The sequence below is a fragment of the Felis catus genome, chromosome F2 (assembly GCF_018350175.1).
Source record: "Felis catus isolate Fca126 chromosome F2, F.catus_Fca126_mat1.0, whole genome shotgun sequence".
Classification (NCBI taxonomy): Eukaryota; Metazoa; Chordata; class Mammalia; order Carnivora; family Felidae; genus Felis; species Felis catus.
This window is the reverse complement of record NC_058385.1, coordinates 59346258-59418346: the sequence shown is the minus strand read 5'-3', so window position 1 is coordinate 59418346 and position 72089 is coordinate 59346258.

Genomic DNA, 72089 nt, shown 5'->3' with positions numbered 1-72089 from the left:
TGACATCTCAGAGCCTGGAGCCTGCTTTAGATTCTGTGTCTCCCTCGCTCTCTGCCCCTCCCCCAACTCTCACTCTGTGTCTCTGTCTCTCTGTCTCTCTCTCAAAAATAAATTAAAAAAAAAAAACATTACGTTAAAAAAATAACCTGTTTTTTAAACTTAAAATTCAGAGATATTAATTAATTTTCCTCTCAATTGGAGATAGAATATTATTTTGGCAACATGCCCAAGAAGTTGTTTCATTTTTGTCACAGTTTAGTGGATGTTGTGATTTCTTCCCAGTATTAATTGAGGTTTGTTTTGGCTGGTTCTAACACAAATGCCCAAATAACAAAATTAAACAATGTATAAGTTCACTTCTGTCTCATGTAGAAGATGTCTGAAGTAGAAAAGTCCATGGCTAGTGTGACAGTTCAGTGGTATCAGGAATTCTGGTTCCTTCTCTGATGTTATTATGCTGTATTTAGCATATAACCACATTGCCCAAGAGGCTGCTTGAACTCTGCCCATCGTATCAAAAGTCCAGGCAGCAGGAAAAGCAGAAGTCATCAGAAGCTTACTCTGTCGTGGGGCACCTGGGTGGCTCACTTAATTAATTATCCAACTCTCTTTTTTGGCTCGGGTCATGATCTCACAGTAGTGAGTTCAAGCCCCATGTCAGACTCTGTGTTGAGTGTGGAGCCTACTTAAGATTCTCTCTCTCCCTCTCCCCCTCCCTGCATGCACTTTCTCTCTCTCTCTCTCAAAAAGAAAAAAAAAAGTTTATTCTTTTTCTTTTAGGTGACATTCCAGAAATCCCACATAGTACTTCTGTTTATATCATATTGTCTAGAACCCAGAAACAGAGCTTTATAAAGATGCAAGGGAGGTCAGAGAATATAGTCTTTTACCTAGGTGGAAATTGGTCTAGCTAAAATGAACAATTTTTTAAGTTGAAATAGAGAACTAATTGTCTCAGCAACTGTTGATGGCTTTCCAATGTGTGAACTTTGCTAGGCTGAGCTACACTTCCAAGTCAATCAAACACTGAGCTAGGTGCTGCAATGAAAGAATTGCACAGACATGATTATAACTCCTAATCAGTTGACTTCAGTCTATGGGAAAGGAAAATATACTGGGTGAGGCTGACCTAATCAGGTCAGCCTTTAAAAGAGGATTTAGGCCTTCTCTCAGAAAGACTACAAACGACCTGTGTTCACAAGGTTCCAGAGTATTCATCGTCTTCTCTTTCTGGCTTTCCTATAGGATTCCAACTTGCTAAGCCAGTCTCCACTATCACATTAATACCATGAAACAATTCCATAGAACACATCAATCTCTTTTTCCCATCCCCTGTCTCTGCGTGCACACACACACACACACACACACACACACACACACACCTCTGTTTGAACTCTGATGTGAAAAGCAAAATTTGGCAATATCTATTCCCAGTAGTTCAGTAACTCCCTCAGCTTGTTCCCAACTATCTACCTTACCTGGAGCTACCCCTGTGACTTGAGACTGCTCTTTTAGCTTCAGAGATTGGGGTGTGGAGTATGTTATCATCTGGCACTCGCTGTTGGTTCCAGAACAACCATTAGAGCTAATTTTAGCCACTGTGGTGTAAGAGGGATTTAGTTCATGTTTCCCAAAAAGATAATTCCCAGCAACTCTGAGATAAATTTTGGGAAACAACTTTCTCTCTTGGCTTCACTGTGGACACAGGAGAACAGAAACCCCAAGACATCGCCGGCGTTAGGACGAAAGGGGAAGGCAGTCTAAGGAAGCTGACACACAGAAAATGGAATAGTCAGAAAACTTTGTTTTTTAAAAGCTGTAGAAACTTATCAATCTTGACATTTTATATCCCTCAGCATTTTTAGATTAAGTGAGTCTAGAGAGCTGGTTAATTATTTGAACAGTTTAAGTTGTTTTTTTGTCACTTGCAAAAAAAGAATCCTAGCTGATATAACTAGTAAAGAATTCATTTTATGTATGATTAAAAGTAAATAGATATCTAATTCTGGTGTTGCTTAAAGTAATATCTGGGAACTTCTATAGTGTGTCAGACAGTGGCAGACTGCTGTTTTATTTGGCATGCAGACAATTTTCAATTTAGAGTTAAGTACCAAAACATAATCATTTGTTGATAATTCTGAGTATTGTGTATGAGAAATCCGTTAATTAAAAAATCACATATAGCTCTTATGTTTTGCCATAAAGATCAACGCGAATTATATCTATTCCTCTTGATCTGTTTTTGTGTGCCTGCCTGCCAAGAGATTCTATGCGAGGAAGATAATAGATGTGTTATGGGTTAAATCGTGTCCCTCTCAAAAATATCTTGAAGTCCTAACCCCTGGTACCAGTGAATGTGACCTTATTTGGAAATAGGGTCTTTACAGAGGTAATGAAATTAAAATGAGGTCACGAGGGTGAGCCCTAATCCAGTATGACTGGTGTCCTTACAAGAAGAGGAAAATGTTTTGTGAAGACAAGGAGAGATCAGAGAGAAGCAGCCGTAAGCCAAGGAATGACAAGAGTTGACGGCTAACAACAGAAGCCAGAAAGAGGCAAAGAACGCTTCTCCTCAGAGTCTTAGAGCCTGACCCCGTGGACACCTTCATTTCAGACTTCAAGACTCTGCAGCTGTGAGAGAATAAGTTTCCTTTGTCTTCGGCTACCCGGTCTGTGGTAACTTGTTATGGCAGCTTTATGAAACTAATATAATATGAACATTTCTACTTAAAAAATGTAGAGGAAGAAAAGAAAAAAATAAGTGAGAAGGCAAACCGAGTCCAGGATATTCCAGAGGATTAAAAATTTCTAGTATAGGAGATACTTACCAGATATTTTCCAGAAAAATGAAATGTGGGAAGGAAGGAAGTGAGGAGGCTGTCAACATGTCGTGAACACTTACAGCGGGGCTGGGCAAGGTGTTGAGTGCTATCCACATTACCAGATTTAACTCTCAAATCTTGGTGAAGTAGGTGTAATTATCATTATTTTACTGACGAGGAAAGGAGGAATAGTGAGGTTAAGTAACTTGCCCATTATCGCACAGGTTTTAGGTGGTAAGATCTGAACTGTTTCAGTTCTACTTGGAAAATCTAATCTCTTTCTTCTAGACCAGGTGTCAGCAAACTATGGCCAGACACTCAGGTCAAATCTGGCCTCTTGGTTCTTGAAAATAAAGTTTTATTGGAACACAACCACAGCCGTGACTGCTTTTACACAGCAGTAGTGGAGTTCAGCTGTCTCCACAGAGGCTTACTGCCTGCAGTGCTGAAAATCTTTTCTATCTGGCCCTTTCCAGAAAAAAAATTTCTGAACACTTTTCTTGACATGTACAAGAAAATCTGTATGTGAGGTTCTCTGGCTTTCCTGATGATGAACTCTTGAGTAAGTCCTTTTATGTCTGAGACCGTTTTCATATTTATCAAATGTAGATAATACCTCTTAATGTTTTCCTGAGAATCATTTGATATAGTGAATGTTAATGAACTTTGTAAATTGTATAGAAACATACAAACCTAAGTAGTTAACAAAAGTAATAAAAACCCATTATTAAAAAAAAAATCCCAGGCTCCTTGGTGACTCATTCAGTTAAGCGTCTGACTCTTGATTTTGGCTCAGGTCATGATCTCAGGGTGGTTTGTGACATCAAGCCCTGCATCGGGCTCTGCACTGACAAGGCATAGCCTGGTAGGGATTCTCTCTCTGCCCTCCCCCATACTCTCTCTCTCTCAAAATAAATAAATAAATAAATAATAAACATTTAAAAAAGTCTCACTTTAATATTGAAAAAAACCACAATTATATGGCTTTAGATTTCTGTTAATTTATTTTATTGGGTTTGTCTTATTAAGAAAAATTATAGGCAGATTTACTTTCCAAGCTGCCTTCCTTGTTAAAGGGTCCCTCTGTGCAGGGTGGTCCTTCTCTCCTGGCGATCTGTTTGTTCTGTGATCAAAACTGATTTTTTTTTCTTCAAGAGGTATAATTTATCTATGTGGTGGGCCACCATGAGAACATTCCTCTCATTCCAAAAGAGGGAAGTTTTGAAATACAAAGACTTGGCCATCCCCTGATTAAGTCCAACAAATCTGATGCATTTCTTTAACCTTTATGTTTAGGTGGGAAGTTCTAAAAACATAAAGGCTGTATCATTTCATTCAGTGTCCTGTCCATATTCTGAAATTTTATTCTTTCCGTATATTTTGGCAGGACATTCCCTAAGGGTCTACATTAAAGGCTGCTGGATCATAAAACATGTGCTCATTTTATCAGAACTCCTATGATTGCTTGCTGTAGGTGCGTGGGCTAAGGTTTTAGGCTCAAAATTGTCTTTCTGTGTCCATACCAATACCTAGACTAAACCCCAGCCTTATCTAATCCCCTTTCCTCATTGTGTTTTCAGTTGACCTGTTTGAGCCCAGGGTTGGTTCATCTACCTGTTTTCTATTAATAAGACACATTGTCACCGTGTGGTACGGCATAAGAGAAATAAGTTAAGTGGAAACATTTGCAAAGCCTTTCTGAATACAGAAATGTTAATACCATCTATTTCTGTAAGTTTTTGTGATATTTCAAAACTCAGACTCCGCAGTCTCTCTCCAAATGTTGACTATCTACTTTACCTTGCTCAGTTACATAATAACAGATGCTCAAAATTCTCTTTTAGGTGGGGTGGTGTTTGGGAAGCATTGGTGTAGTTGTACTGGTTATACTGGCTCATGAGAGCTAATTGTTAAAAATATTGGAAATTTTGTGAGCTGGTTATTAAAAATAGCCATTAATAAGAATGAAATTATATAAGTGTACAGTTAAATTACAATAAAAACAAGAGTCATAAAGACTCAAAACTTATCACTTCCTAATTGTTATACTATATTTTACTATTCTCTCTTGGAGGTATTTTCAAGTATGTCTATCTTAGAAATACTGGGTAATGGTATGCCACTGTGTATCTGTTCACACCTCCAGCATTTTGTCATGTCACATTGCCTGCTTGAAATTGGCCACGGTGGGAGTATTTTTCCCACGGAAGTTAGCAGATGCGACAAACTAGAGCTTTTTTATTGTTGTTTCTTGAAGAGCAGGATGTTAAACTTTTACTAGTGCATAGCTGTTGAAAAGTCCTGTGACAACGATGACGACGACAACAACAACAAAGAATAGTCCTGTAACATTTCCTTGCTGCACACAAGAGTTCCCTGTGTCCATTCATTACTGTACAGGTAAAACGAATTAGGAGTTGCTTTGGTAGAAAGAAACCTCTCTGTCCGTATGTGGAATGGCCTTCTCCTCCTCACCACATAGTATTAGCTGCATGAGAGCAAGAACTTTGTCTGTCTTGTTCACCATGAATTGTCAGCATTTGAACAGAGTGTAGACAGAGAAGTTGTTCAGTATTTGCTGAATGTACTGCTACATAATGGTATCATGAATAGCAAAATTATCACTGTCACAGAAAGTACTTATAAAACACTTGTAGTGTACCAGAGGCTATTCTGTATATATTAACTCCATTAATTTTTATAGCGATTTTATGGTATAGATAGCATAATTTTAATTTACAGATGAGGAAATTTAGGCACACAGAAACTAGGGTAGGTTTTCCATAATCATACATGAATAACTATGCATTTATCAGAAATAGTTTCTATAACATTGGAGCTTGCTTGTAAATAAACTGTAGCACGTTTTCACAATTTTGCATGATTAAATATCTGAATTCTTTTTAGTGTGGGCTTTATTCAAGTTACTTAGAAGCTTTAAATTTTTTCTTCCAAGATGGCTAACTTAAAAACTATTACTCTTACTGTACCTTACTCTTACTGTACCACTTATATACTTTGGTGCTTTTACAAGTCTTTTCAAATTATATTTTTTATGATTTGAGAGCTTTGGCTCTTGTGACTGATCTCTATTTCATTCTAATGACTGGTGGCATTTCTCACTTCTGAGAATGGTTTGTGATCCTACTAGTTCACATTCAGGTGTCTACCTGTGCCACCTGGTTCTGAGACTTAGTTTCTTGGTAGGCATCATTGTTGGATTAAATGATTCAGTCATCAACCTCTCTAAGCAGATGGCAGAACAGTCATGCAGTTGTAAGGAGAGGACTGTATGTATGTCTAAAGATTACAGATTGGAGATATTTTTAAAAAATGAAAAATATTCTAAGTTGGAAATTTTATTCTTGGCAACTTTGGGGTTGCTAGATTATTCCAAGTTTCATTAGGAAGAACGCTGACTGTCATCAGGAGGCTGGAATTGATAAAATTGCCCATCACTTCCCAGTAGGTAGACCTACCTGCTTTCTGCTTGAATATTTCAGCAAGTTGATGACAGTGACTCATCATGCTCCTCACAAAGGTTAAAAACTAAGCAAAAGACTTTTGATAAGTTAAAAGTTTAATGCAGTGAATTGGAGTCCATGGAAATTTCTTTAAAAGTTTTCATCAAATGAGCTTGTAGACACTGTCTCATTTGACAGCTACATCCCCATGAAATTAGATTTTTACAATATGAGTCGGATAGATATGACAGTTTAAGTAGAAAATGGCATTAAAACTTGTGTTTTTTTTTTTTTTTTTCATTTCAAAGAGAAGAAAGAGACAGGTCGGAGGTTTGTGGAACATGCTGGTGCTAACAAATGGGAATTTTGCATCTGGCTCCTAGTTAACCAGTATTTCTGCTTTGAAATGATAGCATGGAATGATCTCTGGTTGTGATCCAGGGAGTGACAAGAAAATGGCTGACAACAGGAGCTGAGTTTTCCAGTTATACTTGTATGTGTGAGAGAAAACTTGGAGGAGCAAACATACTGTACCTACACTTAAATGTCTTTTTTTTTTCTTTTTACGACAACAGCAGCAACACCAAGACGATTAGGTGCCAAGTCGTCAGAACCGTGCTTTTCCCACTTGAGTATGTCGGTCCCTCAGTAGTTACCCATCATTTGGTTCTTCCTCAAACAATACATCACCAGACTGACCCGGGCCTGTCCTAAACATAGTTTTTCTGAAAAGGCAAATTTCTCCTTGACCCAAGCAAGAAAGTAAAAAGATAAAAAAATAAAATAAAGTGATTTTGTGCTTATATTTATGCCTGAGAAAAAAAATGCATCTAACTTCATTTACTTCAGATAAGCAGGTATTACTTCAGATACTTTTTCCTAAATTAATTACTGTAGTCTGTGCATATGGAAAGCCTTTATTGCGTATTTATTCATTAGTGTCTAGATGCCTCTTACTGAAGGATATTGATGGAGTGTCATCACTTGCTGAAGTTTAGAATTTCTCTGAAAATATCAACACACAAACTTTATAATTCGTCTTTTCATATATCACTCTAAATACCTCCTTTGGCTGTTTTTATGCAGCAGCCCTGGGACAAATTGTGCCCTTGTGGTGGGGAACAGATATAGTGAGAGCCTTCATTCCACCTGACGTGCCCTGGCAGGCCCAGCCTTGGACACACCTCATCATGTCTCGCCTTCTGGCCACATTTTCTGCAGGCTGATTTTATGCGGTCACCTCACAGATTCAGTGAAAAGACCTCCACTGTACTCGCGTTTCTATGTCAGTATCAAAACAGCATGCTCCAGTGAATTGCTTGATAAAAGGTTGCAAATAAAGTTGTGGTTCCAAAGTGATTTTCTGTCCTGGAGGAAGAGGCTCAGGGCAATCCCACTAAATCACTGTGAAGAGGTTTGTCAGAGTCTGACTGTAGCACAAAGAGCAATTAGGGCTGTGCTCCCACCTGAGATTCAGAAACACAGAGAATAGTAACTAAAGAAAAGCAAAGTTGTCTGAAACTCAGGAGACTAGAAGCAGGTTGTGTCAGGCCAAAGTGATGAGCCTAAGGCACCATATGACATTGTAAAGTCAGGGTGAAGAAGGTTCTGTGTCAGTGACAGGTGACACTGGCTAAGGAGATCACTATGTTTCAAACTCATAGTGTAGAATACTTTAAGTCAAGAGATTTTTCTAGAGGCAGAGAGAATTCAGGTTGCTCTAATTGCTGAAGTCTTGTTAACAGATGCAAGTTTACAGTTCATGTAATTCCATCCAATTTCTTCTAGTAGTGTTAGAATATTCTGCTTCATATTCAGATATACTATAATTCTGAATTAAATGTGGTATTATTTTTGGTATCTAAGCAAAAAGAAGATCAGAATATCATTCACATTTTATTGGGGCTGGCCACTTTTTTTTTTTTTTTTTTTGAGACAGAGACAGAGTATGAGCAGGGGAGGGGCAGAGAGAGAGGGAGACACAGAATCTGAACCAGCCTTCAGGCTCTGAGCTGTCAGCACAGAGCCCCACGCGGGGCTTGAACTCACAGACCGTGAGATTATGACCTGAGCTGAAGTCGGATGCTTAACCGACTTAGCCACCCAGGCGCCCCTGAGGCTGCCCACTTTCTTACCAGGCAGCTCTAGTATCCAAAATCATACTTCTAGGCAGTTTTCAAGTTTATAGATTTTTTTCTATTCTGGCCAGTTGCCTGAATCAAAGTGTTAGTCTGTTTTATTCTCCGGTAACTTTTTTCTCCTGGGATACCATGAAAGCTCTCTGAGGAAAATCACCAGTTCTAACTTGTTTCTATTTCTTTGTTTCAAGCAACAGCCATTGGTTCAGATTAAGCTATTTAATACTACAAGATAGTTTATTGTAACAGTGATAGATAATTCACAGAAGGACATGCTGAAAAACTAGACCCTTGGAAGAAAGTCAATTTGAACAACTCTAGTAGCTCGTTAGTGAGAGTATCTGGACAATCTCTTTAAGGTTCTGTCTGTACTCTAGCCTGTTTCCAACCATCTTCTGTCCTTGCATTCCTGCTCCAGGAATCAAATTTCAGAGGGAAAAAGAGAGAAAGATTTTTGTAGCTTGGGTACCATTCTGTAGGTTGAGGTCCACTTGATTGTCCACCAAGATCATAATGGAATAACAGGGGAAGAATCACTCCAAAGAACTGCAGATCATTCAATGATGATTGGGAATATTACCTGACAAATTAAAATTCTGTATGTAATTCATTATAAATATAATCTGTATGCTTACAATTAGATCTGTATGCTTGAAGTCCAATGTGTTAAGTTAAAAAGGGTCCAGGATAGTAGGAGGGAGTTTAGTGATTCTTAGGGTTTTGTTCTCTTATCAAAATATTTGTAGTAAATGCCTAATTGTCTAGAAAATATATAGAAAAGTTAATGAATAGATCGAAGTTGCCGTCAAGTAACAGGACAAACAAGTTTCCAAATGAAGTGCCAATGCTTATTTCTAATCATGATAATTTTAGAAGCCTATAATCAAACTGGAGCAGTATAAAGATTAAGTGCAGTGACTTTGGACTCACTGGTGTGAATCGTGGCTCTGCTGCTTACTTGTAGGACACTGGGAAAATCTCTCAACCTCTCTATTTCCATTTCTCCATCTCTAAAATAAAGATAAGTAATATCTTTTTGCACTGATCTATTCAGTATTAAAGGGGATAATAATATTTTTGATGTTCTTGTATTGCATAAATGGTAGATACTATATTTTCATCAGTATTCTTAAGAGTATGGACCACAAATCATGAGAAGACCAGTGTGTTATCATTCTAGGGCTACTATAACAAAGTACCACAAACTAGGTGGGCTAAACAACAGAAATTTATTATCTCACAGTTCTGGAGGCTGGAAGTCCAAGATCAAGGTATTGGTAGGGTTGATTCATTCTGAGGGCTCTGAGAGAAGAGCTCTGAGGGAAGAATCTTTTTCAGGACTCTCTTGTTTTGCAGATGCCATCTTCTCCTTGTGTCTCTTGTCATTATCTTCCCTCCATATGTGTCTCTGTGTCCAAAGTTCCCCTTTTTGTAAGGATCCCAGTCATATTGGATTAGAGCCCGTTCCAAAGACTCCATTTTTAACTGGATTACATTTGAAATGACATTATCTCCAAATGAGGCCACATTTGGACATACTGGGCTTTAGGACTTCAACATCTGAATTTGGGGGGAACATAATTCAATCCATGACGACAAAGTTACATTCAGAGTAGTTGAAGAATCTGTGGCTGTTTAGTCTGGAGGAGAAAATGCTGCAGCATGCAGAGGAAGAAGTCTGATAAATGCGTTCATATAATGTAATGAACAGCATTTAAGGAGGTTAATACAGTGTTTAGTATATTATAAACATTCCATAAATGTCAGCTTTCTGACTCTGTCTCTGTCTCACTTGGACGAACATTTATTGAGTACCTACTATGTACCAGCTGATAGTCTAGGTGATGTAGATGTATTGTTGAACAGAGAAACCATCTATGCAGGATTAGACTTGTTTTGTGTGGCCCCAGGATTAAACTCCAATTAATGTGTACCAGTTATGTAGGGATATATTTTTATTTCATGAGAAATAAAGTTCTGAAGGGCAGTGCTATTCAAAGATGAAATGGGCTGCTTTTGAGGTAGCAAACCTCTCAATTTTATATATTGAAACACATTTTGAAAAACGAAGTGCCTGGCATAATTTTATGGCACTTATAGAGTCAAAGGAAAATTAAGGTAACTCGGCATCCTTTAGAATCCTTCCCTATTCTTAATTTCACTGTTTAGTAATTCATTTAAGTAATCTCTATGCCCAATGTGCGGCTCGAACTCACAACCCCAAGATCAAGAGTTACAAGCTGTGCTGACTGAGCTAGCTAGGCAACCCTAGAGTTGTTTTAAAAGGGACTAGGGTGGGACACCTGGGTGGCTTAGTCACTTAAGCGTCTGACTTCGGCTCAGGTCATCATCTCATAGTTCGTGAGTTTGAGCCCCACGTCCATCTCTATGCTGAGAGCCCACAGCCTGGAGCCCGCATTGGATTCTGTGTCTCCCTGTCTCTGCCCCTTGCCCACTCACACTCCTCTCTCAAAAGTAAATAAACATTAAAACAATTTAAAAAAATAAAAGGGGCTATGGCAAGGGTGGCAAGAAAGCTTAAGAAACAGGTATGCAATCTTTGTTTTAAAGAAAAGTATTCTAATTTGTTCTTATTTACATGGGAAGACTTTTTGTAATTCCAGGAACTGTTGAAATGGTAGAAGAGAATCAACTCAACCAGTATTTCTTCTGGTCTTTCTTGGGTCTTTCAACTCTGATTTCAAGAAGATACCACTGTTGGGGTGCCTGGGTGCTCAATTGGTTAAGCGTCCAACTTCAGCTTAGGTCATGATCTTGTGATTCGTGAGTTCAAGCCCTACGTTGGGCTCTGTACTGACAGCTCAGAGCCTGGAGCCTGCTTTGGATTCTGTGTCTCCCTCTCTCTCTGCTCCTCCTCTACTTGTGCGCTCGCTCGCTCGCTCTCTCTCTCTCTCTCTCTCTCTCTCAAAAAAATAAATAAAACATTAAAAATTAAAAAAGAAAATACAGCATTGCTGAATGGATGGAAAGTGTTCTGACAAAACCTCAGTATGGTTGTTTAAGAAGACTGGGAAATGTTGCATAATAAAGCCCTTTTGGCACTGAAACATCAAGTTCCTTCCAAGTAGGGAATATGCTGCTGTGACTTCTAAATAAAGGCAAATGTTGGGGCACCTGGGTGGCGCAGTCGGTTAAGCGTCCGACTTCAGCCAGGTCACGATCTCGCGGTCCGTGAGTTCGAGCCCCGAGTCGGGCTCTGGGCTGATGGCTCAGAGCCTGGAGCCTGTTTCCGATTCTGTGTCTCCCTCTCTCTTTGCCCCTCCCCTGTTCATGCTCTGTCTCTCTCTGTCCCAAAAATAAATAAATGTTGAAAAAAAAATTTTGTTTTAAAATAAAGGCAAATGTTAAATTTGTTTTTCTTTCATCCAATATTAAAGAATATGATACCACACAAAGTTAAATTTCAAAATGAAAACAATTTAAAGGCTGGTAAAATTTAAATTTTAGAATAGAGTTTAAGGACACAGATGAAGTTATGTTTGAAGCTTCAGGACTTTAAGGAAAAGTAAATGTAAATTCATATAAAAACCCCTTATTTATAAAATGTAGACTTCAAAGTTTTTATTACTTAAGTTGTAGGATAAGACTATAGGAAGTAAGTGTCTTATGCTTTAAGATTGTCTATATTATGTTTGTATTGCAGCTGATGGAGAGTAGAGATTTGACTTCTAATAAATGATTAGACAACATAAATATACAAGCTTCAACTCTCTATGATAGACTTACATTGGTATCCCCTAAAGGTCATGTTTTCCAGTTGTGAGGACTTTGTGTAGTATGGTCTCATATTGGCTTTTGGCTTGGGCCTGTGACTTGCTTTGGCCAGTGGGACATTTGCAAGTGTGAGGCTTGTGAGAGCACTTGAATGTTGGGGCTTGTTTCTTGGAACCAGAATTTACAGCCAATTCTGTAAATCAGTCTAGATATTGAATGATGAGAGGTTGATATGAAAAGAGACCATGGAGGAGGAGGGCATTCTTGGGTATTGTTGCCCCATTTGAGCTCCCAGTTGCATATAGACCCATGAAGGACTTCAGTTACAAAAGAACCATCCAGCCTGCTAATAATCCCAGTCAACTCACAGAGGCATGAGAAATAATTATTGTTGTTTGAAGCCACTCAATTTCAGGATGATTTGTTACTCAAAAATAGATGACAGAAATACTACTTTTTAAGTTATTTTATTTATAGCTTTTGTTTTCCGTTACGGTTTTATTTTGTTCTTCAATAACTTCAGAAGAAAACTGTGTTTGATTAGGCAATGGTTGAATTAAATACCTATTGTTGATTTTACAGTATATTCCAGAATCCAAATGCATAGTTTTTAGGTAAGTTGTATGAACATAGTCTAAATTGCTCCCTAAGAAGAAGGGATTTTATGAAGAACTATAACATTTTAAAGGCTTCCATGAGAGCTTTAAGTAGGTTGCAGTAACTTATTAAATGATATATTCAGTCATGCATTTTAAATGTATGTAGTAGCTAATTACATTTGTACTTATTCTTTATCATGAACCAAGTCACTAATGAGTTTTGGGGCACAATATAGATAGGAAATTCTTTGGGAAAACAAACTAGAGAAATTTTTTTCCCACCAAACTGAAACTGAAGTTGATTATTTATCCACAGATAATTCCCTTTTTAAAAGAATTTGCTTCAGGGTTCCTGAAAATTGCAATTTCTTTCTGTGTTTATATGAACTACTATTGAATTTAAAAAAATGACATATTAAACTTCACAGAAGCCCTCCATTATATTATTCATTGTAAAGAACAAAATATGCCTGTATTTTCAGATTATTCTAAAAAAAAAAAAAAGAAGTAAGCGTCTGTGTATCTTGTAAATCATGAATAAATGGATGTTACATATAATGGCAGTGTAATTGTAATCTCAACAGACAAAATCAGAAAAGAAGCTTTTTTGAGTTAAAGTTGTTTGTAATTTGTTGCTCCTCATCAAACATAAATGTAAATAGTAAATTAAATAACGTGGCAGTAGATTTAATGAAATTTAAAAAAAAATTTTTTTCAACGTTTTTTTAAATTTATTTTTGGGACAGAGAGAGACAGAGCATGAACGGGGGAGGGGCAGAGAGAGAGGGAGACACAGAATCGGAAACAGGTTCCAGGCTCCGAGCCATCAGCCCAGAGCCTGATGCGGGGCTCGAACTCACAGACCGCGAGATCGTGACCTGGCTGAAGTAGGACGCTTAACCGACTGTGCCACCCAGGCGCCCCTGATTTAATGAAATTTAAATGTCTATACCATACCTATCTTTCATAAGAATTTTAGTAAGGTAATATTATTATTTTGAATTATATAATGCTTAACAATTTATACAGTTCTTTCCCAGACTTAAAAAAAATTTTAATGTTTATTTATTTTTGAGAGAGAGACACACACACAGAGAGAGAGAGAGAGAGAGAGAGGTCTTGAGTCAGGGAGGGACAGAGAGAGAGAGAGAGAGAGAGACAGAGAGACAGAGACAGAATCTGAAGCAGGCTTTAGGCTCTGAGCTGTCAGCACAGAGCCTGACATGGGGCTCGAACCCACGAACTGTGAGATCATGAGCAGAAGTTGGAGTCTTAACCAACTGGCAGCCCTACCAGACTTTTTAATTAATTGGTTACTAAGTGTCAAGCACTATGAAATTCTAAGGTATCCAAGTAAACTCAATAGGTATATAACATGGATCTCAGAATGTATGGTCAGTGTCATCATAATGTAGGAAGTGGTAGATATTCTCCTATACTAACTGAGAAGATTTTATGATGTGGGCACTTGTACCAAATTTAGGATAATACTGCCTGCGAAGATCATCAAATGGGAAAGTCTAGGGATGGGAGAACATGGTATGTGCCTCCCCCCCCCCCCCTGCAAGAACTAAGAGGGGAAAATGATTAATAATTCTAACTCATTAGTGTACAGCTTATAGAAGGGACATGGCAAGGATTGAGAGTAGAGAGATTAGTACTATCTAGATCAAAATTGGCTTTTGAAGCCAAACTTAATGTCAAGAAATTTAGATTCTTTTCTAAGGAAATAGGGAAATAGGAAATAAGAAGCCATTAGGAGGAAGACATGATCAGATTGCATTTAGAAATTTTACTCAGATTTTACAACAGTTAATACATTGAGCAGGGGCAAGAATGCTTGAAAGGAGCCATTAGGAGGTTTCTGGGAGAATCCAGACAATAAATGATTGAGGATGTAACTCAATGTAACTATGACATTAGAGAGAAGTTAATAGAAGTGCAGAGGTAGAATGAATAGCATGTGGTGATATATTAATTGTAATGGGTTGAGGAAGGGGGCATGTTGAGTTTATTTTCCAAGGTTTATGGTTTGAGCAACAGGATGCATACTGCTTCCTGTTGCATAAGTCATAAATGTGTGAAATAGGAATATAAGAGAAAAAGTGAGTGTTGGGTTAATATTAATAAATTTCTGTTGATGGAGTTTCATTTGTAGGTACTTGTTCAACAGATAAGTGAGATTTATAGTAAAGAGTTGTATGGGAAATGTGTCGAGAAGAGGAGAGGGTGGGGAATAGGAACATGTGGAGAACTTTAATAAAAGGCTGTACAAGGGAGAAAGGAAACAAAAGATGGAGGAGGATGTGTGGACAAGGGACAGATTTAGGTTAAATTACTTTGAGCAGAAAGGAGAAAGAAATATAAGACAAAGGACAGAAATAATTGGCAGTGTCTGAGAACACACCAGGAAACTGATTATAGAGCATATTATCTCACATAAGTCTGTCTCTCTCGAGCACACATACAACAATAAGTATGATGTTATTAGTTGCTAGATAGTAGAACTAGAACTTGAGGTTACATAACCTATAAAATGTCACTTACCTGGTATATCACAGAGCTAAAACAATCCCTAGTGTCCTGACAGCTGAATACAGGGTACATTCCTCTAGAGGCAGTGGGCACAGGGAGTTTTTAATTGGTAGCTACCACAGAGTATTGAGCTCTGGCTGACAAGTGAGTCAGTCAATTAAAATAATCAATTACAAGTAATCCTACAGCTTGATAGTGAAAATTGAATTTTCCTTTTGAATCTAAATTTCTAATCACATAATTTTTGTATGATCCAGACTGGACTGAGTTTGTCTGGCATATTTGCAATAAAGAAGCATTAGCGATATGTGTACTAACCATATCTACATCTCTTGATTCCAGCTGTGTATGCTTCCCACTGCCTGTGCCATTTAACATTGGTCAAGAATGACCCATTCATTGTCTAGTGCTCAAAAAAAAAAAAAGAACACTTGGCCTTATGGTTTTAGAGGAAGATTCACTTATTTGAACAATCACAGAAATGAATGGCAGGAGAAATATAACAAGAGAAAGGTGGAGAAAATTTTTTACCCTTGTTTATTATTCTTATTATTTGTGTAGAATTAACCCAGTATCTTCTTTACTTTAAGGCTTTTATTACCAAGCACAGAAGTTTTATTCTTGCATTTAGACTATTAGATGTTTAGCATTTTTTTTCTTATTTTGGACTCAAATTGCATAGGACATGCATTATTCATGGACAGAAAATGTGGTAGTATGCACACTTGCATAAACATCATATGTAGGGTAGTTTAAATTTAGAAATAGTATTTGGCCTTCTGCTTCAGGAGACATCCTACTAAATCATACAATGACTAAAGCTTGTGATAGACATTTATCAATCCACCATGGGATGCCTGCTGTGACAAGCTGTCTTCAGGAACGGAGGATTTGCGAAGATAAAGTTACACTGGGTTTGCTCTATAAAAGGAAAGCCAAATGTAAGTGTGCTTCATTGTAACCTAACAGTACAGGTCTTCGACTTGCTGGAACAGTTTTAAGCTTAAATGACTCCTGACTCCTAACAGATGATATATGAAACCATATATCCTGGATTTTTGTTAGGAAAATGTAGTCACCATGCTGTGACTGTATGTGCTGTTGCCAGCTTGTCTCCTTCAGATCTCTCCTGAATTCATGCCAGTCCCAGTTCTTCCCCACCTGTGAACTAAAGCTGCCCAACATTGATCACCAGGATCTATAAAATGTCATGTTCAATGGTTGTTTCTCAGTCCTTAGGTGAAAGGACCTATGAGATGTATTTGACCAAGTTTGTCACTGTCTGCTTTTCTTCAGTCACTTTGTTCACATGGCCTCCAGTTTCTTAGCTCCTCTGAACTTCACTAGATTCTCTCTCTCGACTTTATGGTCTTTAAATATTGGATTCCTCAGGGCTCAGTCCTTGGACCTTTACTATTCTCCCATCTGTATTCACTTTGGAAACGATCTTGTTCATACCTAAGGCTTTTAACTATCTAAAGCTAATGGCTCCAAATTTTGTATCTCCAGCGTGGACTGCTCACCTGCATTTTGAACTTGTATATTCACAACTACTTGAATATGTAACAAACATCAGAAATTAATAAGTTCAAAAACAAGCTTGCATTTCTCTTTATCTTCTACCCCCTCTTCTCATAATCTGTCCTGTCTCAGAATGTGGCAAATCCATTTTTCAGTTACTCATGTCAAAACCTCAGTCACCTTTGATTCCTTTCTTTCTGTCACAGCTCACATCCAAGCTGTCATTGTACCTTGTCACCCTAGCCTTCACATGTTTCTGCTCTCAGAGTACTTCTCGCCTTCCACCACTGCTTCCCTCACTTGAGTCCCTCCGTTTCTTTTTTTTTTTAATTTTTTGTTAACGTTTATTTATTTTTGAGACAGAGAGAGAGAGAGCATGAACAGGGTCAGAGAAAGAGGGAGACACAGAATCTGAAACAGGCTCCAGGCTCTGAGCTGTCAACACAGAGCCCAACGCGGGGCTCGAACCCACGGACTGCGAGATCATGACCTGAGCCGAAGTCGGACGCTTAACCTAGTGAGCCACCCAGGCGCCCCTAGTCCCTCTGTTTCTTGACAGGATCATTGCAATTGCTCCCTAATTCTTTTCTCTGTTTCCACCCTCTTGCTGCTCTACAGACTGTTTGTGACATAGCTTCCAGAGTGAGCCTTTTAAAGCATAAGTCAGATCTTACCCGTCCCCCACTCAAAATTCAATGGTTTCGTGTTTCACACTGGTGAAAAATTCAGTCTTGACTGTGACCCTTTATGGCCGTACAAGATCTGACCTCTCCGTCCTCACACTTGTCCCCATTACCCAGTCTCCCAATACTACCCCTCTTCTGCCATTTCCCTCAAGCCCACCTAGCTCTGTTCTGGCCATGACAAACTCCTATGGGTTTTATGAGTATACAAAGCCTGGTCTCGCTTTTGGACTCTGTTACTTAGTATTTCTTCTGCCTGGGATGTTCTTTTCCTTGTGTCAGCCTGGCTCACGCTGTGTCTTTTTTTAGGCACCTGTTAAAATGTCACTTTATCTGAGAGGCCTTCTTTTATCTCTATGTGATAAAGGGTATCCATGTTACAATACGTCTACCTTTTTTGTGTTTGTCACTGTTTGACATGATATTTGCTAGTTTATTCCCTGTTGCTGTTAGGTACTTTATTTATTTATTTATTTATTTATTTATTTATTTATTAATGTTTATTTATTTTTGAGAGAGACAGAGACAGAATCCGAGTGGGTTGGGGCAGAGAGAGAGGGAGGCACAGAATCTGAAGCAGGCTCCAGGCGCCGAGCTGTCAGCACAGAGCCCGACGGGGGGCTCGAACCCACAAGCCATGAGATCATGACCTGAGCTGAAGTTGGACGGTCAACCGACTGAGCCACCCAGGTGCCCCGGTAATTACATATTTAAAATTAGAATTGCATACTTCTTAGTAGGCAATTAGAATAGTTAGCTCCATGGAAGCAGGGACTTTATCTGCTCAGTACCTACTATAGGTAAGGCCTGAAACATGGTAAGTTCCCCATAAATATTGATAAATGAATGATTATAATGATTATGTATGTTTTCTTGCTTCCCAAATTTAACACATATTTTTACATAGGTTAATTCAGCCAAAGCAAAACTCCCCAATACCTACCAACTATTCCTTACTCTGTAAATAACTTCTTAGCTCTCTGGCCTTGATTTCTGCATAGACAGTTCTCAGCTGAAAAGGGCCAGACTAGCAGGAAGTGTAAATGCAGGTCTAATTCATAGGAACATTGGTATTGAACTATAAACACAAACACACTTAACCTCTTGCACCTGGGTTATGAGTCATGATAACGGCACAACTCACAGTAAAGGCTCTGATCTGCTGGCAGATTGTGAACTACAACAGTGACTTGAGTTCTGTTACGTATAGTATTTTCTTTCCAGGAGTGAAATGTCCATTGCAGGAATTTTCTTTTAATATGACAAAAATACAATTTACTTAAAAACATCTTCTTCAGGATTTATACTTTTTATCCCATAAGTTGAAGAACTCTGCATTGACATTAAAAAAAAAAAAATGCTGATAGGCAGTAATGCAGAGTGACAGAGCCCAGGCTCTGGTCGGCCAGTGGTGGCTTCGAATAGCAGCTCTTCCAGATATTAGTTCCCTGAATTGGGGCAAGTGATAACCTTTCTCAAGTTTAGTTCCTGGGCTATAAAATGGGCAGAATAGTAGCATCATCCCTTAGAATTGCGCTGAGAACTAAGTGAGGCAACACATGAAAACACTTAGAAAAATTCCAGAGAAAACTCTTGCAGCTTTTTTTTCTATTGGTATTGTTAGCATTACACTTACTTGTTTCATTGACCCTGAGTTGAATGTCCTCCCTCCAGTGGCCCTACTTCTCCAGTTACAAGTGCAGTCTACTGTTCTGAGAACAGATTTTTGTGGGAAAACTGAGATTGTCACCTGTGTTTGAGAATTACACGTTTTTCTAAATTCTTTTTTAAATTCCAAGGGGTTGTTACATTAAATTTCCATGCTGTGTTGCCTCAGAAGTGTGTGTGCAAGAGTGTTTTGTCCTCCCACATAAAAGAACAAAATAACTTAAAAATGATTAAAATTAAAAAGTCAATTTAAAATGTCTTAAAAATGGGCTCATATGTCTTTATAACATATTTTCCACCTGCAAACTAATGCTACAGAAGTTTGCATCATGTGTTACTGAGTATTTCTGTAGGAAAGTGCTAATGTTTCCTAAGTAGCATATGGGCTATTAGATCTGATACGTGGGAATAACTGTGCAGCAGTCTTGGAAAATTATTCAAGGATTTGTTACAGAAGAAAAAGCAGAATTTCTAGAGACACAAAAATCAAAATACCAGCTTGAATATTATAATGACACTTTGTGGTTATATATCACCTTTCTCAAATGCTTCACACCTATTTTCTCATCTAAAAACATCTTCTGTAAATTAATACAGTAGCAGGTATTAGTCGTCTTCCCAATATGAAGGGAAATCTTACTTGAGAATTCACTACTCTGTTTCAGTTTGTACCATTTGAGATCTTCTGGAGTTCACATATTTAATATTTGCATTATTTTACTGGAAGCAAGAAGGTTGTTAACTGTAAGCATAATCTTCCAATGCAACAGCACATGTTGAAAATATATCCTGTTTAACTCAGGTTCTCTTACATGTGCTGAAGATAAATAGCTATTAGCACCAAAAAATAGTATTCTGTTATTCTATTGAGAAAACTAATTTACCTTAACTGTAGGTGAGACTGTTGATAGCTATAACTCTAAATCAAATAAACATGCATTTATTTACTTATCTATCAAACGTTTAATATGCACTCACTATGCACCCACTAACTGTAAGATGCTGAAGAGACAGTTTCGATTATACTCAATCTCTGCTGTCAAGAAAATTATGTTTCTTGGTTACAAAATAAATCCATCTTCAGTAACGATTTTAGTAGCATCATTGAATTTTAAAGGATAATATCTAATACAAGATGAAATAATGACTTAACGATAGATGTAAATGGGAGCCAAAGAAATTAGTTTGGTAATTTGTGTTCCATAACTAGTCACTGTCAGGTATTCAGCTGTCTAAACATATGTGTTCTCTACACTTGGGTAAAATCTGTGCCACTGCTCGCCTATCAGACCTAGAAGACACAGGAGGGATTGTGACCCTTCTTCCTAAAATGTGAATAATGATGGCAGTTGCTATCTGTATGAAGGAAAGTGCCCAAGGTAAATGATAGCTGGTCAGCATTTCCTTCTATTCTGTATGTATATCTAGTCTTCTTTTTGACATGAACCTGAACTCAACATTTATCAGAATTAATGGTACATAAAGTAAAAATGAACCCACTAAAATTGTATTAAGATGACTTTCTGTAATGCAAGCAAATAGGAATCTGTATACAACAGAAGGAAATTTCCCACATTTGGATATTAAATTTACAAAAAAAAAATGTAAAAGTCAGAGTACATTCACTTAGTTCTTTCATTCAGTATTCCCAGTTTTCCTTTCTCATGAAGACCTGTACGTTTTGCTCTTTACTTAAGTCTTGTGCCCTTGTTCCTTCTTTGAGTCCTTTTCAGTCTAAACGCACAGGTTTAAACACATTGTTTAAGCTCACTATTGTTTACAACACCAAACTTCCTCACCTTGTTCTCTTTCAGTCTCACCTTTCTAACATATCCCTGACTCAGAATGTTAGCTTTCTACACTCAGACATTTGGCAACTCAAAGAGTCTTAGGAGCATTGCTGAAGGCCTAGTTTGGCTTTCTTGTCCATCAGTCTGCAGCCATAGATATCAACCTTTTCAAAGTCCAGATAAAAATTATATCCTCCTGGGCAGAGAATAACCAATGGCCAATTAACTCTTGTAACTTGAGGTAATACTTTCCCAGCTAGCAAAGTTATTCCCAAATAGTTTTTCCTAAATGGAAAGAGAACATTTGACTATCTGACTTCAGTATCCATTGCTTGAACCCTGGGTGTTATTACATAGTCAGTACAAATTTTCCAGGGCTCCCTGCCAGTCTCCCATGGCCTACTTCTGGATGATACTAAAGGAGCAACTTTTCTGATACTGGTGGGAGAAATAGTTCTCCATGATCTTGCATATCTTCTCATTATTAGATTAGGAATACTTGATTTGACAACAGTAATATAAAATATGTCAACTACACGAAGAGAAATGGTCACCTAGATAGCCCAAGACTTAGAGGCAAGCCAAAAGGTTATCTGAGCCTAGTAAATACCTCATATTTTGCATGGGTCACCATTAGCAGAGAGTTAATATAATCAGTTTTCTGTATTCATCGACAATAATATCCAGATTCTGAAAATCTTCCTCAGAGATATTTGCTCTAAAAGGCCATTCCTTACAACCCATAGCAAAATAGGTAACTATAATCCATACAGGCAAGGGAGTTGGATTTCCCTGATTAGTTTGGACTTACCTAGAATTTGGGGAGGTGTTCACCTGCCTATGAATATAGGGACATGTTCAGGAGGGATGGATATCTGGAAAAACAGGATTCTGTTTAAAGGAAGAGTTGGGGGGCGCCTGGGTGGCGCAGTCGGTTAAGCGTCCGACTTCAGCCAGGTCACGATCTCGCGGTCCGGGAGTTCGAGCCCCGCGTCAGGCTCTGGGCTGATGGCTCGGAGCCTGGAGCCTGGAGCCTGTTTCCGATTCTGTGTCTCCCTCTCTCTCTGCCCCTCCCCTGTTCATGCTCTGTCTCTCTCTGTCCCAAAAATAAATAAAACATTAAAAAATAAATAAATAAATAAATAAATAAAGGAAGAGTTGGTCTATGATAGTTAGGTAAACCATAGTACATTCTATAAACAGAAATGGATCTTTTGTGAGGCTAGTCTGGATTTCTAGATATTTCCAGACCTATCAGAGCCCACTAAGAGACATACTTTAATTTTGAACTTTAAAAAAGTTTATAAAGTTTTCACTTATATGGATCCACTTCTAGATCCTCAAGAGGACCTCATCTTAGATATCTCTATGCCTTTACGCATTACTGTTATGGGGCGCCTGGGTGGCTCACTAGGTTAAGCCTCTGACTTCAGCTCAGGTCATTATCTCAGGGCTTGTGAGTTCGAGCCCCACATCAGGCCCTGTGCTGACAGCTCAGAGCCTGGAGCCTGCTGCAGATTCTGTGTCTCCCTCTCTCTCTTCCCTTCCCCTGCTCATGCTCTGTCTCTCCTTCAAAAATAAATAAGCAAATAAGCAAAATAAATAAGCAAAAATAAATAAGCATTAAAAAACATCACTATTATTGAAGTCATTAGGTTGAAAGAATAGAAATTGACAGGAAACATTAAAAAAACAAAAACTTTATTATTTATTTTCAAGACCTATTCAAACTTGCTTGGAAGGGGGATTGGGGAGCAAATATTTTCTGTTCTTTGAGAGAAATTTAGGACATGTCCAGTTACTTTTTTGGTGATTTTCTGATCATAAAATTTCAATAAATTCTGGACAAACATATAATCTCCTTCAGTAAATGTCCAGGCCCATATAAAACTCAATATCATGAACTCTTCTTAAACCTAATACTTAACCTCCCCAAACTCTGCCTTTCATTAGGCAGGATGCTGGCAGTGGGATAGAGGATTATGCATGACTTCTCTATTTCTCCTCTTTGTGTGTCTCCCCTTAGCTATTTCCTATTCCATCCTAGGCTGTCTTTTGGTTCCTCTGAGTCTAAGGCTGAGGGCAAAGAGAGGTAGGAGGCACAATGTTCTTAGTTTACAGATGCTGTTACGATCTGGCATTTGTGTTTTCTAGGGTTGATGGCTATTCGAAGGTGGTATTTTCATACAGCATTTCTGGGGATTTCGTAAAGCTTTCTTAACCGGGAACATTTACCTGTATCTCTCTGGTTTGTTGTATTCTTTCTTAACCGTGTTGGTGGCCAGCAACCTAGCTACCCACTCTGTTGGGATCACAAGTTTGAAGTGAACTTCACAACTGATGGTTCCTAAGGACAAGAAACTCTCATATGCCCTTGCTCTCTAGACCCGTCAAAGTGTGGCTAACCAAGTGTATATCAGTCTTTTCCAATTCTGACATCATAATTTCATGGAACTTTGAACTTTGAAACTTTGTATTCCTTATGTGTGAATCCAAGAGGAGCCCCCTCTCCCCCGCCCCCTGCCCCTTTCCTCTCAGCTTTAGAGGAAAAGCAACACACTCTAAAGTGTGATTTGGTTGCTTCCTATTCTTGCATTTGGAACACACAAATGGAAGACAATGCTTTCTCAGTTGTGGGGAGAGCAGAAAGATGTAAAACTATGACGTTATCTACAGTAGTAAAGGTGAATGTTTTTTAATAAAACAATATTTTTTATTTTTAACCTCAGTGTCCTTTCAGAAATCAAGTCAGAAATTAGAGTGGTGATTTCTTTCTCTAAAATTAGTGTCTGGAGTGTATGGTAATATTTTTCACCATGAGCTGTTAGATGAGTGCTACCAATTTGAAATGCTGCATGAGTTTCAGTGATGCAGGAGTGGAAGGATTGTCTTACGTGGGCAGCTGATAAATTGGCAACTAAAACTGAAAAATTAGGACTGAAAAATTAAAACTACATGGTGAATTGATGTGCAAATTTGAGAGGAGAATTAACTGTTTTAGAGGAAGTTGACTAGAAGGTTGAGTGACTGTTTGATTATGGATCTGAAGGAGGTTCACCTTAAGCCACCTGCCTTCCACGGGTTCTCAGGGTTGATTTTATGTCTTATGCCAAGTTTGGCAGCTCTTCCCTTTATACAGATTCCATGTATTTGCTTCCTAAGGTGCTGCATTAGGTCCTGGTCAACCTTATCAGATAAAAGATGTTGATGCTAGCTAGAATCTCCAAACTAGCTCTCTGGTTGATGCTTTGAAATACAGACAGAAGTTTGTATTCAGTTCAGAGAATAATCTTTGTGTATTCTGTGCCAACCAGTGTATCATGATAATGATGATACAAAAATAAAGACATGACCTCTGCCACTGAAGACATTGTTCTAAGGGTGAGACAGAAAAGTCAATTGTGGAATTGTCCCTAGCTGAATTGCAGAAAAGATCTTACAGGAAAGAATGGTGTATTTGGAACCCTAGTGGGCTATTCTCTATGAATGGTGCCCTCTGGAGTTGTGCAATGCAGTGGCTTTGGGGATGATTGATTTTTAACAATTGCTTTAATATAAGTTTCTAAATATTTGAGGCAAAAAATCCTTTCTTCCATCTCCGCTTTTAGTTATAAAGATTGACTCTGGCAGTAGTGAGGATGAGGTTAATGGCACTGGTGAAGATGGACTGACTGGTTATTTTGATTTCAGTGAAAATTAATAGACTTTTAAAAAATGCAGCTGCAAAATCCTGTAGCAATAGTTGACTAATCCTATTAAAAAGAGATGAATGAAAGAATATGTTTCCTTGGGAGAAAGAAGTATGTACAATTCAAGCAGAATTGCCCTTGATAGGATTTTGTCCTAGATTGTTTATGTTTTATCAAATCAAATGGAAGCGTTTCCCATATGAAAGGGCTTAAATATATATTTAGGAAATACTAACGTCAAAATAATTGGTTGCTGGATTGGATTCAACTGATATTGGGTGAATACAAGATAGGAGATTTCAAGTATATATTGACTATTCATTTCTCTCATTAAGTAATCTTCCACCACGTAGATTCACTTATTATTTAATTTATTGTGTTGAAAAATTCCCAAGGAGTTGCACTATGTATACCTCTCTCTTCTTTATTTGTTTAGATATTTTCCTGGCTATTTTACTTTCTGTCATATCTCAGCCTCAGAAGTTAATATTTAAAATTTTTGAAAACATAGTAAGATATGATTACTGTAGTATGCTATTTGAATTATGGTAGACTAAATAATAGTAGGGCACTAGAAAATTGACAATTGTTAGTCTATAGTAAGTGAGTAACATGTTTTAGATAAGAAGAAAATCATTTCACATAGGAGCAAAATAAGGGGACCAATGCAGGGATATTGGGTAAGGATTGGTTTGGGTGTAAAGAGCAGGAAACTCTACTGTGAGTATTAAAAACATAGTCGTTTATTTTTTATTATATTGTGAGCGGCCTGAAGATAGGCTGTTGTAGTAAATATGGGAGCTTTAGTTATTCAAGCATGATGAAAATAATTTTTTTTAGTGTTTACTTATTTTTGAGAGAGAGAGAGGGACAGAGAGGGAGAGACAGAGACACAGAGTGCGAGTGGGAGGGAGGGGCCAAGATAGAGGGAGACACAGAACCTGAACAGGCTCCAGGCTCTGAGCTCTCAGCACAGAGCCCGACGCGGGGCCTGAGCCCATGAACCGTGAGATCGTGACCTGAACCGAAGTCGGACATTTAACCGACTGAGCCACCCAGGTGCCCCGAAAATAATTTAAATTTAAATTTAAATGATTTGCCCTGATTCAGTAAGTAAGGATGCAGTAATTACTATATAACATTTAATATTATTACTATTATAATATTATTATTTACATAATCAAGACTTCATTACTGTTTAAAAAATAAATTCAATGTGTATATTTTTAAGGCCTCCCGCTCGTTCCCTGAATTAACCCAAAGTTTCTGGAGTCTCACTCTACCAAGTGGCTCAGGCCTACTTCTGGAAAATCTATTCAGTTTACCAGTTCTTAGTACTTGTTACTGCATGGCATCCTAGTTAGTGACTGACTTCTCATTGTCTCATGGAAGTTGCTTATATAATCATGGGATGAGTCCTCTGGCTTCAGTCACGGTGACCTCTGGCTTCAAGTTTCAATCTGTTTGGCTTAAATTTATGTGCTCAACCTGTTTTTAAAAGCCTGAAGAGAAATCAATTAAAAGACAGTTGAAGAAAACCAGCAATGATTTACTTTTATGGTGGTATTAGTAAAAATAGAGGAGACAGGGTCAAAGGTTTTTTAGTTGGTAGAATCACAAGATTTGTCATTTTGGGGGGAGTGTTAAGAAATAAGAGACAACTTCAGCATTTTGTCTTGAGAAACTGTGTGGATAAAAGGTATCATTTCTGGAGATAAGCATTTCCTGAGTTAGGAAACACTAGAAGAGCAGCTATGAAGAAAGAAAATGGATTTACTTTGAAATATACTGAGTTTTCATTGCTTCTGAATAATCTAAGCATATAGAGGGATTAGTTGATGTTTGGGTATATAGTTCTGAAGTTTAGGTGAGAAGACTAGATTAAAATTGAGGCTTTGAAGTCATAAATATATATACACTATTAATTCCATAGTTATAATTTCTAAATATCTAGAAATTCACCTTATTGGAATGAATTGCCCTTAAGTATTGATCTCCTTCCACCAAAAAAGATTGAAGCAGAAGTTGAATGATCTTTGGTCACCATTATAGTAAAAGAACTCATTGGGAAATTTTGAATTTTCCAATTATTTTCCAAAATTCTTTCTTAATTATGTAAACGTTGGGAAATTCCAAATACTAGTAGATATGAATAATTTCCCCCCCAAGGAAGTCAATGCTGATATAATTCAGTAGAGGTCTTGTTCAAAGACCACGAAGGAAGCTCTTATGTAACCCCTACAGATAAGGCTCAGAGCACATGCAATGTTGAATTGCTTATAGAAATGACAGATGAGAAAAACAGTCCATAAAGTAGGAAAGGAGGAATTGCAAAATGAAAAGGTCATGGGAGTTGAGAGTCAGACAGATTTTTGTTTAAATCCTGGTTATGCAATTTATCTGCTACTTAACATTGGACTGCATATTCTCATATGTTATATAAGGGAAGTGACATCACTAGTGGTGAGGATGAAATACAGTATCAGTAATATGCTTCCACAGTGACCTTCATATATGTGGGGCCTAGTGACATAAAATGGTTACTACCACTAGCAGTTCACAGTTTACGACTTAGATTAAACAAATTAAAATAATCTATACAAAATAAGCATTTTGGATAAAGGAGGTGAATTAAATATATATATATATATATATATATATATATATATATATATATATAAAATACATATATATACACTAGCTGAAAATATGAACATGTGGAAACAATTAAATTTTTACTAACTTTTTATGGTTATCTTACAACTTTTACATTTAAAAAAAACTTATTTACGTATTTTTCTTCCATGTTGTGATTTGTATAAGTGATGAGAAACTCAATTTTAGGGACCAAGTGAGAGTAAAAATAACTGGATTAAGTTTATGGTTAAACAAGACATTTAGCTATCCCTGAACTAGAACTAATATTAAGGTACAGTGCTCACCTTTAAGCTACCTAAGCAAGGATCTAAGCCATGCACACTGTTAATTTTTCTATTAGCCAGAGGTCCTGATACCATATCTTAGAAAGGCAGGAAAGGGAGAGAATTCAATGTCTTTTTGTCTGGTCTCCTGAAAGGAAGGTTGAAGGCTGAAGCTCTCAGAGCACGTGCCTGATGACCGTGGAACAGGCGCTCAGACCAAAGTTTCCTCACTTCAATCCTTACCTCCCCTTCACACACCTGTGCTCCTTTCTTCAACTACCAGACGGTCTACACCACAGCAAAAATTTGTCACAAACCCACACGGTGTCCCTTTGGATTCTTAAGCTTGAGCAAGCATGTTGGGAAAAGCTGTGTTGAAGAAAACTTATGTTGCCTTCTCTTAGATATAGACTAATTATTCAATGAATACCTTATGATGAGTGCATCATGTCAGTCTAAAGTGATCCGTACAGTTTGCTGGGTCTGTAGTTTACAAGGCTATGGCTTGGCTCATCATGATTAGATCCATTCTGTTTACTTTGAATTTTCCCAGGTCTGAAGCTTGTTCTTGTTATAAGTCTTCAATGGTAAGTGATACTACCTCTGCACCTGAAATCCATTTAAATTCTCAGCTGCCCATGGGGGTACAACTCAGGCACTGCATTGTTTTGAAACGACCAGCTCCAGCTCCCAGGACGCCGGGCCATCTAGATAGCTGCTGAGTAGTAGCCAATTATTTCACAGATGTTCCAGCCAGACACTTCCCGGCTTCAGGGCAGGAAGTGGTATTTAAAAATGGAGATCTTACTTCTAGATACAGATAAGTTAGCAGATACTGTATCTTAGATATTTAAGAAAGCATGATCTAAATAATATTTTCATGGGAACCATTCACACAAACGATGAAGTACTCTGGCTAGTTAACAATCATTTTAAGTTAAAAACTTAGGAAAAACTTCCGTGTATTTTTCAGTTGTATTTTGAGGAGGGGACTTTAGTCTATTTCTACGTTATTACTTTCTGTCATATAAAAGTGGATATTCTCCAAGACTATGTGTTAATTTCTTGCCTGTCTCTAACCAGGGTTTCTTAATTTACATGGATCCTAGAGCAATAACCTCTAATTTTCTTTTGGGGGGAAGGTGGGTATTACCTCCATTTAGAATATAGTAAAAATGATAATACTTGTTCCTAGAAAAATGCACAAAAATGCACATACCTACCAATTTTTTTTTTTAATGTAATTTTAGGTGTCATTGGTTGCAGCCCATCCCTGGACTTGCTAGGAGTTAAAACCTGAAGACTGAGAAAACAGTTAACCTTTTGCAGGGTACCTGGGTGGCTCAGTCAGTTAAGAGTCCTACTTTGGCTCAGGTCATGATCTCAGTTTGTGGGTTCAAGCCCCGTGTCAGGCTCTGTGCTGACAGCTCAGAGCCTGGAGCCTGCTTTGGATTATGTGTCTCCCTCTCTCTCTGCTCCTTCCCCACTCATGTTCTGTCTCACTCTATCTCTCAAAAATAAATAAAAATTTAAAAAAAGAATCTTTGCAATAATTTAGAGAAGTAACAAGCAAAGCTAATGGAGAAGGCAACTAGAACAACATTTCAATCATGTTTTCTGTAGCATTTCCATAGTCTGTCATCCTCTCATTATTGAAGCTCTCTCCTGGTTTTATATGCCTTAATCTCTGTTTACCTCATTTAATCCCCAGACCCCATTCTCATATTTCTTACATATTTTTGAAAATTCATCCCCTTCCTATTTTATCCAGACCCTTTATTTTTTCTTGCCTGAACAATTACAGCAGACTCCAAAGTGGTCATTTAGCCTGTAACATCATAAATGTTAAATTGATTCTCCAATATTGATACAAAGTTTTCTTTGTAAAATAGACATCTGAAAATGTCTCTTTTTTGAATAAAATGTCTTCCCATTATCTATAGCACTGTTGTCTAATAGAAATATAATGAGGGTGCATCTGGGTGGCTCAGCCAGTTAAGCATCCACCTCTTGACTTCAGCTCAGGTCATGATCTCACAGTTGTGAGATCAAGCCCTGCATCCTCAGCATGGAGCCTGCTTGGGATTCTCTCTGTCCCCCTCTGTGGGGGACATGATCCCCCCATGCTCCTGTGTGCACACACATGCACTCTTTCTCTCTCTCTGACAATAAATAAATAAACTTAAAAAAAAGAAATTTGAGGGCTACATATGTAATTTAAATTTTCTAGTAGCCACATTAAAAAAGTAAAAAGAGGGGCGCCTGGGTGGCGCAGTCGGTTAAGCGTCCGACTTCAGCCAGGTCACGATCTCCCGGTCCGGGAGTTCGAGCCCCACATCAGGCTCTGGGCTGATGGCTCAGAGCCTGGAGCCTGTTTCCGATTCTGGGTCTCCCTCTCTCTCTGCCCCTCCCCCGTTCATGCTCTGTCTCTCTCTGTCCCAAAAATAAATAAACGTTGAAAAAAAAAAAAAGTAAAAAGAATCAGGTAAGGTCAATTAATGATCTGTTTAACCCAATATATTCAAAATGGTATCATGTCAACATGTAATTACTTTGAGAATTATTAATACTTCAGTTTTTTGGACTATGTTTTCAAGATCCAATATGTATTTTACACTTAACATATCTCAACTAGGATGCTACATTTTCAAGGTTTAAAGTAAAATGAAGTTTTGCCTCCAAATGAAGTTATGTTTAATGACAAAAACAAGAAGTTTACATTGCTTCAGCTTTAAAACTTAAGTAACTGAAATAAAATAAAATTAAAAATTCAGTTTCTCTGTCACACTGGCCATGTTGCGAGTGCTCAAGAGCCGCCTGTGGCTGGTGGCTACTGTATTGGAGAGTGAGCTCAAGTTTACAAGGTAAAACTTAAACTGTGCTATAGATTTGGAACATAGCTGTGGATTAGTGTGCTTCCTCTTGGTGCCACCCCTACAGCATACCATCCAGCTGTAGCAAATGCGTTGCCATTGCCCGTGTATACTGTGTACCTATCCTGTTGGCCTGAATATACTTGCCTCGTCTTTTTGCAATTCTGCTCACCGTCAGGTATTCGTTCTCAGCGTATTAAGACTCCCATGATAACTCTTTTTATTCTTCTGTTGTCCTGGCTTGAATCTGAAGAAAACAGTTCTTCCTCTATTCTCCCACAGAGATTCACTGTTACTGAGTACCTACAATGGGTATGTCTTTTTCAAATGTGTTCTCTCCTATTATCCTGTGCATAGAAGGGGAAACGGAAACTCAGAGAAGTATGTTGTGCAAAATCATTTACGTAGAAACTAGAGAAGAAAAGGAAGCCATTAGCCGGGACTTACCAACATTTTCTCAACACCAAATGTATAGATCTATCTACGTTTGCACCCACCTTCTCTCTTGTCTACTATTACGTTGGAGGAAATTAATCTCCATTGTAAAAATATTTTTAATTTTACATTGTAAAATAATATTTATGTTACTTTGATAAGTGCTCTGCATAACATCATCTTTCACATTATCAAGGACTTTGCTTGTTTCTAGAGTTTGGTATCATCTGAGAAATAGAAGAAACATCAGCAGTTGTGTACTTCATGATTGTCCATCCTCCTCCTCCCCCTCCTCCCCCTCCTCCTCCTCCTCTTCCACCTCCTTCTCCTCCACCACTTCCTCCTTTTTCCTTCCTCTCCCTCTCCTTCCTTCTCCTCCTTCTACCTTTTTTGCTTCCCTAATATTTTTTTAAATATAATGCTGAAGATATAAAAACTAAAAGCATGAAAGATTAGAAAGAAGCAGGATATATTGTCCAAAATCATTGAGTATTCCAGTGGTAGAAGAAGGACAAAGGTGTGCACCTTTTAGTTCTTGGTTTAGTGCTTTTTCCATTTTATTGTAGCTTCTCCTCCCAAGGCCCTTTATTCATGAAAAAGCAGTCTTCCCCTTACATCTCAATGGGTAGAAATACCTGTGGAATTTCATTGAAAAAGCTGACAAAGTCAGCTTATAAAAATCATGTATTTGGTGCTAGGTACTAATGGTTTCAAAGTGTAGGTAATTTAAATTTCTGCAACCCTCAGAACTTAATTATGTATTCAGCAGGGGTCAAAGGAGTGATAATCCTTTTATTACTATATGCCACTGGCATCCACAGTGATATTTTAGCTTTTTTCAATAGTTAAAACTTAAATTGTATTTCTTTCTAATGCCTACAGATTATTTCTCATTATGTCTGTCTGTAATTTATATAATAAAAGAAAGAGAAAATGATTAGACATGGTGAATAAAGTACTTTCAGGGTGTCTACTTGTTAAAGCATTTGCCAAGTATCAATTCTTAAAATTCAGCTTTCTAAACAATGATATGTTAGAAAGCCTTCACGCGTCCAAATAAATATCTAGGTCTTCTAGCCTAACGCTTTTTTTTTTTTTTTTAAATCAGAGTGGAATGTATGTTCTGGTTAAAGTCAATGAATGAAAGTCAAATGGGGCCCATGTCAGGTTGTCCATAAAAAAGTTTTCAGAATTTTCTACTTTATAAATGCTATGCTTCTGCTATGGATTAATAATAAGCAAAAGGGCTTTAAAAGACATATAAGAGATTATCTTCATTTTTAATCTGTAAAACATATTTATTATTTTATATTATTTGGGATAGTGGGGTCAGGTAAAGTGACTGAATATTCGCCAAAACATGGGAGATGTGGCTATGTGTGGTACCACGTATATGAGGATTTTCCTGTTCCTGGTAATTGGATAAACCTGGCTCAAACTTTTAATTTCTCAATTTTAGAAACATGTGTCCTTCTGTGATGGTTACAAAACTATAACCTTAGGTTACCTTCTTTCACATTGTCCATTTGGGTACAAAGCACTGCCACTTGATGGCCATTAAAAGAAATGGAATCTCAACAAGCAGAACATTATTTTAGTTACTTCAGTGATCATATGTGGGGGTTATGTGCAGTAGGTACAACTGAAACACACTGTTTTCCATCTCTGCTTTCTCTTTTTGGAGACAAATATATAACCTGCCTGTGGCATGAACCCTCATGAAAAGGGGCCAAGAGCAGCTCCAGCTCTTTTCATAGGGACCTGCCTTATTAAAGCTTTAATATCTTTTCTAGCAAGCAACTACCCCATTCACTTACATCCTACCTGCCCTAGAATTCTGATGAAAATGTATCTTGTGCCTATGCAAATCCTGGGCTGTTTTTATAACCCTTCTTAGTCCTCACTTTTTGTTTCCAAAAAGATTGCTGTTAGTTGTCACTAAGAAAAACCTCTCTCTAGCTCTGTTACTCTCTCTGTTACTCCCCCTAATTTCTACATTACAGTGGATATTCAAAGCCTGTGAGGTTAGGAGGAATGGATATTATACTACACTACACTACACTACACTATACTATACTGCCACACATCACAATGAAAAAATTTCTTTTTTCATGTTTATTTGGAGAGGGGGAGAGAGGGAGAGGGTGCGTGAGCACCTATGTGAATGGGGGAGGAGCAAAGAGAGACTCCTAGGCTCCACGCCATCAGTGTAGAGCCCCACACGGGGCTGCATCTCGCAAATCATGAGATCATGACCTGAGCTGAAATCAAGAGTCAAATGCTTAGCCAGCTGAGCCACCCAAGTGCCCCAACACATCACAATTTAATGTAAAAAGGCAATAGAGCCAACTTTGTTCTGTTAACTTTCCTGTCAGTTAACTGCCCAGACTGAGAAAAGATTCATAATTGAATTCCACAGACATTTCCTTGGGGTCATCTAGATGATGTATTTTGCATGCAAGGAATAGTATCATGAGGATGACGTGCTCTCTTACCTTGAGAGAGGTTTGATGAAAAAAAAAGAGTTTTGATGAAAAAAAAAATAGATAACATATTTCTATTACTTTGCTATTAACAAACTGTTAGGCACAATAATTATCTCTCTCACCTTTCCAATGCCCTGTGGAGGACACATCTTATCCCAAGTTTGCTTATGATCACTCCTCAATGAGGTACTGTTATAACTAGGTACTCTTTCTCCCCAGTAACCTCTGGCTTCCCCACTCCTCAAACCTGTCAATGTCAATAGCCACTGATTGCCTGGGCTCAGTGTGCAAGTTCCAACCTCGTGCTTGATTTCTCCCCTTCCTACATGTGGTTCAAGCTCCTAGAGCACATCATTTCAAAGGACACTCAAGCCTGATCTGAACCAGTCAGTGTCTTGCCTTGCTTTTGCCATCTTCATGTGCACATCATGTCTCTAGACTGTGGACAGACTCTTACTTCGCCTCTAACAGAAGGTGGGTTCAAAACAACAGGCTGAATTTTAGTAATCTCAAAGCACTCTAGAAAGATTCTTATTAAAAAAATAATCTATGTGCTAACAGAGGTTGATGCCATGAAATGAAGGGAGGGTTGGATTTTTCAGCACTTTGCTCTCAGCCATCCATTCCTTGATCATCAGGGAAATCACAGAACCCAAGGAAGACTGTGATCAGGGATAGAAGCACAAGGCCAGGAGCTGTGTGGCCAGAGAAACTACAGTGAATATTGCCAGTAGAAAATAGGTGGGGTGAGTAGAAAGAAAGGAAAGGTCAGGATTTCCCATTTCTGGTTCCACATGGAAGGAGTGTAGGGACCTAGGGCAGCCGCCCCAAGATGGGCCACTTTGGCATAAAGGTTATTTCCAGTTAAAAGTAATAGAAACCCAGCAGATGCAGGAAAGGATCTCTGCCTCCCCCATAACTACCTAAATTTACATTGGAAAGGAGAGCCTGTAACAGGAAGAGAAGTATTAACAGAGACTACCCTTTATCTAAGGAACTTATCTGCATAACAGAACAATCTTGTTTTTCCAAAACATCTCCTTTCACCTTCTTGCTCATGAGCTTTATCTCCTTTGTATTTTTAGGCCCTTACCCCTCTCCTTAGCTCATTTAAACTTCCTGTTGCCTCATTGTCTTTGGAATTTGATGTCAGTGTGAATCTGCTGTACCTCTGCCTATTAAATTTGGTTTTCTCCTGGTCAGTTTGATTCCGAGTCCAGCTAGAAGAACCACGGAGCAGAGGAAAGTCTTCTTCCCCCATAGTAGCTTGGAAATTGCCACTCCATCCTAATAAGTAAAAAACTGATCAGACTGAAACAACAACTCTTCTTGGATCTGTAAGAGAGGGGAAGACACAGGGCCAACCGCCGCCCCCACCATCAGAGACAGGTGAATATAGGGAGTCATAGCTTCTTTGAGTCATTACATGCATTAAACTCTTTTGAGATTGAAGGTATTCACACTGCTCTTCTCCTCTCTTCAGTGTGTTAACATGTATGTATCCTTCAAATCTTAGCTCACTCCTCAGTCTAATCTAACTTGCCCTTGTTTTTGTTTCTCCTAGCATACTGCATGAATGAATGCATGGGAAAATACTTTATCGCTTGTTGTACTTTTCCTTTATACATGTTACTCACAGGAACCCTCTGCTAACAAACTTGTACCTAAAATATACAGCCGTGTTGGGCCTTGGACCTTGAATCAATGACCATTTCATGGCCCGTTTCTATTTACAAAGTGTTTTCATTCATATTATGTCATTTGATTCCATTAATACCCTAGGAAGGAGTCCCTAGCTTTATTGTTGTATTACAGGTAGGGAAAGCTTCAGGAATTATCATGTCCATTATCTGGTAAATAGAACCCTATGTTCTGATAAAAATGCTGGTGTCTGCTCCTCTACATGAGAAATTCTGTGTGGTAGCAATAAGAGATTGTTATGGGAACAGGGATATAATAGAAGAATGCAAAAGAAAAGTCAAAGAATATGTTAACAGTCCAGTTTAGGCTTTCAAAGCAGTTACTGGCATGTTTAAATGTTGTCCTTTTCATTCTTTTTTTTTTAATTTTTTTTTTAACATTTATTTATTTTTGAGACAGAGAGAGACAGAGCATGAACGGGGGAGGGTCAGAGAGAGGGAGACACAGAATCTGAAACAGGCTCCAGGCTCTGAGCTGTCAGCACAGAGCCCGACGCGGGGCTCGAACTCATGGACCGTGAGATCATGACCTGAGCCGAAGTCGGCCACCCAACCGACTGAGCCACCCAGGCGCCCCTGTTCTTTTCATTCTTTAAATTACCTAATCAGTAAAAATGTTGCTGAAATGGAATCAGATACCGGAAATATTTTTTAAATGGAGACAAAAATGGTTTGGGGCCTAAATAACCGGAATAATGGCCTCAACTATTTGCTTTCATTGAGGAGGTAAAGGTAGGTTAAGTTTCAAAATAAATCCTCTTCTAAGATGTACATGAGATGATGCCAGCCATGAAACAAAGAACATTAAAGGCAAATATCAGAAGACCCTCCATGAAAGCCCCAAAGTACATAGTGACAATCATTAAAAAGACAACTCTCCTTCCACCTCCCTTAGAAGCAGTGCTACCAGAGACTCTCAAACAGGCTATTAAATAGGAGAGAAAAAGTGTTCTAAATATTCTCCGCCAATTTTGATTTCTCAATGTGATTATAGAAAATAAGGAAATCACTCAGAACAGCTGTGTTGAAATTTCAGATGTTTATCAGCTTGGCATTTCTGGAAAAAAATTACATATCTGAAACCTAATCGTTCTATGCCATAAGGTTACACAGAGCCCTAAGAAATTGTGGGGCCTCCAGGATTGTGATATCCTTTAAAATTAGAATGTTATCTCCATGTAGATTTAGTAATGCAAGAAGTAAAGGAAAGCTCGTTATGATTGATTTTCTCATTCATATAATCTTCTCTTTGCCCCTTGTATAGAAGTTATTATAATATTAAGTGATACATAAATAGTAGATATTTTAACATGTAGGCTCTTACTTCCCTCTCTTTCTTTCCTTTTTTTTTTTTTTTTTTTTTTGAAGAGATAACCAATCTTGCTGGAAATGTCCAAATAGAAAAATATGTTGGGTCATAACTATATACTCTTGGGGATTTTCAACAATGTTTGACTGTAAACCTAGATAATCTTCTTTGGTTTCAGAAAAGAAATAAGTTACAAGCAAAATGGAAACTACTGATTGAGAAAAAAACAACAACAAAAAATTGTAACAACTTTTGCGCAGCCATCAAAGTGCAAAATAAATTAGTGGACCTTGTATAATTCAGACAACAGCTTTCCGTTCAGTCCAAATAAGTAGGATAGGCTGTCTTTTGGTAGGTTGTAAAATTTTAAAGTTTCCAAATAATTATTTTGTCATAAGCTGAATGTCACCTGAAAACTAGTGCTTGTCTAGCTTCTCTTGATGTCTTGAAAAGGCATGTTTAACGATATCTTCAAAAGATATCAAGAAAAGCCTGTTCATACAAATACATGGAGAAAATATCTTTCATATTTGCCACCATCTTAGGATGACTGTCATAGTTATAAAGAATTTTGGTTGAGCTTTTGACTATGTTAGCAGGTAGAACATTCCTGATGTGATACCATGCGACTTCTGGGACTGGGTCATAACATAACTTAAGTTCTTGTACATGGAGACTCAAGCTACCATATAACAATCCCACCTCCCCAGAAGCCACCATGCTGGGATGAACCCAAATCCAGTGGAGAAGCCATATGTAGGTGCTCCTGAAGGCAACACCAGTCTCCCCACCCACGTGCCATACGAGTAAGTGAGCAAATCTTCACATGACTCTAGCTCCCAGCCTGTGAGTCATCCCCATTAAGGCTTTCCCAAGGAAACCCTAGATATTGTGAACCAGAGACAATCCATTTCTGCTGTTTCCTGTCTAGATACATTCTTGTCCTACAGACTCTGTGGGAGTAAAAAAAAGATCAATTAGAGCCACTCAGCTTCGGATTAATTTTGCGACTCAGCAGTAGTAACTGGAACAATTAGTGACTGGAATTTTTTTTCTAGTGACCACAGCCTTCAGACTATACAGCCAAGTAGACTTCCCAACTTTTTGGCAGGGTGTTAGCAAAGAGCACCAGCTGCATTTGCAGAAGCAGAGGTGCTAATCCTGTCCTCCCCATGGATTCACCAATAATTTACAAGTGAAAGGGAGACTAGAGGAAACAATTCCTTCAGATTGAAGGAATATTTTAATGTTGCTTCAGTTACCGGAGAATATCAGGAAAATGTTTTATGTACTTTGAATTATCTTGATGGTAACTTAAATTCTCTTAATTTTGTATGTATCATCTGATCATGGTATGAAATCTGAGCAAATGAATGAATTTGCAAAGAACGAATGGAAAAGTCCTCATTAGTTACTAAATATGAATTGGCTCACACATAAGGTTTGGCATAGGGACTAGTGAAATGTGTGAAAGCATTTGGTCTCCAGACACTAACTCCACAAAAACCCTTCCACAATAACCAATCCGCCTTCTGTATTCTGTGACCAATGCCCAGATTTAGACCAGCTCAGTAGAGTACAAGTAGAAATGATATTATTTTATTTTTGTGATTTGGAAGGAACAGTGGTTTCTTCTGTTTCCCATCCTAATGGTCTAAAGAGAGCAAGGAAAATTTATTTTCATTTTCAGCTTCTTCCTTCACCTACTCAGTTCTGGAAATCATTGCATTTGTTTCTATAATATTATCAATATATGACAAAGTAATTAAAAGAATTGAGGCAACATTTTGGCTAAAAGAGAATAAGTACACAGGAGTGAATTGATTCATAAACTTACTTCAAATGAACTTCTCTCCAAGAGAGGACAGAATAATCACTGTAGTCAAAAGAAACTTATTTGAAAGTACATATATGTTATTTAAAAATTGGCTAAGTCCCTTTCCTTTTGTACAGAAGGACTTCTTTAGTAAGAATATGCTGGGAGGGATGTACATTGACAGTTCTCTCCCGTAAAGTATAAAATTTTTGATCTTAAAATATAATAGGTCTTATTTTTATTTCGATCATAAATCTTTGGAAAAGAAGGTAAGGGAGAGTAATGTTTGATTTTCTTCTTGAACTTAGTAATGTCTGCTTCTATAGATAAAATTTGTGTTAACTTACGTGTGCACACACATACAGGCAAAAACGGAGGTGGAGAATTAGTAAACTGTGTTCTTTCCAGGCTGTGTAGACAGCTAAATTGGACATCTCAGGGACACACATTAAATCCAGATTCATTGTAACAAAGTGGGGATAAGCAAATTTTCAACTTTGCTTCAGACAACTGAGGTCCCCTGAGCTCTACAAAGTCTGATTACATGTACCAGGCTAACCCAGAACATTAGTGGCTTATGAGTATAGTGGAACAGGAAATGGCCAGTCCACAGAACTAATGAGTCACCAACAGAGATTTTAGTGCTATGGCACTACAGGACAGAGTCCATCATCAGCTTAAACTAAGATCCGACCTCCTCTTGAGGCCAGTAGTACAAATGCACACTTTTATAAAGGCAACCTGTGTAAACTTACATTTTTTCCAGATTAATTGCATGTTACGGATATTTTGCAAAACAGACCTTTTTTTCCCCAATTAAATAAAGAAAAGGGGTAGTTGTCTGACTCCCTCGTTTTGTAGAGGAACCTCTGCAGCTTACTTCTCAGCCTATGTACAGTGTGTGCATGTGTGGAGATAAGTATAAATAAACACGGAGATACAAAACAAACCCACCCAAACCAACTTCTATACTTTTCTTCTTCTATAGATTTCAGGACGTTTCCTGAGTTAGAAGGAATTCTTTATTATTCGCGAAGAATATCGTTTATAGTAAGTCCATGAGTTTCATAAGAGTCGTTATTGGGGGCGCCTGGGTGGCTCAGTAGGTTAAGTGGCTAACTTCGGCTCAGGTCATGATCTCACGGTCAGTGAGTTCAAGCCCCGCATCGGGCTCTGTGCTGACAGCTCAGAGCCTGGAGCCTGTCTCAGATTCTGTGTCTCCCTCTCTCTGACCCTCCCTTGTTCATGCTCTGTCTCTCTCTGTCTCAAAAATAAATAAACGTTAAAAAAAAATTAAAAAAAAAAAAAAGAAGAGTCGTTATTGACCTCCATATATTTGTGTTTTAGGGAAAGTGGTGTCAGTCATAAATCTTTTTCCCAACATGGGCTTGACTCCATTGGTTTCAAACATGGTTTGGCAGCCCTGCTTTCCTTCCCACACTGTTTACTCAGCATACAGACCTGTATCTGCTGCCCTTTCTTTCACTCAGCATGTGTGTTTGCGTGTGTGTGTGTGTGTGTGTGTGTGTGTGTGTGTGTGTGTTGAGACAGGAAGTTTCTTTTCCAACTTCCGCTTCTGAATATACCTTTTAAATAAAGAACTAGTATGTATATGGCAATGTTCTTTGCCCATTTGAATATACTTCAAAAACAAATTATTGGAAAAATGAAAAAAGTGAGTTTTTTTTCCAAATGTAATAGCAGTTATTAAAAACATTAGCTTTGATCATTACCAGAATTGTTGAATACTCTGTGGTGTATTCATGCAGTGAAATACTGTATAACATTGAGAATGAACAAACTTTACCTCTTTCCAATAACATGGACGGGTCTCAGAAACATCAGACAAAAGCAGTCAGAATCCAAAAGAATACACACTATATAATTCCATTTGTATGTAATTTAAAAATTAGTCTATGATGCTTGAAGACAAGCTATGTTTACCCCTGAGGGAGTAGTGAGTAAAAGGGAGTTTGTGACTGGCATTTAGGGTGCTGATAATGTTCCTGTTCTTGATCTGGGCACCTGTCATGTGAGTGTGTTTATTTTATAAAAATTCATTAAGCTGTGTACTTACTATTTTTGTATTAAAAAAAATTAATGTTTGTTTATCTCTCAGAGAGAGGGAGAGACAGAGTGTGAGGTGGGGAAGGGCAGAGAGAGAGACACACACACAGAATCCAAAGCAGGCTTCAGGCCATCAGTGAAAAGCCCGATGCGGGGCTCAAACTCACAAACTGTGAGATCATGACCTGAACAGATTTAACCGACGGAGCCACCCAGGCGCCCCTTATTTGTTTATTTTAAAATAATGTCTCATAGTTTCATAAAAAGTTCACAAAACAAACCAAAATCAAAAAACTTAAAACACGAAAACAGTTTAAGTCTAACAATTTCTGCATCTTTTTGGCGCTAATCTAAAATAGTATTCACATTCCTGTGTCCTATTTTTGATGTGAAGTTGTAAAAGTTTCTTTTCACAAGGCCTACAAATGTTTGCCTGTATCAATGATTTCCAACTGATGTTTACGATTCATGTAGGTAAATGGTGCCTTCGTAGTTTCCTGGGCCAGGTCTACAGTACATTTTTCTAGGATTTTTCAATTTACCTGGGCTACTCGTGGCAGTAATTAAAGCAGGTAAAGTTAGTGTGCCGTAGCTTTTTCCTATTCTTCCTCTGCCTCATCTCTTCCTCCTCTTTTTTCTCCCTTGCTCATGTTTCCTTTCTTCCTTCCCTTTGTAGTTTTTCCTTCTTTTTCAATGCCTTTTTTGATAACTGGGCTGTTTGAGTCCTTAGGATATCAGGATCCACAAATCTCCCTTGATAAAAACATACTTTGCGAATAGTGGATACATGTCATTATGCATTTGTCCAAACCATAGAATGAGTACAACACCAAGAGTGAACCCTAATGTAAACTACGGACTTTACATGATAGTGTTGTGTCAGTGTGGTTCCTCAGTTTTAATAAATGTACTATCCCAGTAAAGGATGTTGGTAATAGGAGAGACTATGCATGTGTGGAGGTAGGGAGTATATAGGAAATCTCTGGATCTTCTGCCCAGTTTCACTGTGAACCTAAAACTGCTCTAAAAAAAATAAAGTCTATTAAATAAACCTGACTTTGTCAAAAGGAAAACATTTCTAACAACTTGACATATGAATTAATTGATTTATACCCACTCTCCATTTTTAAAAATTTGAATATAGTTGATGCATGACATTACATTGGTTTCACGTGTGCAACTTAGTGTTTCAAGAACTTTATACACACAAGTATAGCTGTCATCTGTCATCATGCAATTTTATTACAGTACCTTTGACTATATTCCTTATGCTGTACCTTTATTCCCATTGCCTTACTCATTCCATGACTGAAAGCCCATACCTCCCGCTCTCTTTTACCCATTTTGCCCATCCACCCATTCTTCCCTTCTGGCAACCATCAGTTTGTTCTCTTATTTATAGGTCCGATTCTGCTTTTTGTTTGCTTGTTTATTCATTTGTTTTGTTTTTTAGATTCTACATATAAATGAAGTCATATGGTATTTGTCTTTCTCCGATTTATTTCACTTAGGATAATACTCTATAGGTCCCATGTTTTAAGAAATGGCAAGATCTCCTCCTTTTTATGGCTGAGTAATACTCCACCATGTATATATTCCACATCTTCTTTATCCATTCATCTATAAATGGACACTTGGGCTGCTTCCATATCTCTGCAATGGTAAATAATGCTGTAATAAGCATAGGGGTGCATAGATATTTTTGAATTAGTGTTTCATTTTCTTTGGGTAAATAGCTAGGAGTGGAATTATTGGATCTTATGCTTTTTCTATTTTTACTTTTTTTGAGGAACCTCCATACTGTTTTCCACAGTAGCCTTAGTAGTTTACATTCCTATTAACAGTGCACCAAGATTCCTTTTTTCTCCACGTCCTTGCCAACCCTTGTTATTTCTTGTTTTCTTGATTCCAGCCTTTCTGACAGGTATAAGGTGATATCTCACAGTAGTCCTGATTTTCATTCCCCTAATGATGAGTAATGTTGAGCCCCTTTTCATGTGTCTGTTGGCCACCTGTATGCCCTCTTTGGAAAAATGTCTATTCAGGTCCTCTGCCAATGTTTAAATTGGATTATTTGGGTTTTTGCTGTTGTTGTTGTTGTTGTTAAGTTGTATAAATTCTTTGTATACTTTGGCTATTAACCCCTGATCAAATATATCATTTGCAAATATCTTCTCCCATTTGGTAGGTTGCCATGTTGTTTTGTTGATGGCTTCCTTTGCTATGCAGAAGTTTTGTTTTTGTTTTTGTTTTTGTTTTTTTGTTTTTATTTTGTTTTTTTTAAATGTAGTCCCAATAGTTTATTTTTGCTTTTGTTTACCTTGCCTGAGGAGGCATGTATAGAAAAATATTGCTGTGACTGATGTCAAAGAATTAACTGCCATATTTTCTTCTAGTATCTTAATGGTTTTAGGTCTCACATTTAGGTCTTTCATCCATTTTGAATTTACTTTTGGGTATAGTGTAAGAAAGTAGTCTAGTTTCATTCTTTTGCATATAGCTGTCCAGGTTTCCCAGGACCATTTATTGCAGAGACCTTTGTCATAGGGTAGTTGACCCTATATATGTGGATTTATTTCTGAGCTTTCTATTCTCTACTGTTGACTTATGTGTCTGTTTTTGTGCCAATACCATACTGTTTTGATTACTACAGCTTTGTAGTATATCTTGAAATTGGGGATTGTGGTACGATCAGCTTTGTTCTTATTTTTCAATATTGCTTTGGCTATTCAGAGTCTTTTATAATTCCATACAAACGTTAGTGTTATTTGTTCTAGTTCTGTGAGAAATGCTATTGATATTTTGATAGAGATTACATTGAATCTGTAGGTTGCTTTGAGTAGTATGGACATTTTAACAATATTAATTTTCCCAGTCCATGAACACGGAATATCTTTTTATCTGTTTGTGTCTTCTTTGATTTCTTTCATCAATGTTTTATAGTTTTCAGACCCTAGGTCTTTTATCTCCTTAGTTAGATTTATTCCTAAGCATTTTATTCTTTTTAGTGCAATTGTAAGTGGAATTATTTTCTTAATTTCTCTTTTTGCTTCATTATTAGTGTATAGAAATACAACTGGTTTATGAGTATTAATTTTATATCCTGCAACTTTACTGAATTAATTTATTACTTCTAATGTTGTCTTGGTAGAGGCTTTAGGGTTTTCTACATATACTATCTTGTCATTTGTAAATACTGACACTTTAACTTGTCCTTAACAGTATAGAGGCCTTTTATGTACTTTTGCTGTGGCTAGGAATTCTAGTGCTATGTTGAATAAAAGTGGCGTGAGTCACTCTTCATTTAAAATTTTTTTTTTAACATTTTATTTTTGAGAGAGACAGAGTGTGAGTGGGGGAGGGGCAGAGAGAGAGGGAGACACGGAATCTGAAGCAGGCTCCAGGCTCCAAGCTGTCAGCACAGAGCCAGGTGTGGGGCTCGAACCCACGAACTGTGAGATCATGACCTGAGTCAAAGTCGGACACTTAACCATCGGAGCCACCCAGGTGCCCCTCTCACTCTTCATTTTTAAATGGATAAAAATCAAAGAAATACAGGATGACTAAATACATAATAGGAGATGGAAAGAAGGGTGATCAAGCTATGTTGAGACCAACATAGGTAGATCATGTTAGGGAAAAGATTTGTAACTATTTCCCCCTCCTCCTGTCCCATATACACTTATAATAGCTTGGAGGTCAATAAGGCAGAGAAGATATTTGTTTATCTTTGATCCCCAACATTGGTCGCCTTGACTGACACACAGTAGGAGCTAAATAAATGTTTGACAAAGGAATGACAGCATGGATAGATGGTATAGCCTGTACTATTTAAGTACAAAATGGCTCTATCTCTTTTATTTCTCCAATCACTGTTCCAATAACTGTTTTGTTTGTTTTGTTTTTTTTTCCTGAGTGTCACATGCCTAATTAGAAATTTATTTACATGGGTGCCTGGGTGGCTCAGTCGGTTAAGTGTCTGACTTCAGCTCGGGTCATGATCTCAAGGTCAGTGAGCTCGACCCCTGCATTGGGCTCTGTGCTGACAGATCAGAGCCTGGAGCCTGCTTTAGATTCTGTGTCTCCCTCTCTCTGCCTCTCCCTCACTCACACTCTCTCTCTGTCTCTCAAAAATGAATAAATGTCAAAAATTAAAAAAAATAGATTATTACAAATGAATTTACATTAGAAGACCTTTCCTTCAAATTCTCAGGTTTTTGTTTTTGTTTTTTTTCCCCCCTCTACATAGCAGGAGACTTAATCTAAAGAGGGTTAGCCTAGTTTGCAAACAAAAATTAGTAAGGACCAAGCTATAATTAACTTGGGCGATACCTTTTGTAAGCATTAGAAAAGTGAAAATAAAATTTGTTTTCCTCAAGTGAAAATAAAACTTGTTTTAAGTGAATGTATTATTGCACAGCCTGGCCCGGGAGAGCTTTTTAGAGCCATGGAGGCTGTGACACATATGCCCTCTCAATTAAAGCAACCCATCACATTCAAAGTGGAGTGAAAGCAGGTGTAGAATTGGGTGTCTAGGAGCTGTGAATAGGTGAGGGAAGCAACCTCAGGAGGGGGCTGAAGCCAAGAAAGAGCCAAGAACAGCTGCTCCAGTGAGTGAAGGAGATTGTGTTCCTCCATTTGTGTGTGTATATGACCTTGTGGATTCATAGGGATTATGTTGGACTTGCCTCTCTCCTGCTGCTCCTAGAGTTAGGCTGGAGGCCTACATTTTACTCCCATCACTGAAAAGGCACCATTAAAGATGTCCCCCCACCCCCGGATGTTGGTGCCTTGTGAAATGCACAGTCTTTTGGAATGGCCTGGATAAGAGGAGTCTTAGCCCATAAACCCTGTTCCTTCTTTCTGCCATATGTTGACACTTTTGCATAACTGTCCTGTAGAATCCAATGGACCCATTCCTGCTGGCTTATGTTGTCCTGTGTTAGGCACCATGTTGCAACATGTAATGTCATACTTCCACGCTCAGTTTCCATGTCATAGGACCTAGGTATATATAAACTTTAAGCAATATGCATAAACTATGCCAAGCCAAAGCAACCATTTCTCAATAATTATATCCTTTTTCTTTTTTTAAGTTTATTTATTTTGAGAGAGAGAGAGAGAGAGAGAGAGAGAGAGAGAGAGAGAGAAATTGCAAGCAGGGGGGAGCAGAGAGAGGGAGAGACAGAGAGAATCCCAAGAGGGCTCTGTACTGCCAGCACAGAGCCCGAGCAGGGCTCAAACTCATGAATCATGAGATCATGACCTGAGCTGAAATCAAGAGTCAGATGCTTAACCAACTGAGCTGCCCAGGTGCCCCAGTATATCCTTTTTCTTGAACCCAGGTCACCAGTACAACCTCCTGTTTCCTCAAGGTAATTTTATTTCAAAGAGCTTACTGACTTTTCCTAACTTTGGTGATGACCACTCTAAGAAGACCTGCATATTCCTTTCTTTCCCAAATCCCCTCAATTCTTTTTTTTTTTTAATTTTTTTTTTCAACGTTTATTTATTTTTGGGACAGAGAGAGACAGAGCATGAACGGGGGAGGGGCAGAGAGAGAGGGAGACACAGAATCGGAAACAGGCTCCAGGCTCTGAGCCATCAGCCCAGAGCCCGACGCGGGGCTCGAACTCACGGACCGCGAGATCGTGACCTAGCTGAAGTTGGACGCTTAACCGACTGCGCCACCCAGGCGCCCCTCCCCTCAATTCTTTATGCAAATTAATCCAGTCCTATGTTAGAAAACCTCTTTGAAAACCAGGGATTGTAGAGGGTAGTGATTTTGATAAAGTTAGAAAATGTTCTGTTGATTCCACCAGCACCGGCACCAGCACCAATCTGTCCTAGTAGGTGCGTCCTTGACTTACATTTAAGTAATTAAGAGCTCCTGTGCTAGTGCTTGATTCTGGACAGTGGGCTCCTTAAAAGTGAGCAATATCTTCTTTGGCTGTTACTGTACAGAAGAAAAAAAAACAGTTTGTTTTTCACATAAAACAAAATTTTGTCTGATTTTCAAGCCATTCTATTACAAAATACTGCACAAACCAGTTTTTGGCTATGTTTAAGAGGCTTTTTACAGATTTATATCTTGTTAGTTTCTGTCCAGTCAGAGAAGGCCATTTATTTCATCCTGTGAGACCAGCTGAACTACTTAATTTTAATAAAATAGTTGCATTAGAAAAGGTGGATACATTTTTACTGATAGCCATCATTTGGAATGAAGTTAAATTTAGTCTACAGTTTATATTACTTTTTCCTCACAATTTAGTTTAATATGCTCTGAATGACTTGCTATGAATAAATAATGAAGGCATGATTTCTGCTGGCAATTACAGTTTTTAAAAGTGCAAAATGTAGGAAATTAATTGAACACCTCTCTCCTCTTTTATCCCTATACTTGTATATCTGATTTTATTTCTAGAAACCAAATATCAGATTAGTTGGAACATATTTTGATAGGTTTAAATGTCTTCAGTGCAAAGGAAATGTCTGAGGCTTTCTAATTTGAGTAAATTTAAAGAAAACCTGGCTGGCATTAGGCAATCTGATAAATTATTTTCCTGTGGAGAGCCATAAGGAGGTCAGAGAAACAAAGCACTTACAAAAATCTTTCCCTGGAGAGATGAGGTGGGGCAGGGAACAGAGAGAGAGAGAGAGAGAGAGAGAGAGAGAGAGAGAGAGAGCTGAGAGTCCACTTGTTTGAGATGTTTCCATCCACTGGGTGTCACTGCTGATATGAGACTGAACAGACTGAAAGATATTCCTGTGGCAGCAAGAATTTCTGAGAGACAGGATGTGAAAATTTAGGGATTTAGAAGCTATCACTCAGATCTGCTACACAACTGAAAATACAATTGCATTTATTGTAGCAAGGTGGTGAGCATTCTGAATAGGATAATGGAACTACAAAAGAATGAGATATTCCTCCTTGTGGCTGAGTAAGCCCTGGTGATAGTTACATTCTTGAATGTATTAAGAATGCTTTCATGATATGTGTCTGTTTTTCTCAGTTTACCAAAAAATAAAAAATAAAAAAAAAATAAGGGAAGAGAATTCTACTGAGGACTTTGGCATTGGAACATACCTATAGTTTATCTTTCTATTTTCCAACTTGTAAGTAATGCACTTAAAAGGTGTCTGGTTTGCCCTAGCAGATTAGAGTTATGTTAATACTGGAGCTTTCTTCTCTTTTGGTTAAAGACTAGGCAATACCCATTGAAAACGCATCTATTTGTGACTTAGACTTCCTCTGGAGTGCGTGCATTCTTTCTCTCTTCTTTTCTTTTCTTTCTTTCTTTCTTTCTTTCTTTCTTTCTTTCTCTCTCTCTCTCTCTCTTTTTCTTTCTTTCCTTCTTTCTTTTTTTTTCTGCTTTGTTTTTTAAACCTATTAACATTTTGCTAGAAACAGTTTGAAAAAGTAACAGAAACTGAATCATTGTTCTTGTCATGTGATGTTCTATGTCTTGTTTGTGAAATAAGACTAAAGTTCTGATACAAAATAATGGGGTAGAAATTTGATGGTAGGAATGGATAGAGGGTGCATTCAAAGATACAGAGGAGCAAGGAGCATCTTTCAAATCAAATATGGAGAGAGAGAAAAAAATAAAGAGGAAGTGTAGTAGGAGGATAAAAGAGAAATGAGAAAAGGAGATAAGGAGATGAGCAGGTTTAGGAAGAGAAGAAAGGGAATCAAAGAGAAGGGAAGAGGAAAGACAGGAAGAAGAGGAGGAAGTAAATAGCTCCTCCCTAACCTCTTATTCATGATTTTGAAGGGAGTTGTTTTAGGTGCTCTGTGTACTTTGGAAGGTAATAGGCTGAAGGAAAGAGAAGTGCACCTGGGACTTGAGGTAATTCAGAAACCTAAGAGATGAATTCATTATTAAAGTAACCAGAGATGCAAGTTCAGAGCTGGTAGAAAGGAGAGGAAATAGTTTGAGGAAGAAACACAAAGGAATCTATGACCCTTTTCAAGGCATGGAGTTTATGAAAGTCTAATGGCTGAACTTGGAATTGAGGGCACTACAAACTATCCTGGGCTTGCTTTACCCCTGCTAGCTTCTTGCAGTTGTATTAACAGAAAGAACTGCCATAGCAGATTGTGGAGGTGCTTATCCCTCAGAAATACAGTGGATCCTATTTAGAGTTCCAAAGTCAGCTTTCTGGTGGTTTGAAACAACTTGTTATGGTGACAGCTTTGTATAGGATCTTAAGTCCGTAAGATAGGTACGTGGCCTGATTGTTCACTGCTATGGTCTCAGCACTCAGCATATCGTAAATGTCAATTTTTACTAAATTGTTGAATTGATAAGTTTCCCAGAAGCATGAGTTTGGCACATATGACTTCCAAACATCCAGTTACTTCTTGCATTCCCCAGCTTTTTGTCCTTGTGCCTGAAGTGGACATCCGAGTCCATACTTTAGATGTGTCATTAGCACTAAGACTTGTATGTTACCAGACACTCTGGGATCATTCAGTACTTGGGGACTTGGAGGTCAACCCTGTTAATTAGGCCTCAGTAACACTGGGGCAATTGAAAGAGAAAGGAGAGTATGGTCTCAAGTCACCAAAGATGACGCTCCAATATCTGGTTAAAAGGGTGATCTTGAGTAGGTGACACCATAGTAGTGTTTCCTACAAAGTTAGTGCTTATTTTCAGGACACTGCTTACTATGCTGCTTATGCCTGCCTGAATATTTTTTCTTTCCAGAAAAATTAACTTATTCTTACATTTAAAAATTAATAAATTTTTAATAAATAAACCTGGTATGGCCAAGGGATTATGAAGTCCAGTTGCCTTCTAATGTAACTTAGGTTTGATGAAATGTAGTTACACAGAGATTGCAGCAAATAAAGTTGTTTTCATTCTATTTCTTTAAGTTGACATATTTAAAATATTTTCCCCTCCCTCACCAAGTGTTCAATCTTCTATAATTATTGGCATTGGAAGCAGAGATGACAGAATGCCACTACATTTTTGCTCTGTTTTCCACATATGAGGCTATGATTATGTTAATTGTACACGTTAAATGGAAATATTCTTGAGAGAAAAAAAAATGTTTTTCCCTGCATATTCTCAACCATGAATAATGTTGCAAAGCTAATTGATATTAAACCTAGCTCTGGTTGACAACTAAGTGAAACTGATTTTAGTTTGGGTCTCCTTTCTCTCAAGTATATGTATATGCATGCACGTACGTGTGAGTATGGGTGTGTTGGCATTATAGAACATGCACACATCTGCATACATATATACATACATATATACTTACATGCATACACATATATTTCTTTGGTTAACTTGCATCAGAGGAATGATAAGAAAACTAGTCAAAATAATTCAAAATCTATAAATAGCAATGAATGAATCAGTGTTACCCATTGCCAGTAAACTTGAAATAAGGTAGTTAGCAAAAACCTTCTTATAATACTAGTGATTGAATCATAAAATAATCTCCTGAGGGCAGAAATATAGACTTTATCACCAAAGACATTTATAAACTACATGATTGTAAACCATCAGTGGCTATATTATTGGAATAGTTCCATACTGACATGAGTATGTATTAAATGCCTTCTTGGTTTTCTAGGTTTACATTAGTCTTTGTAGTATTTTTATATTCAATTTTAGTTTTCTTCCTTTTTTTCTACAATTGCTTGAAAATGTTACCAGAGGCTAATCTTTCATTTTTGTGCTTATTGTGCAATTTTCCTTAAGTGCATGCACATCATTATTATGGTGATTAAACGTGTATGATTAAATCAACAAGATTAAAATTTAATGAAGAAAAATTTCTAAGATCTTGTTTAATAATTTATGCCTTGACTAGATATTCTTGGTGTTTTTCACAGGGACAAAATTGCGTGTGTGTGTGTGTGTGTGTGTGTGTGTGTGTGTGTGTGTGCACGTAAGCGTTTTCAGTAGCAAATAAGCCTACCGTTGTGAAATGAAACTGTAAGCAATTTAAGGAAAATGAAGGCAACAGACAGCAGGGTAATAGTATAGGGAAAAGAAAAAAAAATCACTTTTTGTACAGCAACATCATCGTTATTCTGAATACTGACTGGTGCTGCACACAGGGTGCTATTAATTCTTTCTGTGAAGTACTATTTGGAACTAGATGGAAAGAATGAAGAGTTACCCTAATGTCCCTTAATGAGACTTTCTATGGGAGAAATTGAGCCTGCATCTCTGGGGTAAAACCAATACATTTTAGGCTGGAATGTATATATGCACAAGAGGCTTTATTGATATTTCATGGCAATTTAATGCACGCGTAACTTGTAATCGGTAGTGCAGTGCTGCCCAACACATAATTTCTGTTGACTTAGTAGCATTTAAACTAGACACAATTTAAATCTTTTTAAGTAAATCTGCATAGGGGAACAACCTTGTTGCTTAGGAGTAATTTCATGGTGGGGATAAACTTTAATTGCCTCTGTTGGTGAATAATTACTAGTTTTGTGTATTATGTGCAAACAAAATTATAACCAACAGCAAGACACATAGTTTCCTGTTAAAAAGAGTTACAGTAGTTTTGTTCCTAGAGTTTTGACTTACTTGATTATGAAATACTCTGGGTTTTCAAATTTATTAGGTAGGCACCTTAAAGAAAATAAGTCTTAAAGATAATATTGCTGCTAAGATATATTGTTTACTCCTCCACATTTGGACTTTCCCAGTCCAGAAAAGAGATCATACATAAACCATGACATCAGTTTGAATTTTTGTTTTTCATATTCTGTATTTATCCTATTTTGTTTCATTGAGCAAAAAGTTTCCTTTTATATTTCAAAAGTATACCTGCTTTTTAAATTTTTTTAAATTTTTATATTTTTTGGAGGGAGGGAGAGAGGGAGAGAGAGAGAGAGAAACCCAGCATGAATAGGGGAGGAGCAGAGAGAGAGGAGGACACAGAATCTGAAGCAAGCTCTGGGCTCTGAACTGTCAGCACAGAGCATGATGCAGAGCTTGAACCACCAACCGTGAGATCGTGACCTGAGCCAAAGTCCAACACTTAACTGACTGAGCCACCCAGGTGTCCCCAGGAAGCTTTTTAGACAATATGATGTTTAAAGGAGAAACAAAAGTAAAAATATATTAAAGTAAAAATATATTAAAAACAGAAATAGGATTTAAAATTTAATAAGCTATTATTACTCAGTTAAAAAGAGGATTATTGTTATTTTTCTTGTGTTGAATCATGGAACATATTTTGATAAAAATAAAGTTTGTTCAGAACTTCAGGAAGAAGTTTGCCTCAAAATATTGGAATGATGATATAGTGGCAGTCACCTAATCAATCTCATTTTTTCGCAGATGACAATCCAAAATCACTCTTTAACTATTGTGTTTAAGGTCACATGACTTCTCATTCCCATAAATTCTTTACAGCGGGATCAGAACTAGAATGTGGTAGTGTTAAAACCCACATGGACAGGGGCTGTGCCTCTCAACATCCAACATGGTGTCTGCTATTTGGTGAGAACTTGACAGTATTGGGGAAATGAATGATGCTTTCCAACTCTTGGTACAAGCTCATTCAGTTATCCCACATTGCCTCTCTGGGATAAAGTTTGCAAGGATGAAACAGATACCCATTGGTCCAGAAAAATAGTTTGCTTTGACCTAGGATAAATGTCTTCTTTTAAAGAAAATCTTAGATTGATAAATCAAGCAGCTTCTGAATGGCAAATGCCAAATATTAATTGTATCATCAATAAAACTCTGTTACATGGGTGATGCAAATAACCAAACTACATACGATATGGCACTTGTTTCTTGGTATTCACCTATGCAGAGTAGATGGATTTATTATTGTGTATTGTGTGAGCCATGCTAATAATATTCTAACAACAATCTGGTTCTTTGCTGTGATTTATATTCTAATATACAAAACAAGACTGTACATTATCACCTTTTCTCTGCACATTTTCTCCCTAACAGCAATGTGGAGTTGACAGAAGCAGTGGCTGAATATCATTAACAGCAAATGATAAAGAGGAGTAGCTTCTCTTTATCCATGATCTAACAATGTGCAAAGAGTAGTGGTATGAATAAAAATATAAATGTGTTTATATCTTATTAAGCATATTAACCTCCTCAAGCACACCATTTATTTAGAATTGTCTTTCAGCCATCCTCATTTATATTCTAAGCTTTGTTACCTGCTGTGCTGTTCTTATTTTTTCCCCCTCTCTTATAGCTCAGAGCTCAATGAGTGAAATTGTGTACACGTAGCTGCATCAGTTCTCTGGTATGAAATTCAGTTTTTGCTGGGTTTCTGTTGATCAAATTGCATGGGCAAAAGGGATAGAATTTGTTGTGTATTTCTGCATATTTGAGTGGCAAATCTAAATTTATGTGACTTTGACAGGAGATGGATAGAAATAATAACAAGTAGTAAAATCAGACTCATATTCACCTATGTTTATATTTTATCGCTGTGATTATTAACATAAAGTTTCTTTTAAATGAAACTTAGTGCTTCTGTTATCTATTGATGTGTAGAGGGCCACACCAAAACTTAGTGGCTTAAAACAGCATTTTATCATTCTCTCTCACAGTTTCATGGACTGGCTAGACTCATGTGTATTCTTCCCACTGAGTCTGTTTTGAGGTTGCTGTTGCTTGATGGCTGAGGAGAGTTATTTGAAGGCTTAGTAGATCTGGATATCTAAGACAGATGCTTCGTTCACATGGCTAGTGCCTTAGTTGGCTTAGCTAGAGCACCAGGAAGCTGCCTGGGCAACTACTCTGTCTCCATGACTTCTCCATATGGCTAGTTTGGCTTTTTTAAAAAAAAATGGTGGTCTCAAGAGAGTTGGACTGTATCTGTGGTTGGCCGATGACCCTCAATGTTATTTTAAGAAACCTGGGGAGAAGCTACAAGGCTACTTGTGACCTGGCTTCAGAAACCAAGCAGTTCTTCTACTTATTCTGTTTTTTTATGCAGGCTCAGACCAAATTCACTATGGGAAAGAACTATGCAATGGTATAAATATAGGGGATATGGTCATTGGGGAAACTTCTTTAAGAGACTTTGTATCTTAATTTGTTTAGCTATTTTGATTTCACTGTCTTAATCACCTTCATGGCCCTCTTTGAAGTATGTTAATTTATTATAGATTAATAATATTACATAAGTGGAAAAATACATGCAATTATAAATTTCTTACTAATTATTTTCATTTTTACTTATTTCATGTAAATACTGACTTCAGTATTTCTTTAATTTTTATCTTTTCTGAGGCACCGTGTCCAGATGATCTTTTTTCTGCTTGACTACTCTCAGTTCATAAGCATGCCCGTTATTGATTTCTAGCAGCAAACATTGACAACCAGCATAATAAATACTTAAAAAATTTTGTCAAGGTATAGAAAACAAATTCTACAACCTGCAAATATGAAAATAAAGATACATGTGAGTCTTAAAACTGTAGATAGTGTCACTGCCTGCCATGTGTGAACTTTATTCACTGATTTATTGAATGTTTATTAGATAATTGTCACCTGGAAGATCTGAATACTGTGCTGAAGAAGCGTAGTTCACGCTGTGAAACTTACGTTTTTGTAAGGTGTTCTTCAATAATCAGTGGTTCTCAAATTTAATGTGCAACAAAAATCACTGCAAGACTTGTTAAAACACAGGTGATTGCGCCTCACCCCATGTTTCTGATTTATTCAGCCTGGAAAGGGGCTTGGTTGAGAATTTGTATGTCAAATATATTATCAGAGAATGCCATTGCTGCTGGAGACCATACTTTGAGAATCACTGTGCTAGACAACGTTCTAATCATGTCTGCTTCTCTCCTGATTCAGGACTAGAGCAAGGTCAGGCAAATTGTGCCAGTTTGAAACAACCAGTTAAACAAAGAACCCTTGATTTGCATCCAAAGTGATGCCTGTGGACTGAAGACAATCCCTGCGTTCAGTTTTTCTGAGGAAACACAGACCAACCCCAGGAGATTTACACTCTTACTGAATCTGAGTCAAGAATGACGGAAAAAGTCAGTTGGTCCAATTCAATTTTCAATATTGGAAAACCCATCAACAATTTCATCATAATTGAATTACACAGACAAGGCCTTAGAGACAACCTGATTTCCAGAAAGGCAATAATATAATGTAAAGACCATGAAATTTCAAATCAGAAACCAGAATCAGAGTTCTGATTTTACCACGTACTGGCCTATGGTCCCTTGGGAGCGTTTCCTTCCCTTCTAGGAATGTATTTTTTCCCTTACCTATAAAATAAGAAACACAATAAGATTCACATTATAAAAGTATTATGGGCGTCAACTGAAGTAGTGCGTAGGAAAACTGTAAGTTATTATATAGATCTTCTAGCTGTTTGAGGTCATTATCGACTAGTGATTGAGTCAGTAGTGCCTTGTTTTGCTGCTAATTGGAATCCACAGACCTGTTGGTCTTTACACCCCATAGTTATTCAGGCAACCTCAGACAATTAATTGATTCATCCTTTAACATATCTTTTATCTCTCCTGTCCTTGCCTTTTTATAATTACACTGTTGTCTGTTCGTTAGACTTCATCATTTCAAATCTGTTTAAATGCAGTTTTCTACCTGGGGGCCAGTGTCTCCCTAAAACCCATCCCACCTGCAGCCCCACATACACACCCAAATAATTATTTATTTATACTGTCAATGCTCCTCTCATGAAGAAAAGGAGGAGAGATCAGAAAGATAATCAAGTCATTATTTACTAAACACTGTGTTCTAGTCACTGTGGTAATAAATTATCCAGGCATTATCTTTTTTTAACATTTGCAGCCACACTTTGAGGTAGTCTCTGTTATATTCCTGATTTTTGACTGAGAAATCTGAGGTATACACAAATTTCCAAGGTCGAGTTGGAACAGCCTGAGGGCTGGAACTAGAATGCAAAGATGGGTACGTCTCAATTGGGAGGCCTTATTTGTATCCACTCCTTGCTTGACCCTAAGCCTTCCGTGGCTTTACAGAGCATAAATAGTAAGGGGGAAGAGAATCTGAAACAAAGTAATCTTGGCTCTGACAGGATCCTTCCAAGTATAGTCCTCACCACCTCTACTCAATCTGGGTTTGTTTGCTTATCGTCCCCTTACTGGCATCAATTCACACATTGTTGCACTCTTTTGTTCATTTAACAAGCTTATCTGCTGCTTCTGATTCATTTTCATTGAATACTTGTGATGTAACAGGAGTCTATCTGAGTTCTTTGTATTTACTAATTTTGTATAACAATATTTAGAAGTCAGTACTACTATTATCTCGTTTTGTATGCCATTAAAATGAGGAACAGGGATATCGAATCATTTGTGCTAAGTCACATGCTAGTATATCAGAAGGTGGTATTCAAGCCATGCTGACAGCAGAGCCCGTGATCTTAATGTCTCTACCGCCTGGGCTCCTGTGTTCCCTACTACCTACAGCTTCCCCCCACCTCATATATCTTCCCCATTTAAAATTACATCCTCCTTTTTGTTCTCTACCCATCAAAATTAAAAAAAAAATTGAAGATCATATTAAACTTTCCTTGCATAAAGTTTCCTAAGACAAACCATATCACCCAGCATTTATACCATTCACTTTATCTGTATGTCTCTGTAAATAGAAGATATTTTCTCTCAGGCTAATCACTAAATTAAGTTTTAGTGATAGGGGATATTTTCTACTCCCATTCTGCCTCTGCCCGGCAGAGTGCTAGGGGATTCACAGTAGGTACACAATACAGTTTTTGGGGACCAAGTAGAAAAGGATTATATATATATATATATATATATATATATATATATATATATATATATATATATATTTTTTTTTTTTTTTTTTTTTTTTTTCCTGTCTCACATGACTTTCTCCCTGCCATCCACACTGGAATGTTCCACTTTTCTGGTCTTCTAAGTCTAACTGGAGTTGTACATTTTCCATTAAGTTTTTATAGATTTTCCCCCCTGGAATGAATGCCTTCTTCCTTGATTTTATAGCAGTTATTGTCACAACATTCATTTGATTGTTCCCTTGTGATTTTATTACATTTTCTGATGTAAATTTGACAGAATACCACCCTTAGAAGGTATTGGTTAGGGTTGTTTCATCCTCTGTGAAATGGTTTTAGCTGCTTGTGATGTTGGTGCAAGAGAAAACTGTACAAAGAAATCCATTTCTGGATAGGGTAGATATCAAAACACACATGCACTGAGTCTGAAAATCCCGTTAGAGACAGTGTTATCCTGAAGGTGCTACACGTTTATGAGATCCTCACGTCTTCCAGTTGAGAAGGAGAGTTGATGGGTTTCAATGCCCTTATCGGTGAAATATTATCTTCCATTTTAAATGCAGGTTTCCTTGCTCCTTTCTGTGCTATACAAGACCTGTTACTGGTTTTTCAGCTCTTTCTCATTTTGCCATTGTGAAAGTGAATATTGAGGAAGAAAAGTCAGAAAGCTACAATGCTCATATTTACACCAAGAACCTGGACAGATGGATATCCCAATCCGTATTACTTACAATGTTAAGAAAACTAATATTAGTTAAAGCAAGATATCTATATAGCAGATGTCCATCTTTCTCCAACAGCTCCGAGCAACAGCTGTTCAGATGAGGTTTTTATGAAGTGTAAAAGTCTGAGTACTGGTGTTCTTTGTCCTGAATATTCTTTTAATTTTTTAAGAGCAGAAAAAAAAAAAAAAAGAAAAAAGAAAAGAAAAAGGAAAAAAAAAAAGAAAAGAAAGGGGAAAAAAAGTCTCCAGGAGGAAAGTAAGGAAAGCCTTGTTGGAATGGTATCATACTAATTTAAGTATTTTTTTCTCCATTCATATATGCACAAAGTCTCTGAGATAGGACCTAGAGCGAAAAATTGAATGAATACCAAATATTTTCTTTTCAAGTATGAAATATGCAGAACCACTTCCCTTGCTTGATGGTGATTCAATATTATAGGGTTAGCAAATATTTTTCCCTCCAAACTTTAATATCAAGAGGACTTTTCAATTTAGAAATAAATATCCTGCCTCTACCAAGGGCTTTACCTTGATTAACCTTCCTAACTAACTAGGGAGGTTGCTTGCTATGAATGTGTTTGCATGTGAACTTCAAGCTGGTTTTATTGACATAAGAGGTCAATCTAACAAGGTCCTGGCATCAAGGGAGGAGAGCAGAGAAGCTATACTAATTGTGGCCATGAAGAGCATGTAAGTGTTTTCATTAAAAGTCAATACTCATGCAGATTTTCAATTCACCATCTGGCCCTCTTCGCACTGATATTTGAAATGCAGGAAGCTGATTTAGTTACCAGATTTCTTCTTCAATTTGTCATATATTCATAGACCAACTTTTTATCATTTCTAGGTAATACAAGTGAAAACATGGTAATAATAAACTTTCTACATCTCATATTTTATATTTGGACATTTTGATTCCGTATTTCAAAATGTTGCTAAATTTAGTTTTAGTTTACTATTTAAGAAGAATTAACTTGACCATCCTACTTAAACATATGTACTAATCATAGGAACTGAAGAACCATTTGAAAATGTATGGTAATACTGAAGTACATTTCTTTGCACAACTTTTGGTAATATGTGTGTGGGTGTGGGTAGAGATGAAGGGATGTTCTTCATTCTCTAATGCCTCTTTGGAAATTACAGTGAGTTTACTACCAGGTGTGTGTTAGAGCTACAATTTGTTCCTTGTAGCATATATAATCAAATTCTTATTTCATGGCTGATTTTGTTGTTTGCTCTATTTATTATCTCTTTGTTCAACATGTGTGACTCATATGAAGATGACGCTATTAACTAACGATTCTTTGAATTTGTGTTTAATTTATTTTATTGCTAGGTGAGGTTGTTTCTTTGAACCACCTTTACTCTTTTACCTGTTAAACAAATGTAAGTCTTGAGGAATAAATGCGCTATTTGGGAAAGTTTTAGCAGTAATAATTTATTTGATTAATAAAAACATATTGGGGACTTAATATATGCCAGACACTGCTCTGGGTGTTGGGAACTTATTAGTGGGATATAATAAGGACAGCTGATAAATAATGAGTGTTTAAATCCTTTAAATGCATTGTCTTGTATGATAATCACGATGAACTCACAAGGAAACCTCCCCCCTCCCCTGCTTTACAAATGAGACAACTGGTACTTATAGAAGTTAAATAATTACCTAAGGTTTCACAGCCAGGAAGTAGTACATCTAGTATTTTAAACCAGATTTTCCTGGGTTGGCTTCACTATCTATTACTTCCTATGCTAACACACAGAAAATGTTAATGAAATAGGAATTTCATATTCTGCTCTTTGGTAAAAGTCAGTCAAATGTTGTACTTGTAACTTTAATCCCAGTCATGGTTGTTATTTGTTCCACTTACTCCATTTCACTGTCCCTTGATCACACTTTTTTCTTTGTGTCTTTGTCCTCGTATCCCCATAATTTATTTCAGTTGGATTGCTTGCTGCTCCTCCCTTTACTCCTTCAGTAAATCTTAACACTCTGTATCCCTTTTTAGGTTCAGTTAAAATTTACTTATTCTTCCCCCAAATCTGCTGTCTTCTTCAAATTTCCTTGACCTTCCTTTTCTCTGAACTTCTCTAGTATGCTCTGTTGTTCCACTAAATTGGTGCTAAATTATGTATTATGTTTTCTTGATTTATTTGCTTATTCTCAATTACATTTTGAAATTTTAAAATAAATAATTATATCTTCTTTAGTATTTCTACCATTCAGACAAACTAACAAACTAAATCAGGATGTAAAGCATGATAGAGAACAAATTAACCAGAGATTGGCTGGATTTGTGTATCAAAAACATCCTAATAGGTCTAGTGAATAATGTAGTATAACCTGCTTTTTATTGCTGTCAGTAAAATAGAGAATGAAAATATTAATTGTGGAAAATGACACATTTCAGAACAAGAAATGACTGACAACAGATCAGGAAGTCAATAGGAAATCCATGTCAGGAAAAGGGCATCTCTGTGATCACAGCTAATCCAATCATCATATGAAGGAAAACTTTCCACAAGTCACCCATCCTTCATCATAAACTGGACATATTTTATTGATGAGATTAAGAACTTTCACAATGTCATCAGAGGTCTGCTCTCCTTAAGTGCAATCAATTTGAAATAATTTTAAAACGTGAAGATCATAACACATAATGAAAGTATTTTGCAAGTATCAAGTTGTTGCTTCAGTGACTTGGGCAAACGTTATGGTGGTTATCATGAAGTCTAAAAAAAGGAAAGTTGGTAAGAATCTGTCAGTATGCCTCCATCCTGTGCCCTGATCACGGACACAAGTATTCTTGCCTATAATGGAAGATGACTCATTAGGTTACCATGGCATTATGAAAATATTGTGTAATGTACACTTTATTGGGTATGAAGTGATTAAACAGAAAGCCTCCCAGCTACTGTTGCCTTGGGAGGTTTTAATGATGCTATGCAGTAAGTGTTGTGGTTGCTGCCCAAATGGAGAATCTGTGCCTCCCTTAGTCTCTGAGCAGGAAAGAACTCCTCCCACCAGAAGGCCTTTAGAAACTCTTCCACACTTAGAGAGATCACATCATTGGAGCAGAAAAACACTTTTTTTTTTTTTAACCTGCAGACAGACCAGAAGACAGAGATGGCAGACACAAAATATTTAATTTAGGACAATGCAACAATGTGTAAATAGGTATTTGAGGGGTTAACAAATAGAGGCATTCAGTGTTAATGTAAGCAAAGATGGAGTCTTAGTACTATGGATCCTGACCCAAGAAGTGAAGGTCTCAGACCAGAGGAAAAAAATGTGGAACACAAACAGCAGGGTCAGACTTTACCATTACTGGGAATATTCTATGAGCCACACTGGTTCATGCTTAACACTAGCTCATTATTGTTAATTAGACATTGTTATGTGCCAGACACATGCTAGATACTGAAAAATCAAGGAAAGTAAGCAGATCTGATTCCTCATTCTCATGGAGTTTATGGAGTAATAGGAAAGACGTGAAAACAAGAATCATCCAAACAAAAGTATAACCACAAAATATTTTAAGTGCTATGAAGAAAAGGTACAGGGAGGGTAATGATAAAAACGTTTAACAGTGACTTAATAAAGCATCGGAGATGGAAGAGTAGGGAATTTTCCTTAAAAAGTATTATCTAAGCTGAGATCAAAGATGAGTGGACATTAAATAGATACGTTGAGTCACTGGCAGGGAAGAGATGGTGAGGACTGGAGAAAAGTGGACAGAACATCATGTGCCAATCAGTGTTGTGTGGATCAGGAAGCTAGCCAGAAGGGCTGGAACTAAAAGAGGAATGGGAAGGGGAAGTTTGGGGGCAGAGCCGCTAAGACTTCATGGGCCCTGTTTAGTATTTTGGTCTTGATTTTAATGGAAAGTCACTGAAGCTCTTAAGATAAGAGGATGATATTATTTACAGTTTAAACCTATGTTTGTCTATACTATAAACAATAATTAAAGAGTACAGAGTGAGTTAGAAAGGAACCAAACCAAAGACAATCAGCTTTTCGTGATTCCACTGTCAGCTGCAGGCAGAAAGAACCTGCATATTTTCAAGGCATGTAGAGATGGGGTTATATGGTGTTCTATCAGGTGAAAGGAAGAGACTTGTTCCACGAACTTGGTGCAGGTTCACAGAGTATGTCAAGAAGTTTAGAGCGTTTTTGCTGATAGTGAGCAGAGGATGAGAGTTTGCCAGTTGTGAGATTGGCATGGGTCCTGGAAAAGAACCTCCTGAGAGATGACTGAGTCTCTGCTACAAGAGCCCACGAATGCCAGTCTGTGTGGGTCCTTTGTGATCAGCAAGGCCCTGGCCTTGGGAATAGCAGCTTATCATGGCAGTGAGGCAGTGCCACCGCTTTTCCTAAAAGAGCCTATCAGAATAAGCAAGGAACGTGGCCAAATTGGATTGCTTTCTTAATTTTGCACAATACAAATTGGAGGAAAGAATCTTACACTTTGTAGACTGAATTAGTTCAGGGTAGTTAGGTAGATGTTGAGCAGGGTTAGGAGAATTATGAATTCGTGTTTTAAGCCACTGAGTTTTTAATTTAGAAACAAATGACTGGAGGGGTGCCTGCGTTGTTCAGTCGGCTAAATGTCTGGTTCTTGGTTTTGGCTCTGGTCATGAACTCACGGTTCATGGGATTGAGCCCCATGTCGGACTCTGCTGACAGCGTGGAGCCTGCTTGGCATTCTCTCTCTTCCCTGTCTCTGCAGCCCCCACCCTGCTTGTGCATGCATGCATTTTCTCAAAGTAAATAAATGTATTTTTAAGTATAAAAAGTAAATAAATTACTGGAATACCTGAAATTGGTGCTTTTCTACTCATTTGTTGACACCATCATCTGCCACAACTAACGACAAATAGTGACTTTGCAACTTTCCTCCTCCTCCTCCCTTCTCAACATTCGTCAAGTTTTAAATCTCTACCTGACTTGACAAGTAATATGTCATCATAAGAAACTGCTTTACTTTTCACTGAAAATTTTGTTGCGGTTGTTTCAACTAATTTATTTACTGCAGTGTATCCTGTCATCCTGTGTTATAAATTTCATGTTTCTGTACATGTTTCTTAAGATGTTATTTTTTAGGGGCGCCTGGGTGGCGCAGTCGGTTAAGCGTCCAACTTCAGCCAGGTCACGATCTCGCGGTCCGTGAGTTCCAGCCCCGCGTCGGGCTCTGGGCTGATGGCTCGGAGCCTGGAGCCTGTGTCCAATTCTGTGTCTCCCTCTCTCTCTGCCCCTCCCCCGTTCATGCTCTGTCTCTCTCTGTCCCCCAAAAAATAAATAAACGTTGAAAAAAAATTAAAAAAAAAAGATGTTATTTTTTAGAGACTAATAAGTAATATTTTAATATTTTATGACATAACATGTTAGTTTATTAGTTACATAGAAATGGGTGTTTTGGGTATACGTGTTTATTTATGGTTTAGGAAATTGATTGGGGTTTTGCACTCATATGTTTCATATTATAACTTTGCCATTTAAAATAATGGGAAATAAGCTCCTGTTTGGCATGGCTTAGTTTTCAGAAATGAATTAGTAATATTAAATGAGAGATGCCTATATTTAGGTTTTCCACTTTCTGTAGTGGAAGAATCAAGAGAGAAGGGGCTACTCTGTTGAGGAACACAGAACAGTGTCTGCAAGTAGGTGGATGATACAGAAATTGTTTGGGATTTGTTAGTTGCCTTGTGTTTTCACACTTAAGTAGAGAAGCCAAGTAGGCAATTTCTTAGGAAGACAAAAACAAACAAACAAAAACAACACTAGGGAATGATCAGTAACCACTGGACTAACAACCACTCACTTGTATTTGGGTCGGCGGATAAAATTATGAGAGGGGACTACATGCATATCGTGGCCCAGGAGGTCCAGCTCCAAAAGCACCAATGAACCCATTTCACATAGATACTAACTAGTATTCTCTCCTTTGAAGCCAGAAATTGAGGACAGATTGCTGCTGGCTGTAGCATTGCTTTACAGAATCTTCCATTTTAGCGCATGTAATAGAAAGTCCTCAGGGGTAAGAGTTATATTTCATGTGGCCGGAGCAATTGACCCAGGCACCTAAGAACTTAAATGTCACTATGTGTGGGAGAGAAATACAGCCACACATTTCTGCAAAAATTCCATATATGTGCAAGTGAGATGCAAAGAACATATGTACAGCCATAAATATGCTCATGTATAGCAGTTGACCCTTCTGTGAATAATCACATGCAGAGACATTTGAGGAAATGCAAATAAAGTGCTTAGAAGTGTTCTTGGCACTTTGTAAGTGCTCAATAAATGTTAACTGCAATAATAATATTATTGTTATTCTTTTCCTTCTGTTTCTCCTCGTCTTTCTCCTCCTCTGCCCTTTCTTTCTCCTTGTATTCTTTGCTTCTCTGGGCATGCCATTATAGTACTGTTACTGATTCCCGTCAACCACTTTCAGAACAGAGAGTCATAATTCTCTTCCTTGCCCTTCTACTTTTCCAATTAATGCCCTTCTAAGGTCAGTTTTACTCCCACACCCTTTAGTCCTCTCCTCTGTTTCATGCTCCTTGTCACTGCCATGTTTAATATTCCTGTGGCTTTTCATCTGGAAAGCACCAGCCGCACACCGAGAGTGGGTTGCCCATGAGCAGTTAAGCCTATCTTCAGAGCACTACAAAACAGGCATGTCATAAAGATGAAAATTATTCAGTCTTGATGAACCTTTCCAGGGTTTTTCTATCAGAAAACCTAGAACACGTATTGAAGTTTTGCCACATGTTTCATTCTTAATAGTTAAGCATTGATTTTATTATGACCCACAGTTAAGGGCAACAATACCATTGTATTTTCAGTTTAGTGTTTCCCGTGTCTTATAATCTGACCTGGCTCCTGGCTTATCCCCTTGATTCCAGCTGCTTCTTTCTCATGTACACTCCTTTCAGGATAGTGAATACTTTTGTAATGAAATTGCACTGCTCAGAAATTGACGGTGATGTATAGTGATTACAGATAAACAGCAACCACAGATATGTGGGTTAGGGAAAATTCCATAATGTTCTGGGGGGTATGAGTATAACGTAAGGAAACCTATATCAGGGTTAAGCAAGAGAAGACCATAGTCCCTGATATCTCATCATCCTCCAGAGAGATTCTTTGAGGACAGGGTACTTCTGGATACAGTACGGGTTTGTGTTACAGGTGTGGGTGAACTGTCCCTTTGCTGAGCTCCTGCCTGGTAGTGCACGTGGGAGAAGACCTTTGCTAGAGGGATGAGTCAGAGTTCAATATGAGAGTCTATACCAGCTCTTCAGAGAGTTGTATGAAAGGGAGGGCCCTCATGGCCAAGGGAAGCTGAGCTCAAATGCATCCCTCACTGAGATGGGGGAGTGGGGTCTCTGTCGGCCCACTGCAAGGTAATGGGAGCTTCAGTATTTATTCGCTGGATAATCCTGCTTTTCTCTCTTCACAACTTCTTAATTACTACCAAGTTTTGACTTAAACCTACCTTTTCTGATCCTAACACCCCCTTGCATTGCATGTTGTCTTAATGATTTCTTTTGAATATTTCCTGTGCTGTGTTTCCTTGAAAGATTTGCTCATATTGGGATATGAGCACCTTGCTTACATCAGCCCTCCACTTCCACACTTACACTTGCCACCTACATCAGCTTCATGTTTATTCTATGAAATTTTCAGAAACCATGTTAAAAACTGCCCCCTTCATGGAGTCTTCCTTTCCATTCACCTAAAATCGTCTGGATTTTGATAAGGAAGTAAAATATGTAGAAAGCTAAGCACACTGTTTAAAAGTTAAAATATTTTCTGAGTAACTGTGTATTTTTATTCTTTTCATCAAAACTAATTAATACAATAATGCCTCTGTTTAAAAATTCCATTTAGTTAATGGAAAATTCAAGGAACCCAAACTGACTTAGAAATGTCAGGATACTTTGTGGGAACTAAAGTTTTATGAACCATATGAATAGGCGAAGCCAAGATATCAGTGTCAAGCTTCTAGTAAAAGTGAGTAGAAACTTCTAAGCAACAATTTCCATAAAGCTTTGTCAGCCAAGCAGTGAAATGTGAGCTTCTTTAAAGAAGCTTATAAAATTGCATTATTCACAAGTTTGGGAGTAGATCATATGTTACACGGAAATGATTTTTGATGCAAAATATTAAAACCCAAGCAGGACCTGAAGAGACTCTGAAAAAATGTGACCATACCTGGAACAGACATATATTAAACTTTGAGAAAGTACCAATAAGAGTTAAGGCGAAAACTCACGTGGTATCTGGTTGCACCAAAGTTGCAGGCACAGAGTATATTTCAGAATGGTGTGAAATTCCTTCTTGTCTAGGAATATGCATTAAGTAAGGTAGAAGTACAGGTTCCAAAATAATAACCTATATTTTAGAGAGGACTAGTAAATAAACATGTAGTGCAATAGGCTGTACTGTTTGTGATTTGTTTTCTTGAATCATTAGTACTAGAAAATGTTTCCTAAGTACTTACCATGTGTGAAAAACTATCCATGGTGCAGAGACGGACGTGACCTCCACCCAGTGGTTCTGCAGTCTAAATAAGTCTGGTAACGAGGCAGACATAAAAATGCTGGAAGATAGGTGACTTACATGGAGGTGATGCAGTTTGCGTACACTTTTATTTTTCTGGTTTCTTCTATGAGGCCTCTCCCATTGCTCTATGATTTTAAAAAGGTGCCAGGTGTGGCATCACAGAATTGCATTTTGGTCCTGTGTTCTTCATAAAAAGTCTAGTATGAGGCTAATGTTAAATCGGTACGTTACAAATTGAGGCATTCAAAGGCTCTGGTTCATAAGAAAAAGAAAATATTTCTTCTACACATTTTTGCTTATTCCAGCTTTATTTGTACATGGCCAAAGTACATCATGTTTGCTAGAACTCTGTTATGTGTTGTTAGCAATTTAATAGAAATACTGGTTTTGATGATGGCCATCAGAATATCTTTTTAAAATCTTTTTAAAGGTTTTTGTGGTCATTACCTTTAAAAATTTCATCTTGTAAATAAACAGTAGGTTTTTCCCGCAAAATAATAAGAGAACAAGAGAAAGAAAATTGCTGAGAAGCAGGTAGCCGTTAGGAAATTCTGATCAGCACTATTTCTTGGGGGATCAGAGTCTCTGAGGAAGAGGTGTCTCCTAGACTGGAGGACCTCAGATATATTAATTGAATGCATGATATGTGGAGGTCCTTAATGTACCATCTGCAGCCTTAAAATTTTTGGAAGGGCAGTGGATTCTTGAAGTGTCTTGTTACCAATAAGTCTATCTTTGTTTGCAAGAGAGAAATCTATAAGAGAGAACTGTAAAATGAATAGCTCAGGTCAAAAGGGGTGTTTACTGACCATCTGTTTAATGATTTATTCATAAATCATGTGTCTGTTAACTAACTCTGTGCTTAGCGATGAGTTGATGCTTTCAAAAGCACCTGTCAAGCTAAGAAAATGATGACCACTTTGTACAATTAAGAACTACAGAATTCTCAGTCTTTATTGTCTTTTAATTGTGTTTATGTTGCAAAAAGCTCTTTATGAATCCCAATCACAGAGAAAACTGAAATTGGAAGTAAGTTGACATTTTTGATATTCTGTTAGATACTGACATTCCAGCAGACAGGAGTGATCTCTATGCATTAAACTAGGATAATACTTGCTTATGCTAGACACTCAATATTGTTAGATGGATGAATGAATACATCGTGATAAATGATAGAGTGAAATGCTTCCCAAATTGAGGGATGGAAGAGGATGTTCAGATTCATAAAACAGAAAGGATATCAAATAGGATAAATCTAAAGAAGTCTACATGAAGATACATTATGAGCTAATTGACAAAGGTCAAACACAAAGTGAATTTTGAAAATTGCAAAAGAAAATTTGTCACATACAAGGGAGCCCTCATAAGACTATCAGCGGATTTCTTAGCAGAAACCTTGCAGGCCAGGAGTTGGGTGATATGTTTAAAGTGCTGAAAGGAAAAAAGCTACCAAACAATAATACTCTATATACCAAAACATTTCTTCAAAAATGAAGGTGAAATAAAGACTTTCCCAGACAAATAGAAAGTGAGGGAGTTCATGCTATAATTTGCTTTATAAGAAATACTAAAGGGAGTTCTCAAATTGAAATGTAAGGATGCTAAACAGCATAAAAGTACATGAGTGCTGGTAATGATAAATATAAAAATAAATGCAGAATATTGTAATACTGTAATGGTGGTATATAAATCACTTAATTTTAGCATAAAGATAAAAAACATTAAATATGACTATAAAATTGATTATATTCATAATATAAAGGATGTAATTTGTGACTTCAATAACATAAAGTGTGTTAGGCAGGGGAAGTAAAAAGAGTACAGTTTTTGCATGCTATTGAAGTTAATTTGTTATTGGTTTAAAATAGGCGGTTATAAGTTGTTTTATGTAAGCCCTATGATAACTATAAAAATACATACAGAATATACACAAAAGGAAAGGAATAAAAATATATGATTACAATAAATCAATAAAACACAAAGAAGGATAGCAAGAGAAGAAAAGATGAGCAAAAAAACTACAAAACAGAGAACAATGAACGAAATTGCAATAGTAAGTTTTCCCCTAAGACTGATTACTTTAAAAATAAATGGAATAAATTTCCTGATCAAAAGACATAGCATGGCTGATGGATAATAAAACAAGACCCAACTATATGTTGCCTACAAGGGACTTGCTTTAGAATTAAGGACCCACATAGGCTGAAATTGATGGTGGGTGGAAAAAGATACTCAGTGTAAATGGTAATCAGAAGAGAGCAGAGGTGGTTTTACTTATATCAGACAAAATATACTTTAAATCAAAAACTGTCACAAGGCACCAAAAAGGATATTATATAATGATAAAAGGATATTCATCAGGAATATATAACAATTATAAATATATATGCACCCAACATCAGAACACCAAAATATATACAGCAAAAACTAATAGAACTGAAGGGAGAAATTCATACCAATGCAATAATAGTAGGAGACATCAATACCAAGTTTTTAATAATTGATACAGCGTCCAGGAAGAAAATCAATAAAGAAACAGCTGACTTGAACAACACTGTAGATCAAATTAACCTAACAAACATATTCAGAACTTTCCCTCTAATGGCAGTAGAATATACATTTTCCTCAAGCACACATGGAACATTGTCCTGGATAGATTCCATGTTAGGTCATAAGGCAAGTCTTAACAAATTGAAGGGGACTGAAATTATACCAAATATCTTTTCCAACCATAATGCTATGAGACTAGGAATCAATAAGAGAAGAGAAACTCACAAATACATGGAAATTAAGCAACACACTGTTGAACAACCAAGAACAACCAATGAGTCAAAGACGAAATCAAAGGAGAAATCAGAAGAATGCCATGAGGCAAATGAAAATTAAAATACAAAATATCAAAACTTATGCGACACAGGGGCGCCTGGGCGGCTCAGTCGGTTAAGCGTCCGACTTAAGCTCAGGTCATGATCTCGTGGTCCGTGAGTTGGAGCCCCGCGTCGGGCTCTGGGCTGATGGCTTGGAGCCTGGAGCCTGCTTCCGATTCTGTGTCTCCCTCTCTCTCTGCCCCTCCCCTGTTCATGCTCTGTCTCTCTCTGTCTCAAAAACAAATAAAAAACGTTAAAAAAATTAAAAAAAAAACTTATGGGACACAGAAAAAGTGGTAATAAAAGGGAATTTTATGGCAATACACACCCATATTAAAAAAGAAAGGTCTCAAAAAAAAAAAAAAAACAAACCTAAATTTATACTTCAAGGAACTAGGGAAAAAAGTCTAAAATTAAGTGAAGGAAGGAAATACTAAATATTGGAACAAAAATAAGGAAATAGGGGCTATAAAAACAATAGAAAAGATCAGTGAAACCAAGAGTTGGTTTTTGGAAAAGGTAAGCAAAATTGACAAATATTTAGCTAGAGAAAAAGCAGATTTAAATTAATAAAATCAGAAATGAAAGAGGAGACATTACAAGTAATGCCACAGAAATAAAAAGCATCATAAGAGGCCCCTGTAACAGTTATTTGCCTACAATCTGGATACCAGAGGAAATGGATAAATTGCTAGATACACAACCTACCAGGACTGAATCATGAAGAAAAAGAAGGCCTGAACAGACCACTAATGAAAAAGGGAATTAATCAGTAATAAAAACCTTCCAACATAGAAAAGTCCAGGACCAGATGGCTTCACTAGTGAATTCTACCAAACATTTAAAGAAGAATTAATGCCAATTCTTTCCAAACTCTTCCAAAAAAATGAAGTGGAGAAAACACTTCCAAATAAACTTTATGAGGCCAGAATTACCCTGATCGCAAAGCCAGACAAAACTATGAGAAAAAAGAAAATTGCAGGTCAATGCCCTTGATTAACATAGATGCCAAAGTTCTCAACAAAATGCTAGCAAACTAAGTCACTACATTAAATTAGTACATTAAAAGGATCATATGTCATGATCAAGTAAGATTTATTCTTGAGATGCAAATGTGTTTCAATATACAGACATCAATAAATGTGTCACATTAATAGAATTAAGTATAAGAATCACAGGGTTATCTCAATAGTTGCAGAAAAATAATTTAACAAAATTCAACACTTTTTCATGAAAAACACTAGGCATGGAAGCAACAGACTTCAACATAATAAAGTCCGTATGTGAAAAACCCACAGCTGACATCATACTCGTGATAAACTGAAAGCTTTTTCTCTACTGTCAGGAAAAAGAAAGGAAACCCATTCTCACCACTTCTATTCAGCATAGTACTGGAAATTCTAGCCAGAGCAACCAGGCAAGAAAAAGAAATTAATTAATTTAAATCAGAAAGGATAAAGTAAAATTATGTCTGTTGCAGATAAGATAATTCTATATGTAGAAAACTTTAAGGATCCCACAAAAAACATGTTAAAACTAATAAATGAATTCAGTAAAGTTACAGGATACAGAACCAACATAAAAATCATTTGCATTTCTATGTAATAATAAAGAAATATCAAAAAGATAAATTAAGAAAGAAATCCTATTTACAATAACATAAAAAATACTTAGGAATAAATTTAATCAAGGAATAAAAGACTTATACACTGGAAACTGCAAAATATTGGTGAAACTAATAAAAGAGAACAAAAAATAGGAAAGCATCCCATGGTTATGCAGTAGAAGACTTAAAATTGTTAAAATGTTCACACAGCTCAGAGCAACCTACACATTTGATGCAATAGACATCAAAATCCTAGTGGCACTTTTTACAGAAATAGAAAAAATCTCCAAATTCATGTGGAATCATAAAGAATACCCCAAAGAGTCAAAGCAATATTGAGAAAGGAGAACAACCCCGGAGGCCTCACACTTTATGATTTCAAAATATACTACAAAGCTACAGTAATTAAAACAGTATGGTACTGACATGGATACAGACAGATCAACAAATGGAATAGAATAGAGAACTCAGAAATAAACCCATGCATATACAGTCAGTTGATCTTTGATAAGTGTGCCAAGAATTAACAAAGGGGAAAGGATATTCTTTTCAGCAAATGGTGATGGGAAAACTAGATATCTGCATGCAAAATAATGTGATCATAATATTATCTTACAACATTTACAAAAATCTGCTCAAAAAGTATTGAATACTTAAACATAACACCTAAAACTGTAAAAATCATAGGAGAAAACATAGGGCAAAGTCTCTTGACTTAGATCTTGGCAGTGATTTTTAGATGTGGCACGAAAAGCATAGGCAACAAAGCCAAAATAGACAAGTGGGGCTACATGAAACTGAAAGGCTTCTGCAGAGCAAAGAAAACAACCAACCAACAAAGAATGAAAAGTCAACCTACAGAATGATAGAAAATGTTTGCAAGTCATATATCTGGTAAGGAGTTAATTTCCAAAGTATATAAGGAAATCCTACAACTCAACTACAACATGTTGTAGAAGATGTACAAATGGCCAACAGATACATGAAAGATGCTCTATGTCACTAATTATCAAGGAAATGTAAAATTATAATGAGAAATCACCTCGTACCTGATAGGATGGCCATTACCAAAAAGCCAAAGGTAAGTATTGGTAAGCCTGTGGAGAAATTTGAACCTTGTACACTGTAGTGGGAAGATAAAATAGCAATTATAGAAAACAATATGGGTTTATTAAAGATTTTTTTTAAAGAACTATCATATGATCTAACAACCCTACTTCTGGGTACACATCCAAAATATTAAAATCAGGATTTTGAAGAGATATTATCTTCACTCTTATGTTCATTGTAGCACTATTTGTAATAGCTAAGAAATGGAAACAATCCAAGTGAACATCAACAGATGACTAAATAAAGAAAATGTGGCATATCCATTATTCAGCCTTAAAAAAGAAGATAACTTCAAACAACATGTTAAATGAAATCAGCCTATCACAGAAGAATACTGCGATTTCTACTAATAGGAGATATCTAAAATCGCCACTCATAGAAGTAGATAATACAGTGGTGGTTACTAGGGGCTGAGGGGAGGGGAAAAAAGGAGTGGTTGTTCAATGGGTTAAAAGTTTCAGATATGCTTATTGAATAAACTCTAGAAATCTGCTGTACAACACCGTGCCTATAGTTAACAGTGTGGTATTGTTCACTTTGGAATTTGTTAAGAAGATAGAGCTCTCGTTAAATGCTTTTCCAACAACAACACAACAAAACAAATGAACAAAAGGGTACACGGAAAGTTTCAGAGGTGTTGGATATATCTGTTACCTTAACTGTGGTGAAGTGTCATGGGTATTTGCGTATGTTCAAACTCTTCAAATTCTGCACATTAAATATATGAAGTACTTTCTTTAAAAAAATTTTAACATTTATTTATTTTTGAGACAGAGAGTGACACAGCATGAACAGGAGGGTCAGAGAGAGAGGGAGACACAGAATCTGAAACAGGCTCCAGGCTCTGAACTGTCAGCACAGAGCCCCACGTGGGGCTCAAACTCACAGACCATGAGATCATGACCTGAGCCGAAGTCAGGTGCTTAACTGACTGAGCCATCCAGGTGCCCCTGAAGTTCTTTATTTTTAATGATAGCTTAGTAAAGCTGTTAAAAAAAAAAAAGAATAGTGGCTCAGATTTGACTCAGGAACCATAGTTGTGGACCTCTGCTATAAGTTATCAAATACTTGGGGTGCCTGGATGGTTATCAGTTAAGCATCCAACTCTTCGTTTTGGCTCAGGTCATGATCTCATGGTTCGTGAGTTTGGGCCCTGGGTCAGGCTCTGCGCTG